Source organism: Arvicola amphibius, chromosome 15 (genome assembly GCF_903992535.2).
Source record: "Arvicola amphibius chromosome 15, mArvAmp1.2, whole genome shotgun sequence".
Taxonomy (NCBI): Eukaryota; Metazoa; Chordata; class Mammalia; order Rodentia; family Cricetidae; genus Arvicola; species Arvicola amphibius.
In genome coordinates, this window is record NC_052061.1 from 470,525 (window position 1) to 542,613 (window position 72,089).

The window sequence follows — 72,089 nt, forward strand, 5'->3', positions numbered from 1 at the left end:
TGTGACCACCAGTTAAGAGCCCTTAGAGGGATGATCTGTCTCTTAATTCATGGAAAGGCTTTGACCATAAGGCTGCGGTTGAATCCCCTTTCCCTTCTGGGATTGGAACGTTCTCCTCAGTCGGTGGCTACTTTCTCTAGCTTGACTCTGGATCTGAGATTGGTAACCGAGATGCACTTGTTGCCACTCACCTCCTGTCTTCTGGCTGCTTCCTCCTTTGCTGCCTCTTCTTATAGGATCCTCCTGTGGCCCATCAAGAATGGCACCCCTTCCCTGAACGATGGGACCTTCCCTTCTCCACCAGCACTGCCACCATCCTGTACCCCAAGTTGGCAAAAGTTCTGTGAGTTCAATGTGAGGGCAGCTGCCCTGGATCTTGTCCACCGTTTTCCCCTCTACCTGACCACCCACCCACAATATGCAGAGCCTGGAGCAGAAGCTGCCTTTTATGGTTGATTTGCTGAGCTCTTCCTGCAGCACTTCAAAACTGAGGGGGCCTGGGCCTGGGGCTCACTTTCCCCTACTACATTAAATCCTGGTGTGGAGATTGTACCACCACATGACTTACTTGTTCCTTCACAGCTGCAGGGTGGGCAGAGCCCTGGCAGTCTTGGGCCCATCTCTTTCTTCTGAGTACCTTGCTGGCCCTCTTCTTTTTTCAGTCTCTTTCTGCTCTACAATGTCCTCAAAGTCAAAGCTCAAGGAAAGATTTGTCCCTCTGTTCAGTGGGTTGCTCATTCAGAAATTCTGTCCAATGCATCCTGCAATGGTGAGGGGCCATTGACACTTCTTCCTCAGCTGTGCCTGGAGTTTCCCTGCCTGAATCATTCAGAAAGTCTGCCCAGCCAGGATCTGCCGCTGGAACCCAACAAGAGTAAAGATCACCTATCACAGAGGGATTATGAGGGCCCTTCTGAACGGCAGTCAGTGTTCTTCACCCCCAGTTCTGCCTCCATTGCTGCCTCCCACTTTAACTCAGTGGAACTGCTTCCTCCAGAACTGCCCCCTTGCATTTCCGTTGAGGAGGGTTCCCCAGCAGGGACAGTTCATCACCTCTCAACCCCCTACCCTCCCCTGGATACTCCAGAAGCATCCGCAGGGTCATTCCTATTCCAGAGGGAGTCAGAGGAGCTCTGAGAGATATCAGCCCCTCTCAGGATAACCTTGGTTCCATGGCATGCTCTCTCAACTCAAGGCTGCCCAGTTAGTGCTGGAAGGAGGCGCTGGCTCACATGGTATCTTCCTGGTACAGCAATTGCAACAAGATGTGGTGATTTTGTCCTCACTTTCAACTTCCAAGACAGGGTCAACCACCTGCATTTGTTACTGAATGAGGAGAGTCACTGCTGGGTGCAAAAATCTGTGGTCCCAATCCATTTTCAATATGCTTGAGCACTTCTGAATGCATCCTACCCCTGTGGAGTCTGGAGGCTACAGTGATGTTGTCCTTGTGAACTATGTGCCCTCCCAGTGGCAGCAGGGCCAGGAGTAGGCTGAAAGCGATGCAGGGATGTGCAAGGGTGACCGATGCCACCCTGATTCTTATTATTTTGAGCAAGTACTCAGGCAGTGGGTCATACAGCTTCAAACCTATTAAGATTTGTACTCCATGTTGAAGGCAGTTCTTGATCCCTCAGTTTTCCTTCAACGGCGCTCCACTTATGATGATGCAGCTGAGACCCAAGCCCATACAAATTTGCAATTTGAACTTAATGTCACCCTCGACATGCTTACTGGCCATGGACACATTACACTGATTCTGCTTCACGATCCATGATTGGCGTGCATGCCTATTTCCAACAAGTGTCCAAACTAGCTTTCAAGAACCTCAAACTTCGTATGCCCCAGGACAGTGTAGGCTATCTTGTTCAGCAGTCTGCAGAACCATTTCCTGAATTTTTGACCCGTGTCACCAATGCTATTGAAGAGCACATCCAATTTGCCCCTACCGAGGATATCCTTATTAAACAGCTAACCTGCGAGGGTCCTATCACCACCACCTGTTATTTCATTTCACCTGTTAGAAATGAAGATAGCCGCCCATGAGACTGACACAATGAACAGGCCTATTTGTGCCCTTATGCCTCCCATCAATGCCTTGGTCAATGCCAAACTTGACAAGGATGATATCTCCACCTTGCCGGACTGTACAGTCTGGCCACTAATGGAGGGATTGTCCCAGAGCTTGTCCAGAGACAAAATGCCCTAAATGCCAAGAGTGCTATCATCGGACATGAGACTGTAGAAGCTCCCAGCTGGTCCTCATAGGAATGATAGAATGGGTAATGGTCTCACACTCCTGCTGCAGGAAAGTAAATGGTGTGTCTTGGTTTGTAAGGGTTAAGGTGAACTGGTTCTCACCCACTAGGCAGATCTTTTAAAGTAACATAGTAACTATCACTTCAAAAGATAAATTGCCCCAATACTTTTATTCTCTCTGCTGAGGTTATTTGAACAGCAGTAGAACCAACCTTAATAGAGATTTTGGTGTCTTTGTGAACTCTAGCTTGCTTGAGAGCATTTTGGAACTCCTTTAGGTCCTCTTCCAGAGCCAAGGTGGCAGCAGGGAGTTTCTGTTGCTCATGCCCAGTGTGCTCTGCCAGCTTCCTGGACAGTGTATGAAAATAACCCCTTTGCTGCCCTTCCTGCCAGTCAGAAGCCACTTGTCATACATGGTGTACTCCCTTACCCAGGAGTTACAGTAATAGACACAGACAGTAGAGGCAGTCTCATAAGCAAAGCCAGGGAAAACAACAAACCTCTTAGAGGAAGGCTGTTTTAAAGTGATTGCTAGTCTAGTATGGTCACGCTGGGTAATCATATCCCTCAGGACAGATGACTGTCTGCCCTTACCCTTTTCAAATTAAAGATAAAAAACTCTTCAATAACATCAAAAATGCCATTCCCCAGGCTGCTATAGCCTTTATAGATAATCGCTGATCGGTGCAACTAGGGGACTTATTGGGGGGCCTTACGGTATTAGAAATGGCCCGATCAGAACCTGTGGAACTTAACTCGACACGAGTTGAGCCAGTGGATTTGTCTACCACATTCTTTGTCCAAGTATGGGATCACATAAAATCCCTGCTAGACACCTCTAAACTTATTGCATGGTACCTTATGGGAAGGGTGGTGGTGAAGGGGTGTGGTCAATCGGCAATTATGGTTAACCAGACTAGCTTTAATATATAATATTCAGCTTTAATAAAGGAAAGAAAAGGGAACTTACAAAAGCCAAGGTTCCAGCGAGGAGTGCAGGAAATAAAGAGAGCAAAAACAAAAGCACAGGGATGTTTTAAAGGTATTTGGGGCCAGGGAGGGGGCATACCTCTCAGACAAAGAGATTGGTCAGCTCCCCCATCATGGTGGTGGATCTAATATTTCTGCTTAAGTGCCTCCTACAGCTAAGATCCTGACAGCAGCTGGTGAACAAGGCAACACTCCAGGTGTTAATGGCTATGGAAAAAGCTAGATCAAAACCTGCAAGGGAGGTGGTTCATGCTTGGCTAACACAATTATAGGAGGCCATTTAAAGTCCTAGTTCTCCTAAAAGTCTCTCCTTGCTTCCGACTTCCTGGGACCCAACCCTTCAAGGATTGGTAGTCAAAGAAGGGTATGAACCTGTCTGGCAGGCCAACCTAAGACAGCTATAGCCCAAAATACTGGGGCATCACTCAGATGGGGTTTTAAAAATCCATAATTCCCACTAGGTCTCCCAATAAAAATAAAATAAAAAGGGTGCATGCAAACTCACAATGAGTGGGAAAAATTGGCCAAGACAACCTGTCAGTGGACCTAAAGCATAGTAACTGATGACACGCACTTCTAACCAATCACAACACAACAGCAGTGACGGCTAGTTTCAAAAGGACCAACCAAAAATGTTCCTGCAGCAGTTTAATTTTCCTAACTCCATAAAAAGCCCCTACCTTTTACAGTAAATAGCTTCTGCATCGGAATCTCTCAGAGTCTATGTCATTGTCTCTGCATCTTCGCACCCCCCACCCTCCAGGAGACAGGGGTCACACAACAGGCGGCAGCAGCAAGCCCACAAACATTACAGGTTGGTGTTTTTGTTTCTATTTGGTAGTCTGCAGAGTACCTACCTGTACCAAAGACATAAGAATTTAGGAGTGGAGGTTCTGGGTATGCACCAGCTAGACCTGTCCAAGTTTATTCAATTGTGTAGATGTTGTCTTTAGCAATGAGGTTGTTGAAAACAGTCTATGGTCTTGGCAGCAGCTTGGATTGTTTGGAGATTTCTGTAGGACACCTTTGTCTAACTCAGCTAGAAGTAACTCATCACCTGTACTGGAAGCTTCATTTGGCGATAAGAGATGACCAGCTAAGACTCAGATGAGGCAGGTTCTTGATTCCAAGAAACACACAGAAAATTAGTTCAGGTGCTCTATTGTAAAGAAATCATCAATGTCGTGTACGTTTCCTCTTACTAACTAGTTCTATACATGTCCACAACAACCCTATGCAAGAAAGATGGATTAGTACTTGGTGACTTCATACTACACAGCAGGAGTGTCTCAGAATGTCACAGAAGACATAGCCCAGCTTTATGGACTGTATGTTAAAAATCCATCAGTGAACATAATCACAGCGTGGGGCCCTTTGGAACAGCCTGTTGGATTATTCTTCAGTCTCTAACTTTCCCATCCTCTTCCTGGTGCTTTCTAGGGTCATTTCCATAACTGACTACTTTTTAACTAAATAAATCTTTGTTTCAGAGTCTGATTCTAAAAAGCTCCCTAAAAGATTACTTTATACTTCTGACCCTTCTGTTTTCTCCTTCCCTTCTGCCTCAGAAGCTTAGCTTGAACATGGTTTAGATGGCATTTATGAATAAGTTCCAATAGTGGACTGTAGTTTTATTTTTATTTTATTTTATTTTATTTTTGACAGGACATTTCCCAACCTCCCATAGTTGCCTTTCCTCCACTGCCTATTCTACTTTTCTATCCACTGTGGCAAACAGCATGAGTGGGAGATCTATACTGATTCCTTCTCAGAAAAGTGGCTTTATGGCAAATCTTACTTTGGAAGTGAATGTCATATTATCCAGCTTCAATGGCCACATAACTGTTAGTTGTAGCTCATACTCCTTTGTGGTTTCGAGAAAACTGGTCCAAGGCAGAGAGTCATTGTAAGTAAAGATTATATCTATGTGTTCCCAACAGTAACTCATCAGAGGGTGAGAACTGATATTATTTCCAACCACCATTTGACATTCATGTTTCCATTCTGTCCTAAAGCACTTAAAATTTATGTACTTTTCACTATGTTAAGTCCAAGGTCCTCCCAGCTCCCCCTAAGTCCAGGAAGGTGAGCAACCAAACTGACAAGGCTCACAGTGAGCCCGTCCATGCTGTAGAGATCACGTTCATTGCCGTTGTCCTTGGTTTCTCAGTCCTCCTCCACCATCAGCCACATTCAGAGAGTCCGGTTTGGTCCCCTGTTCCATCAGTCCCATTCCGACTGGACTTGGTGGTCTCCCATTAGATCTGTCTGAGGGGAGGGAAGGGGGAGAAGGAGGGAATGAGATGGAAATCTTTAATTAAAAAAAAAGAAAAAAAAGAAGAAAAAAGAAAAGAAAGAAAGAAAGAAAGAAAGAAAGACATGGAAGCTACAGCAAAAACCAAAAAAAAAAAAAAAAAAAAAAAAAATTCTGTACTTTTTAGAAGCTGACCTTGACTGAAAACAAATATTTTAAGGTAGTTCTCAGATCCTTAATTTTTTGAAGCATGCACGCACACACACACACACACACACACGACACACACTCATGCAAGCATGTACACACATACACACATGCACGCACACACATACACACTGCATGCAAACTAAAACTGAATCCTATTCCTTGGATTTAACTTAGCTTCTAGTTAAAATGAAAATGCCTAGGTTTGTTTTGTGTGTGCGAATTAATATTGGTTCTTCAATCTATCATAGTGAATCTTTGTCTTTTTACAAATTAGATTTCTTACTTTCTTTTCACAGAGTTCCTGTTGGGCAAATATAATCTTTTCAATAGAAGATAAACATTTCGCCATTCTCTGTAATAATGCTTTGTAATACCACTTTCATTTCCATATTCTCTAAGCCACTTAAGTAGTACCAGTTTATTAACCAAGCGATTTATCAATATTTACTCATGATGTCAATGGTAGACTTCTTGTCATAAATAATTATTGAGGTAATAAATAGTTTTATTATTAAAACCTGATGACAAGTGCAGAATGATTACCCTGATAAAGACTGATGACAGGTCTTTGTATCTGAGGTGACACTCAGAACACTCTGCAGATTGAATCTTAGGCCTCCTGCATGGATAATAAATTGTTATTTCAGAGAATAAAATGATTGATACATTTGCTTGCTGCGGAAAAAGCATTGGGGAGAAGATTCTACTCCCTAACTTATTTAAACAGGCAATGGTGGAATTTTCTCTCTTTGTGACAAATTTAACTTTCCAAGAAAGTGACAGCTCTTTGGCAGAGAAATGAACAGAGAAGCATTACGTTTTTGAAGCACCTAAAATTCAGGTTCGCTATGGAACACCCCTGGATGTTCTTGAGCCTCAGTACTGGAGCAGAGCTGAGAACATGGTGGGGCGTTGTGACATGAAGTACCATGCCTCACTCAACAAGGAGACAAATGAAGCCTTTGTGAAAACTGCCATTGTGTCTTTTATTGCCTGTCTCAGTGAACAGGCACACTGTGTTTTTGTTCCTATTGGTTTGATCTTACCTTTTATGACTTATTATCCCATGAGACCATCCATCTCCTGACAACCAGGGAAATGACTGTATTGGGAAGAGACAGAGAGGAGGAGGACAGAGAAAGACGGAGATGGAATTGAACTGTATGTCCTATTCATTGGTGAATGTTTTATTCATATCTGCTCTTACTACAAATGAAAATACAATGACAAATATTATGAAAATCTTTTCAAAGAAAATGCTTAAGATTTTAAATGTATTTTCTTTATTCATTCTATTTGTGTTTAAAGATAAAGGAAAGGAAAAGGGTGACAAACACATAATTTGAAATGTCACCCCGTACCAGTAGGGGTGAACTAAGTCACAGAATTATTACATTTTCCAATTTGTATTTTAAGCAAACAATGAAAGCATCAAACATGACATGTTTTCAATGATTTGAGATCAATTCTAAATGAACTGCTTATTTACGAAACTCATGTATTCATTGTTGAGGTCTGAAGAGATGAGATGCCTTTATTCTTCTTTTTATATATTTTACAATGATTTGAAAAAATGTTTTTTTTAAATTATTTATTTCCATTTTATTTTTCTATTATTGAAATTTTTCTTGTGCAAAAATAAATGTTGTATTTTGGGGGAGTTTTGAAATTTTTGATAAGCTTGTTGTCTAGAATATACACTTAATAAGAAAAATAATTTCTTAACTCAGGTATTTTCTTTTGTGTTTAAAATAATGTTGAACATATTTTAACAAATTGCAGTTCCCTTTGTTCTTTCTTTTATCAAAATTTTTGTATTTTCTGCAAATATTCACTTTAAAAGTACTAACTAGGGATGAAGTCATTTTCATTTAAAAAAAAGAGAGAGAATAAGGTATTTTCATTGAACGGTCTTGTAATTGCCAAAGCTTTTATATTTACAGCCCAAAGCAGGAATTATGGGATTACAAAGAAGAGATTTGAATGTGTTCTGTGGCATATCTTTAATTCTCTAAAATAGAAAATTCATGAAGTTCAAATTCTGACAGTTATTAAATTAGATCCAATTAACATTTATAGCAACTACACAGGATGCATTATGCTTTTGAGGGTAAAATTCTGATTTAAAATGTGTTCTCAGTATCCAAGAAGTGGATGCTTACTTGAAGAAAAAAATGCACAAGCCAACTGTTATTATTTTTTAACTTCATAAGGCAAAGGATGGTGAACAGGTAGGTATACTCTGTTGAAAAGTGAGAATGACTTTTTAACATTGCTTAAAGGCATTTTCTCCCATTCATTTCAACCAATAGTCATTACCATCACCTGAATGTTAATTGCCATTTCTGGCTTTGGAGACAAAGTAATCCGTAGCCTTCACCTGATTCTGCAAGTATTCATTATCATCTTGGCAGATCCCAATGTTAAATAGAAAAAGATAGGCTAGGGAGTTTTTCTACTGGTAGCTCTGAGAGAACCCAACATGAAAATCAGTAGAGGAAATGATAAAATTACTTCGACAGAAGGACGAATGAAGTGAGGATTTAAAGCAATACAGAAAAAAAAAAACAAATAAAAAGGGGAGTGGGGTAGTAATATCCTAGTGGCTACATCTGAGGGAGGAAAGGGGGCTTCATGGGAAATATAAGTAGCTAGACTGAAGAATAAGACGAATGCATTACAGGATCCACTTAAGTAGAAAAGTAATTGTGAGTATATCACCTAGTTATAGAAGTGATTAGAAGACTGGAGAGTCAGAGTCATCAATATACCCAGCTGAGTGGATCAAACTGATTTCAGGTATTTTATTATTTCTATGCAAATACCAAATAAATTTAAATCCTCAGCTATGGGTATTGCCACTGAAAAATGACTTTGTGCCTAATAAGTAGAAGGATTTCTTCACACGCTACCTTAATCAGTGTACACAATCTTTATTCTACACTGTTGCTACAAGTTTTAGAAGCACAGAATTGGAGACTGGACCATATTCTGCATTTTTTCTATGAACTGACTCTCATCATCTTTTGGCATGATCACCTCCACTTCTTTCTCCTCCTTTCCCTCCTTTTCCCTCTCTTCCTCCTTCTCCTTCTTTTACACATTCTGTTCCTGTACCGAATAGCCAGAAGTGGAGTTGTTCTAAAGAGATACAAGGAGATTGTAATAGTGGGATCTCAAGGAGATGGAAATTCCCTTAAGAATTACATGATGAAAAAAGGAAAAGACCCAACCAGAGCAGAGCTTGTCGGAAGAGAGCAGATTTCACACAGATCTAATAGCTTTTTGAACTACTTTACAGGATAAGCCTGAAGCCTGGAAAATATTGTGGCCCAGACTACACCTGAACTGGAACTGGTTAGATATGTAAATCTTTGGTCTTTTATTTAAGCTCTGATATCAATTTTTAACCCCAAAATAAGACTTGTGGGATTCACTGGATCTTATTGACCTTCTTCCCAATTTAGCTCCACTAAGTAAATCTCCCTTTTCTGCATTCTATCTGACCCTTTTAATCGGCTAATTTAAGATGGGTGACCAGACTTGAAGCATAGGTTGTAATTCCTAAGTTTGACAATAATTCTCTGACTCCCTTTCTATTCCTCCTTTACTCCAATCCTCATCTTCCTCCTAGTCCTCAGTTTGTACACTTCTTGCTATTCCTCTTCTTCTCCTTCTCTTATTCCTGTTATATATTTTATATGAAAATCAACTATTTCTCCTATTAAAATTCAAAGTATTCAAACTCATCTAACAGCTTCCCTTCACCCAGTGAATAAGGGTGAAATTATATTGGTCAGTTGGTAAGGTTGTTTGTTTGTTTGACTTTTGTTTTGGGGTTTTTTGTTTCTGTTTCTGTTTTGTTTTGTTTTGTTTTGTGTTTTGAGACAGGGTTTCTCTGTTTAACAGCCCTGGCTACCAGTTCTGGAACTCACTTTGTAGACTAGGCTGTCTTCAACTCACAAAGATCTTCCTCCTCTGTTTTTGATTTAAGGTGTGCACAACCCAGACGGGTCAGTATTTGTGATGCTTTAATAAATGATTGACAGAAGTAGCTTATAGGGAGGAGAAGAAGCATTTGTTTAACAGTTTCACTGCAAGGCCTCTTGCTAGAAGAATCCTCCATCCTGCTGGTTCCCCTGGACTGTTTTTCTCCACCTTCCTGTTCTGGAAGCTGTTTATGGAATAACCATTCTGAGGCTTATTATCAGTTACAATTGTTTGAACAATGTCTTAGACTTCTTATTGACTAACTCTAACTATCAAATTAACTCTTTTCTATTAATTTGTGTATGGCCACAGGCTTTGGCATACCAATGTAGCATGTTACTCCTTCAGTAACTACATGGTGTCTCCTTCAGTTCCACCGATTCTCTCTCTGTATGTCTGTTCAGATTTCCGACCTGGCTTTACTCTCCTAAGCCATTGGCCAAAACCACTTTATTCCTTATCCAATAAAAGCAACATATATACAGAATGCCACTGCACATCACCTCCCCTTTCCTGTCTAAAGAAAAAGGGAGGATTTAACTTTATCAGTATACAATTACATAAAACAAAATATTTATCAAGCAAGAATTACAGTCACTATATTCAGTCTATTTATATTAGGCAAAATTTAAAATATTCTATCATACATCTTTGTGAGTCTAAAGTTTTGTATCAAATTTATCTTTTTTAAAAAAATATTTATTTTTATGCCAATACCAAGCTGTTTTCAATACTGTAGCTCTGTAATAGAGTTTGAAGTCAGGGATGGAAATGCCTCCAGATGTTCCTTTATTGTATAAGATTGTTTTGGCTATCCTGGGTTTCTTGTTCTTCCATATAAAGTTGATTATTGTCCTCTCAAGATCTGTGAAGAATTTTGATGGGATCTTTAAGGGGATTGCATTAAATCTATAGATTGCCTTTGGTAGAATTGCCATTTTTACTATGTTGATCCTCCCAATCCAAGAGCAAGGGAGATCCTTCCATTTTCTGGTATCCTCTTCAGTTTCTTTCTTCAAAGACTTAAAGTTCTTGTCAAATAGGTCTTTCACTTCCTTGGTTAGAGTTACCCCAAGATATTTTATGCTATTTGTGGCTATTGTGAAAGGTGACGCTTCTCTGATTTCTTTCTCTGCTTCCTTATCCTTTGTATATAGGAGGGCAACTGATTTTTTGGAGTTGATCTTGTATCCTGTCACGCTACTAATGGAGTTTATCAGCTGTAGGAGTTCTTTGGTGGAGTTTTTCGGTTCGCTTATGTACACTATCATATCATCTGCAAATAACGAAAGTTTAACTTCTTCCTTTCCAATTTGAGTCCCCTTGATCCCCTTGTGTTGTCTTATTGCTATTGCTAGAACTTCAAGCACTATATTGAAGAGATAAGGAGAGAGTGGACAGCCTTGTCGCATTCCTGAATTTAGTGGGATGGCCTGGAGTTTCTCTTCATTTAATTTGATGTTAGCTGTCGGCTTGCTGTAAATAGCCTTTATTATATTTAAGAATGACCCCTGTATCCCTAATCTCTCCAAGACCTTTATCATAAAGGGGTGTTGAATTTTGTCAAATGCTTTTTCTGCGTCTAATGAGATGATCATATGGTTTTTATCCTTCAGTTTATTTATATAATGGATTACATTGATAGATTTTCTTATGTTGAACCAGCCCTGCATCTCTGGGATGAAGCCTACTTGATCATAGTGGATAATTTTTCTAATGTGTTCTTGGATTCTGTTTGCCAGTATTTTTTTTTTTTTTTTTTTTTTTTTTTTTTTTTGGTTTTTCGAGACAGAGTTTCTCTGTGGCTTTTGGAGCCTGTCCTGGAACTAGCTCTTGTAGACCAGGCTGGCCTCAAACTCAGAGATCCGCCAGCCTCTGCCTCCCGAGTGCTGGGATTAAAGGTATGCGCCACCACCGCCCGGCTCTGTTTGCCAGTATTTTGTTGAGAATTTTTGCATCGATGTTCATGAATGAGATTGGCCTGTAATTCTCTTTCTTGGTTGAGTCTTTGTGTGGTTTAGGTATCAGGGTAACTGTAGCTTCATAAAAGGAATTTGGCAATGACTGTTCTGTTTCTATATTATGAAATACCTTAAGGAGTTATAAATGAATAGAGTTGCCTAGGGAAGGGAATCAGAAGCCCCACCCCTGGGAGGTGGGTCTTTATGATAAGGGGTGGGATTAGTGGTGCTGGGAGGGGTCACAGGTACAAAGTGAGACTTGTCTTTGGTTTGTTTGGGACCTGACAATTAAGATCTTCATTTTTATTTTTGCGTGTATCTTTTCTGGAATACTGTGCATGGAATTCCTGTAATCAAGAACTGGGGGAGGGGGGGATAGTGTACTCAACATTGCTCTGCTCATTTCATTTCCTTCTGATATGTACTGAGTAGTAGAACTGGCCAACTAGAAAAATGGTTATACTTTCATTCTTTAAGCAGTCTCCAAACAGATTTTCATATTTGCTGTATTATTTTCAGTTCTGCCCTCAAAGTATAAGCGTTCCCCTTCTGCAATATCCTTTCCAATGCTTGTAATTTGCACACATTCTCTTTGGTAGGATCGACTCCGTGTTACAGTGTTATCTCATTGTGATTTTTATTGTGTTTTTGTATGGCCTAATAATATTGAGCTTTTTCATAATGCGTTTTGAAAAACGCCTGCTTAGATCTTTTGCCAGTGGTATAACCAGAGTTTTGGGTTTCTTTGATGTTTCTTTGCTTGAGATCTCTTCTAGAATATTCATGGACTTCTGGGCATGTCTTTGAGAGAGTTTCTGGATTGGTTTAATTGAGTGTGGTGATTTAAAGTTCGTGTTCACTCACTGGCCCATATATTTGAAAACCAAGTTGAGGGCTGGAGAGATGGCTTAGTGGTTAAGAGCATTACATGCTCTTCCAAAGGTCCTGAGTTCAATTCCCAGCAACCGCATTGTGGCTCACAACCATCCGTAATGAGATCTGGTGCCCTCTTCTGGCCTGCAGGCATACATGCAGATAGAATACTGAAAATATGGTATACCAACTTGATAGAGCTGTCTGAGAAGGGTTAGTAGGTGTGTCATCACTGGGTTCCTGTGTTAAGGTTTCAAAAGCCCACAGTGTTCCAAGTTAGCCCACTGTCCCTGCTGCCATGATTGCTTGTGAGCTGCCATCCAATAATGGATTCTGCCTCTGAAATAGTAAGCTCCAAATGGACTATTTCTCCTATATGTTGCCTTGGTCATGGTGTCTTGTGACAGCAATTTAAAAGTAAGTATGATACTGAGTTCAGAAGACAAAACTGCTCCATGTTCTAGAGTCTCAGACTGAAGAAAAAAGAAAAAAAAAAAACTCTTACTGATCTGTCTTATGGCATTCTCAAATCTCCAGAGAACATACATACATGTTGGCCATATTTTGTCCATAGAGTTAACAAAAAACACTCTTGGCTTGTCTGTTTTGTCTTTGATGTGCTCATTCACTTCTTGGCTATAAAAAATGCTTTTTAAAGTGTGGCTTTAACACTCAAAGCAAAATACATCCTATAGCATTGCAATTAATGTTCCTCTTCTTCACTCCTTCTCTCCTTCACCCACACTGCTCCTCCCATTCTGTTTCTATTTCCTGACTACAGATACAATGTGACTAATAATTTTATGCTCCTACTTCGATATTTTTACATCAAGGTAGATTGCACCCTTGAATTGTGGGACATAAGAGCCTTTCCTTATTTAAGTTACTTTTGGGGGGTATTTTGAATTATAAAAATTAACTAATACACATTAACAGGGATTGAACTTGACATTTTCAATATTTGTGTTCAGGATGGAATCTGCAGAGCTGGTAAAGTAGAGCAGAGACTGCTGATAGATCTCCCAGGAAAGAAGTAAGGAATTGCATTCTCTAGTGACAGCACAAACTGTGATAAGATATGGTGCTAGATATGGAACAAAATAGTCTTTCTTGTAATGCCAGTATGATAATTTCATACATATATTATAAATATGATAATGTAGAGTCTCCCTCACCTGTATTTCCCACCACCTCCCTACAAATCCCTTCTCCCCACTGACCACTTTATTGTTACCGAATTTAACTAAAATCAGCTTCATAATCATTTAATTTTACATTTACTTTTCATTGCTCATGTGTGTATGGGGGAGGGTGTTAAATACCCCCAGAGATTATTTAGTGATGCTTGTATGTGCGTGCATATGGGACTATTTACTAGAAGATGGTCATCACGGAGGGCCAGCATCCATGGAGAACACTGACTATCCCTACCTCAACAGGCATCAATTTCCAATAGCTTCTCAGGTAGTGGATGGATTTCTTGACCCCTTCTTCATCCATGCCGAGACTCCGGTGTATTCTATGTTATGCAAGTCTTGTTCACACATTCTTAAACACTGTGAGTCCATGTTTGCACATAAACTGTCATGTCTTGCAAATACTGCTTTGTTACACATATCTAGCCCCTCTGGCCCTTTTCCACAATGTCTTCTGAGCCTTGGAGTGAGGAGTGTGATATAAATGTTACACTTAAAGGTGAGTGTACCACATTCTCTTATTCTTTACATCTTGACCAGTTATATATCACTGTATTTATTAATTATGATCTATTGCAAAAAGAAGCTTCTCTAATGAGGGCTGAGAGGCACACTCGTCTATGCTTACGAGAACTTAAGAACAGGGTTTTAATGTCTCTGTTTACTATAATAATAATAATGGTTTTCCAGTAGGACTTATGACTTACTTAGCTCCAGGTGTTTTGCCAAGTTAATGGTACTAGACATTGATTCTATCTGGTAGAACATTATTTGCATCTGATTCAGAGGGGACTTATTACTTCTATAACATTCACACCACAATTGTACCCCTGAGCATACCTTACCAGGTCCATATCGCTATTGAAGCTTAGGGTTCACAGCTGGGTAAAATTAGTGATGACCTTTCTGCTCCAGTAGGGTGGATAAAACCTTTTAGCACTGTGAGAGCTACCTGGACTTACTTCCTTTCATCGTTTCCATGACTTTTTTTAAGCCTTAGAGGGAGTGGTATTAATGTATTCAGGATATTCAGCTATGACTTATTCTCAGCATGAACACCTGCACATCCCTGCATATGAAACTGTCAAAGAACAAACACAATAAACCCCCCAAAATATTCAGGATTCCCTACAAATTAGTAAATATAAAGAATTGTCTAATACATAAATGTCAACAAATGTTCAAACATCCATCTTTTTTTGAGAAATATATTACAAAATATGCCAAACTTATATTCTAAAATGCCTCATGCAAATAACCTGGATCTATGGCCTTTGCTGTTTTTTGTGTATTTCTTTTGTTTTCCTCAGGGAAAACGTATTCATGCTACAGGCATTCGGAGTGTCAATGTCACCTTAATTATAAGAGCAGAAGCAGGACAAATTCTGGCAATTATTACAAGAGCTGTGTGGAGGATGCTTCCCTGTGAACTGTTTGTAGCTCCAGAAGCTTCATCAAACCCCTCTGGATGCAGCCACTGCTCTTTGTTTCCCATGAAAACTAGATGGGAAAACCCTGGTGCTGAGCACACAACGTGCCTTGGTTGTGCTACACAAAGAACTCAAGCTGAAGCTAACCTGAATTCTTTCTTCTTTCCTGCCTTCTTCCTGTCATTACTCCAGAAGGTTATAAATAAACAGCTTTGGTATAGAAGCGATCAACACTCTTACCCAGCAGTGGGCTTTGGACTGTGTAGTGAATGCTCACTTATCAGGCAAGATATGCCTGCTGGTGCTGGTGAAAGAATGACCCACATGTTCCACAGGTAACTGATTTCTCTATGAGCTGCACAGGAGAGAATTTATACCTGGTACTGTAAACAGAATATTATGGTCCTGGTGGGGGATTCTGAAAATCCTAGTGGGGAACTTATGGGATCATCTACCAAACCACTCTAGAACCACGCTCACACAGAGGGTGCTGGTGAAACTCAGTGGGTCACTACACATAATCATAAACCAAACCATGGCAAAACATTATTAAAGGTGGAGGAAGTTGTAAGAAGGACAGGAGATTAATGAGGGAGGGGAAGCTTGAAAAAGGATGAAAGAGATGTGAGTATGATCAGGAAACCTTATATACATGCTACCAAGAAGAAATTTCATCAAAACCACAAACATACAAACAAACTTTTTCCTGTTTTCTGACCAAGCACCCTTTGCCTGTTTTCTGACCTCTTTGCACTTGCCCATTTCTGAATCGGAAGCCCTGGCTCTCAGGATGGTGTTATTTCTGCCATATCTGTCTATTCAATTTCACAGACACTTCAGCAAATCAACTTAAGTATATTCAACCCAAACTGTCTATAAAAGAAGATTTTAAAATTTAACAATGTCGCGGGGTTGGTGAAGATCTTTTCCCAGTCAGTGGGCTGCCTTTTTGTCTTAGTGACAGTGTCCTTTGCTTTACAGAAGCTGTTCAGCTTCAGGAGGTCCCATTTATTCAATGTTGCCCTCAATGTCTGTGCTGCTGGGGCTATACGTAGGAAGCTGTCTCCTGTGCCCAAATGTTGTAGAGTACTTCCCACTTTCTCCTCTAACAGGTTCAGTGTGTTCAGATTGATATTGAGGTCTTTAATCCATTTGGACTTGAGTTTTGTGCATGGTGATAGACACGGATCTACTTTCATTCTTCTACAGGTTGACATCCAGTTATGCCAGCACCATTTGTTGAAGATGCTTTCTTTCTTCCATTGTGTGCTTTTAGCTCCTTTATTAAAAATCAGGTGTTCATAGGTTTGTGGGTTAAGATCTGGGTCTTCTATTCGATTCTCTATTTTTATGCCAATACCAAGCTGTTTTCAATACTGTAGCTCTGTAATAGAGTTTGAAGTCAGGGATGGTAATGCCTCCAGAAGTTCCTTTATTGTATAAGATTGTTTTGGCTATCCTGGGTTTCTTGTTCTTCCATATAAAGTTGATTATTGTCCTCTCAAGATCTGTGAAGAATTTTGATGGGATCCTTAAGGGGATTGCATTAAATCTATAGATTGCCTTTGGTAGAATTGCCATTTTTACTATGTTGATCCTCACAATTTAAGAGCAAGGGAGATCCTTCTATTTTCTGGTATCCTCTTCAATTTCTTTCTTCAAAGACTTAAAGTTCTTGTCAAATAGGTCTTTCACTTCCGTGGTTAGAGTTACCCCAAGATATTTTATGCTATTTGTGGCTATTGTGAAAGGTAACGCTTCTCTGATTTCTTTCTCTGCTTCCTTATCCTTTGTATATAGGAGGGCGACTGATATTTTGGAGTTGATCTTGTATCCAGCCACGATACTAAAGGAGTTTCTCAGCTGTAGGAGTTCTTTGGTGGAGTTTTTCGGGTCGCTTATTACGCTATCATATCATCTGCAAATAACGAAAGTTTAACTTCTTCCTTTCCAATTCGAATCCCCTTGATCCCCTTGTGTTGTCTTATTGCTATTGCTAGAACTTCAAGCACTATATTGAAGAGATAAGGAGAGAGTGGACAGCCTTGTCGCATTCCTGAATTTAGTGGGATGGCCTTGAGTTTCTCTCCATTTAATTTGATGTTAGCTGTTGGCTTGCTGTAAATAGCCTTTATTATATTTAAGAATGACCCCTGTATCCCTAATCTCTCCAAGACCTTTATCATAAAGGGGTGCTGAATTTTGTCAAATGCTTTTTCTGCATCTAATGAGATGATCATATGGTTTTTATCCTTCAGTTTATTTATATGATCACTGAACTAATTCTTTGTTCATAGTTGCGTATCAGTTCCGATTACCGATTGGCCTAAATTTTAAAGAATGTATTAAAAGAACTCATAGCAGCATTATTTGTAATAGCCAGATCCTGGAAACAACCTAGATGCCCTTCAGTGGAAGAATGGATAAAGAAACTGTGGAATATATACATGTTAGAATACTACTCAGCGGTAAAAAACAATAACATCTTGAATTTTGCATGCAAATGGATAGAAATAGAAAACACTATTCTGAGTGAGGTAACCCAGACCCAAAAAGATGAACATGGGATGTACTCACTCATAATCGGTTTCTAGCCATAATTAAAGGACATCGAGCCTATAATGCGGGATCCTTGAGAAGATAATAAGAAGAACCTCCACCTGGCGATAGATGAAGAAAATAACTGAGCCCCACATTGGAGCACCAGACTGAGCTCCCAAGCTCCTGATAAGGAGCAGAAGGAGGGAGAACATGAGAAAGAAAGTCAGGACCGCTAGGAGTGCATTCACCCATGGAGACGGTGGGACAGAACTAACGGGAGATCACCAACTCCAGTTGGAATGGGACTGATGGAATATGTGACCAAACCGGATTCCTTGAATGTGGCCAACAGCGGGGGCTGACTGAGAAGCCAAGGACAATGGCTCTGGGCTATAATTCTTCTGCAAGGACAGGCTCTGTGGGAGCCTTCTCAGCTTGGTTGATCACCTTCCTGGACCTGGGGGGAGTTGGGAGGATCTTGGTCTTAACATAGAGTAGGGAACCCGGATGGCTCCTTGGCCTGGAGAGGGAGGGAGGGAGGGAAGGAGGAGGAGGAGGGGAGAAGATGGAAATTTTTAAATATAAAAAAATAAACCATATATAAAAAAGAACTCAAAAAAAATTTAACAATGTCATCCGTAATTTTTATAATCTGTAAAAACCTTATGCTTTTTTTTCTCTGTGGTGGTAAAATGGTTCAAGAAGCTTTGTTTGCAATAAATACCAACTGCCTCACGTCCTCAAAAACAAAATGCTATTATAACAAAGGTGAGAAAACACTTATTGTTTCTTTTCTCCTGATTCATTCCATTTCTACGGGCTGAGTGCCTTCCCAGCGTGGTAATGTCCAAAAGCACCAGGAATATGAAGTAATACTCTACATTTATGAAGCTGTTGACAAAGAACTCAAAATCCAATTTCTAGTCAAGGCTTATTCGGAGGCCATAATCACACATTTGTTCTCACCTTTCTTATAAAAGCCTAAATCCATGCACATCTTTTCAGAGTTTGGTAGAACAGAACAATAGCTTACATTCAAATGCTGTAGGGTCTTTAGTCACTTGCTTTTAGAGCTAACAATTGGCCTGGTTTTCAGCTCACTTACACTACGGTTGGGATGAGAACAGAGGTGGAGTATTTGAATTCTCTTGACCTTTTCAGCAAACCTAATAAACCCTTATCAGAAGACACCACTGGCCCCACTCCTCCTTTGTGCAGTCATCTAATAAGCATCTTTAAACACTCAGAGCTAGAGAGAGCACCTCAGGAGTGATGAATTTGTCACTTCAGAAAATGGGCCTCCTTTCTTTAGTGTCTATCCTCAGGGTGCCACAGTCAGGCAAAGTAAGCATTTATTGATTCTGAAAAACTACTGCCACATGGTCCATGCCACAAAGAAAGAATAATGACAATAATTACGATACAGCCACAACATATAAAAGTATGTGGGTAAATGCATAAATACAAACATGATTCGGTGATGTGCATAGAAATCACAATATAGTCAGTTATGTCTAAGCAAAGTATAGAGGTGTGTGAATATTGCAATGTTTTATTGACACTTACGGAGATTACTTTTTTTGTAACCTTAATTGATGTTTGAAAATGTAAGCTATAAATTTTTCTCAGGTGAACCAAAATGCATAATAGAAATCCTATGTAGCCTTCGGGCTACCTTGCCAACTACATACCCAATCCCCCAACCCACCCCTGAACTCCCTTCCCAACTCCAACCCTTCCCATATTCCTGCAAGCAACCTGTAAATTGAGGACAAATTCATTATTGTCCACATTTATTTCAGTTTTCAAGCTACAGATATAGGTACCTAAAATGCTACAGAGTTTTCCTAAAAACTAAAGAATGCCTGCTTCTCGTATTTTCTATTTCCATGGAATTCTGGTCTCTTAGAATTATAATAAGGTGTAATATTTTAAGTGTTATGGACATGTGGGAAAAAGAGATAGGGCCAGTAACTAAGAGTAGATTCTACCTGTCAAGATCCAGAAAAGTAAAAAAAAAAAAAGTTCCAAAAGAAGTATGTAGTGTCTTCTGCTCCAGTGGCCCTCTTTGACCATATAAGACATAGGCCAAGGTTCTCAGAAAATGCTAGAAGATAAAAAAAAATGGTCATAGCTCAGAATTGTTGGTTTTTTTATCCTATACAAACCTATCACAAAATTCAACTCATAATTAGTCGTAATGAGAAATTAACAATTATAACTAATAATAGAGCAGAATAGTTATCATAATATGCCACAATTAAAATTATATAAATGCATTCTCTTCAAGTATTTTACTCTTTAAATAGATTCAATCATTCATTGAAATACAGTAATATTTTTGGAACTGTGGGAATTTGAACTTGATATAACAAATTATTTTATTTAAGTAAGGTGATGAAACATAGGGCCCCAAACATTTGAAGAGATGTACATCTTATTTCTTAAAGGCTTTAAGAAAAAGAAAGTTACTAATCATGTTACCTTCAGTAAGGTGGTATTGTTTCTTTGTGGACACCTGCTCTGTATATAATGATTTATTATATTATAGACCATGCCTCTCATCACACACACACACACACACACACACACTCACAGCTACCTTCAAGGAAACAAGTTGTCAACAGAAAATGCGTATTTATCTCCTACATATGAACTCAGAATAACACAGTTTTTTCTTGTCTTTCTCTCCTTCCTGATACCTGCCAACTGCTCTTTCCTTCTTTAGTCTAGCTAAGTAATTAATATGGAAAGCCCAAGGCAAAAGACCACTCACTCTTTAGAAACCACTGAGGCTTTCATGAGCTGAACAGCACACTGAAATGAATACTACATCCCATTTCAACCTGGCCTTGTGTAATTGTACCAGTCGTGACACAGGAAGCCTTCCCAGTCTCTACATACATTGTGACCATTTTCTTAGCCTTTCAATGTGCACGTAAAATCTGTTTTGTGTTAGCCATATCCTTGTAGACATGATTTCTTATTTGGGAGAGGAGTATAGCTCTGACTCTCCCATTTCCTGTCCCAAGCCCAAACACACAAAACAACAAAACCCAAGTTATGCAAAATATTGTCTTTATTCACTTTTCAGTATGATAAAGAGAAGCCTGGATTTCATAGCCATGCAAAGATTCCTTTGTGTATTCCCTCTGAGGCCGAGGTCAGCATGGCATAAATTTGCATAAGTAAGTGGAACCCTCCAGACATGCTCCAGGGTGTACTTCTAAGTCTATCTGCAGGCAGGGCCTGATAATCATTTTTTTTTATTGAAAGTCAAAGAAGTAGAGACTATAAATTTATCTTTTCATCTCCTGTACTCCAAGCCAACATGATTTAGATGTAGTTTGTCTCTGTAATTATTTCATGGGGAGTATCTGAAAAGAAATTAACTACAATTATCTTTGGATGGGTGAGATTCTGGAAGATTTTTCATTAATATTATTACTATTATTAGTTTAATTTGCCACAGTGATCATGATTCCTATTTGTTATTAAAGATATCGACTTCTGATTTCTGACATTATGAATAGCAATCATTAAATAATTGTCCGATATTCATAGTTGTACAGGTATTATAGTTGTACAGGTATTCTAATACATGTGAAAAGGGAGCTAGAAGCTCATAGTTGATCCAGATGTGTCACCCAAGGAAACATCTCTATGAGAACAGTCTAAATTTTTGGTTTTCATATCGAGATCATGGGGAATTATCTAAAACATTATCTTTTGAAGACTTTTCTTCCTCACCATAAACATATGCCTTAACAACAACAACAACAACAACAAACTCTTAGAAATTTGAAAATGTTTGGAAAGTGATACATTTGCCATGGCAACATGTGGAGGTCAGAGCTCCATTTTCAGGAGTTGTTAGTTTTTTTTTTTCTTCCAGCATGAGGTATTTGCTGCATATTTGGCAAAACTGAATATCCTCTTAACATTTGGAGATGATGACTATCAATTGTGACACTACTTTTTCTACTTATGAATATTTTGAGTTAATAATAACAAAACATGCAGAAGCATCGATTTATATGTGTAAACACCTATTTATATGTGTTATTGTGAGTTTAGCTGTGTAACTTATTTATTTGTCAATTCATCTGCTTACCTACCATATGATGACATTTCTCTACCTGTCTGTCTGTCTATCACTGATACTACCATTTTTGTGATTAAAATACTGCCTTACTGATCATTTCTTTCATGCTGGTGTGAATAAGAAGGATGTGACTGACATCATGTACCTAATCTGCAAATGAGTCTTAAATGAATAAACTAACGTAAACTAGAAAATTTACTCATAACGAGAAGACTTTTCACAAGGTCTTTTGAAGATCACTAAAGTAAAGAAAGAGTGCCTGTCTTTCTGGCCTGGGGCTCATATTAGCAATACCTCTTTTCATTATTGGCCTCAGGCAACATTACAAACTGAGTTTATGTCATTTTATTTTTCATAGCCAAAGTCCTGCCCACTTCACATACTCCACCACTGTTTAAAGTAAAATAATGTAAAAAAGTTCCTTTTTACCAGTTAAACTCCAGAGAACATGGGGCAGCCCTTCCCCCTTTCTCTCTTTTATGTGTTTCATTTGTAATTTGTTCACAATCAAAGCCTGCTATTTTGAGATACTGTTTTCCCCAAGATAGTCTAAAGGCAGTGAATTAAAACCTCATTCCAGACAGTGGAGAGAAAGTCTTGTTGATGGAATGCAGTTGTGCTGACCCAGTCTTGCCCTGGCACCCAAGGGTGAAAGAGCACTCGAGAGCAGCAATCAGCATCCCATTTCCTCACTCTTCCGTGGATGGGAAATATTAATTGTCTGATAGGCTCTACCCCTCTGCTAGACGCCCTCTCACCAGACTCATTTCATTGTACCTATTGTTTATTGCCAAACTAGCATGTCATATTTAGAAGTCAAAAGGAAAGAGTTCCCCTCATTAGAGAGGTTTGGGGCTGTTGAGCTGTTAAACAATGAATGAGAAAAATTATTATTGTTTAACATGAAAAAAAAATCAGTGGCATAGAATTTTAAGCCAGCATTTCCATTTGAAGCCATGAATAATGTAGTTATGGTAATATAGTTGCTATTCATAATTACGAACACTTCATTCCTCCACATGTTCTCATGTCACACAGAGCAGGCTGGTGAGATCTGGTCTGCTTCTGATTGTTTTTGCTGCATTTTGCATTATAAATTATACTCCACTCAGTGCTGACTACCCAACTGAATGGCAGCCATTGGCAACATTAAAGTCAACAGCAGCATGTCTCCGAACCACCTCTGCAGGACAAAATGTGTCTGTTAAATTGGAGTTTCATTCCAATCAAAAGTTAGATCTCCTTGGTATCAAGTCACTCATTTAACCATTTTAATAATGAAAGTCATTTGTTCTGAGTTTATGTATCAGAATCTTTCCTGTATTTATAGCATTCCAAGGCCACCAGAGAAAGTCGAGCTACTATATATTTCTAAGTTTTGCTGTACTTTTTTTTTTTACAGCATGAAGATTATTAGGGTTCTCTTGAATCACACAATAGACTTTCCACTTTAGCTGACTCTGGTATAATACCATTGGAATGTATTATTTTTGTGTCATATATTAAACATAATAATTCTTCAGTATCTTGACACATGTATTATATATGCAACCAGAAAAAATGTAAAATACCTACCAAAATTAACAATTCTTAAAAATATCATTCTTCACATGATAATGTATCTTATGTCAATACAACGTCACAATTCCCACCTCAAAGGGAAAATCAGAGTTTTCTGGAGTCTAATATGAGTGACCATGACCTGGCAAAACAGATTCAAGTTAACTCAGATTCCATAATCCTATATGAATTATAATTTAATGACATTCTTATGCTTCTGAAAAAGAATGTCATAAATCAAGGCATTTTTTAAAGTATGTTGGTGGAAGATAAAGCAGGGTATAGCCGAGCAGAGATATCTCAGCTATGGTTCTCAGATGCTGCCTGTTGACTCTAAGTCTTTTGTTTAAGGAAACCTAGGATTTTGTTATTGTTGTTGTTGTTTGTTTGTTTGTTTGTTTTTTAACTAAAACATCCTTGTATCTGTTAGTCAATGGATGTTAGGGTCAACATCGGTAGGTAAGGAATGGGCTACTCAGGGGGTTAATGATAGCATAAGATAAATTGTAATTAGGCTCTAGATATGCAACATTCCAACATTCTCACATCACGGAAGTTCTCATCAGTCAATCAGCCATTTAAAACAGAACTTCTTTCCAGGGATTGTCATTCACACTCAGTTGGTAAACTTTTTTTTCTTTTAAATATTTTTATTGAATAAAATTTGTGTTCATACAATATATTCTGGTCACATTCTTCCCCTCTTCCAACTCCTATGAGACCTTCCACACCTTCATGACCACCCAACTCTGTGCCTTTTTAAAAATTTTGTTGATTTATTTTATATTCTGACCACAGTTTCCCCTCCCTCTTCTCCCCCTAGTCCCTCTCCCCACCTCACCTCTGCCCCACTCAATTCACTCACCCTCTATTTCTGTTCAGAACGGGGCAGCGTTCACATTGATATCAACAAAGCATAATATATCAACTTGCAGTAAGACTAAGTGCTTTTTCTTGTATTAACACTGGTCAGGGAAACCCTGAGAGAGGATTGGTCTCCAAAGCCAGTCAAAGCATTAGGGACAGCTTCTGCTTCCACTCTTACAAGCCCCACAAGTAGACCCAGCTGTAGGGCTTAGGTCATCCCATTCAGGCTCTATTGGTTCAGACACTGTGAGTTCCAATGATCAGATTAGCTTTGTAACGTGTGTTTTCCTGTGATGTGCTTGACCCTTCTGGCTCCTACAATCCTTCCTCCCTCTTTTCAACAGGAATCTCTGAGCTCGGCCTTGTTTAACAAGTAAGAAACTCTGAGTTCAATGATTGGTGGGGGTATAATTGTAAACTCAGCACCCATGAGACTCAGAAGTTCAAGAGTATTCTTTTGGGGGGGTGCGGGGTTTCGAGACAGGGTTTCCCTGTAGTCTAGAGCTTGTCCTGGAATTAGCTCTTGTAGACCAGGCTGGCCTCGAACTCAGAGATCCGACTGCCTCTGCCTCCCGAGTGCTGGGATTAAAGGCGTGCGCCACCACCGCCCTGCAAGAGTATTCTCTACTCATAATGAGTTCAAAGTTAACCTGGCATACATGAAAACTCTGACATAAAAAAAATCTATTAAAACTGACCCTAAATAAATAAATACATAAATAAAATGCCTATCTCCCACCAACTCACTGAGTTAAGTATTAACATAGACACATAAAAAAACTAAACCTGAAAGTACTTTCTTTTAATGAGTTCTCGATGAAGTGACTTCTCACTGTAAATAAATGCATGTACATTTGACATCATCATATTCCTATTGTCCCTAAAATGACTATATTTAGAACCCATCTTAGAAAGTAACTTTATATTTATAGTCATCATGAGTATTAAGTCTGTATGTACAAGACGAAAGTTAGCTTTAATTTTATAAAAATTAACTGAGATCTGACAATGAACTAACACGATTGTGCATATATATATATTTGTCTAGAAGATATTTTAATAATTTTATATTATTTCAAAAATATACAAACTGGAGGAAAAAATGAAATTGACTGACATGGGGATTTAAAGAAAAGAATGCTAATAAAGAAAGAGGAAGAAAAAGAATGGATGACAGGTAATGAGGGAGAAAACAATGTGAGTAAAAAGCTTAAAAATTCTACTGAACATGGAATACCACAAGATAAGGGTGAAATTTGCAAAGCAAATATATTTTCTACTCCCAGAAAACTTTGTATTCTCTTATTATCTTCTAATATAAGCACCATGTGTTAGAGGCAACTCCCTATTCTTATGAAACATCAAAAGTTTCTTACTTTATTTTCCACTAAAGTTTTGTCAACATGGACATCTCTCTCTCTCTCTCTCTCTCTCTCTCTCTCTCTCTCTCTCTCTCTCTCTCTCTCTCTCTTTCTCTTAAAAAAAACTTCTTGGGTTAGAAAATCGGTAAAACAGAGTAAAGTGTGATACTCTCAAGGGGGGGGGTGCAAATAGACAATGAGTGAAGGAATATTGAAGACCAAATTACTCTCAAGTGGTGACAATGAATGATACCCAAAGAGATCTCCATGCCAGCATACCAATTAGGTGGGCTCAGTACTATTTCTAAATTCTCTAGAAGTGGCTGCTTCTCCTGGTGTGCATTTTCCTGTTAGGTGATTGATGGGCCTCTTACATGAGGGTTTTAGATCTTTACCAAAATTAAAATAAAAAAAAAAAAAAACCTTAGATTTGAAACGTTTCAGATTGACATCTCTACCCAGGTTCAGAGCTAGAACGCAGATTCTATTCTTTGGACCAATAATCAAAGACTTGATTTATTATTTTTTCCTTCCTTCCTTCTTATCTTTTTTTTCTTATCTTTTCTTTTTTTCTCTTCAAGATGGGGATTTTCTGTGTAACAGCCTTCACTGTCCCAGAACTAGGTCTTGTATACCAGCCTGGCCTTGAACTCGCAGAAATCTCTGCTTCCCTGGTTCTGGGATTAAAGGTGTTTGCCACCACTACCCAGCAGTCTTGAGGTTTTGATTCCTGAACTTATCTGGTACTATCCCTAAACCTGTAATCAGAGATCTTTTGGGGGAGGAGGGGTTCTTGTTTCGAAAAACCACTTTGGCCTGGAAGGAATAAACAGGTTCTCATTTTCCATGGAAACGAAAGTAGAGCGTCTTTTCAAAAGTAACATTTCCTTATACTCAATTTTTGAAGTCATGATGCCTTTAAAATTTATGTTGGTTTAACTTAGCAGCCCATCCAATGAAATGTCTCTCTGCACTTAGCTCGTTCACAGTCAAAAAATTTAAAAAATACAATAGTTTGCATAATCCAGACTCTGTGTATTTTCCATCTTTATGTGGTTTATTTTTTAACTCTATTACATTTTAATATTTATTTTATTACCATTAATCTTGTTACCCTTTTATTCTTTTTTTGTCTCATTAAGGGCAAAGAGTCTTAGAAGTTTTCCAAGGAGCTAGCAGGTTTATTTCTAATACCTGTCTAGGGAAAGATACAGAATACATTTTATGATCTATTTTTTTTCCAGGATGTGACTAAGTTGAATATCTCATCAACACACAAAGCTGTAAGAAATTCTATATACCTTTTTGCTCCTCTCTCTCTCTCTCTCTCTCTCTCTCTCTCTCTCTCTCTCTCTCTGTGTGTGTGTGTGTGTGTGTGTGTGTGTGTGTGTCTCAGTGTGTGTGTGTGTATGTGTGTGTGTTGTTCCTTCCTGTTCTTGTCCCCTCTGTCCTTTGTCTAGATCTTGGTTATAGCTATATTTAGGAAACATCACTTTGAGTTTTGGTGCCCAATGACAATTATAAATTTCCTTGTTACATCTATCAAAATATAAAATATGAAACCATCTTAAGAAGCATTTTGCCTTCAGAGGAGAAAGAAACAATTGCAGTTTACTTTTACACAACTTTCATAAATATTCTAGAGCCAATAGTACTGTCATTAGTTTAGAGTTACTGGTCATTTCTCTCCAATGCTATATTTTAATTATTTGGTTATGTTGTTTGTTAAAGATAAGCTAACCATTTACATTCTAAGGTTTAGAGAGTAAATCAGTCTCAGTCATGAAGAGAATATTGAGTGCCAAACAAATTTGAGTCAAAGGGGATTTGTTCATCTCAAGAAAAAAAGAATGATTGTTTGCCATCCTTTATGACAGGAACTAAGCATGTTCAGGAGTCCTTTTACACATGTCACCCATGACTTTGAACTCACTATACCCAGTAACATATTTGCTCTTTGTCCTTCTTAAATTGTTACCTGTACACGGTCAACAAAACGAACATTCTCCGAGACATGCCTACCCCAAAGGGCTTTCCTACATGAAAATATATAAATCTTCTGAGTGAAAACTCCATGCTTGCTTTGTTTGTGGCATACACTGCTTTGGAAAGGAATACAGTGCTCACTTGTCTGCTGTAGTTATGAACTCACTCTGTACTCGTTTATCTTTTGTCTGTGCTGTGTAATTTTACACTCATCCAGATGTGAGCCTCTTAGATTGCTTCCACCATCACTGATCTAGTGTGATTTACTGATTTCTCCCTGACTTTGGGCCTAGTACTGGCATAGGCTGAAAATACCTAAATACTAAGTTTAACACCCCCACCACAATCTCTTCTCATTTCATGAAAGGTCAATAGGAAAAAAAAAAAAAAAAAAAAAAAAAAAAAACCTGTAGTTTTTCTTTATTTAGTTATTTACATTAGTATAAATGTAGATAGGCTTAAATATTCTGATTTCTTTCATCTTTCTTTCCTTCTTCTCTTCCTTTTCTCTAAACAAAGTTATTTTTGTCCTAAAGTCTATAAATCTCTGAAACAGAATCACTGAATCCCAGTACAGTGAAGAATGAATGATGAAGGGGCATCCTACCCTACTACTTTCAGAAACATTACTGTAACTCACGATTATTGGTTGCCTGCTGAGTAAAAGACACTATGTTTGGCTTTCTAAGTGAATTAATATTTAAAGAGTTTGAGATACACCATAGTAAGCCAAGGCTACAAAATAAGTAAACAATACCAGTTTGCATCCAAAATTATTCATTGGCTAAATTTTCGGTGGAATTGGAATCTTGAATCTTAACTTGCTCCATGGTCGAGCAGCTGTGTCACTTGGATCAAGTTTCTTAACCTCAGGGAGAAGGAGTTTGCTTCATTGTAAAACAAATGCTAATGATGCTTATCACTTGCTTTACTCCGAGAATTAAATGAGAAAAGGAGTGCTTAGTGTGAAATACCTGCTGATTTACTAACCTCTGCTGACCACTCTAGCTCTCAGAAAAGCTTCCTCAGGTTTGTTGACTGGAGTAGTAAATTCAAAACTTTCATTTTTTAAAAAATGAACCCAATACCAGATTCTTTGACCATTTCAACATGCAACTGTGCACTTGCAGTCAATTTAGAAGTCAAGATTACCATTCAAATACTCTATTAATGTTATTTGGTGAAGAAATCATAATTTCTTCATTTTATTTATATATTTTTGAAGTTTCTACACTGACCTCAAGAATAATAAGCGGCACCATGGACATTTGAGAAACAAAGAGAGAAGACAGACATCACCATGCAAGATTGTATCAGACTATGTGTCAAGGTAAGAGATGGGTCAAGGAAGTCATTTTGGACAGGATTACCTCAATATTTAGATCTTCTGTGGAGTGTTAATTAATCATCCCTAAAGCCTCCAATTTCAGTCTTTTGTCTTCCTGCAATATATCGATTTGCAGGAACCCCTACTGAGCACCTCATCCTGAAAATTAATTATTTATACATGGAAGGAATTTCTTACTTGGTACTGTTGGAATCTTTTCATCTGTGATGGATAATCATCATTTTCAACTTGACCAAACACCTCAGAGACACACCTACGTGCGAGCCTGAGATAGTATTTTCAGAGAAACTTAACTGAAGAATGACCCACCTGAAATGTGGTTGTCACCATCCCAAGGGATAGACTTTTGAACCATGTATGGTGGGCAAAAGGAGCTGAGCAGCAGCATTCTCCTTTCTCCTACCTAACTGCAGGCTCAGTGTGGAAAGCTGGCTCAAGATCTCACTGCCACATCTTCCCTGCCATTCTGAATTGCTTTCTTTCATTCAGGTTGTGAGCAAAATAAACCTTGTCTTTCTCAAGTTGCTTTGCTCCTGTGTCTTGTCCTAGCAAGAAGAGAAGTGACTACTACCAACCCAGTAGAATGTTATAGACCAGCATAGTCATATATGCTGTAGTTGATTTGAAAAAACTGTAAACTAAAGGTCATGCTAAGGGCACACTTGATTTTAATAGAGCTTTAAACCTGTATTCAATTGTAACACATCTGAGAACAGTTGTATTCCCCAATGAATCTTTTACTAGAAGGAAAACTACCAGAGATAAAAGTGTAAGCTGCACACACCTGCTTGGCCAAATCCCCTTTTACATGATATGGTGACTGTTCATAAGTGATTTACCATCTGCCTGTTTTTCCAAGCAGGCTAGAGAAAAAGAACCTGGCACTGAAGTTCAGTGACAGGACACAGATTTGTAAGACGCTGGTCATATCCTGAAGCACAGATAGCTTTTTACAACGTCATAGAAAGATAAGCCTTTTAAACTGTATTTTTTACATGTATAAGATAATATTAAAACAATTTTTATAATTTGTGTAAAAGCATACAGATCCAGACTAATTCAGTAGTTTTATATATATATATATTCCCAAAGCAGCATTAGATCCGATTAGGAGAGATCAAGTCTAGTTTTTCCCTAGACTAAACACCTCCTTTTTGTCCAACCTTATAAAATCACTGCCTTACCTGTAGAGCATAGAAGATTGTAACAGATTAGAGAGACCAGAAATAACTCAACTGTAGAGAGCCTTTCAGTTTTCTCTGTTGCAACAGTCACACACAAATTAGGGAAAGGGGAAGGTGTTCATTAACAGAGTTAGGAAAAGTGAGTATACACAGATGGAAAAAGGAATGGACCCTTATTTCACAACACACTAAAACAAATTCTTCATCGTTAAAAAAATTCTAAAACTTAAGGGAAACTGTTGACAGAGGTTTCTGTTCCACCTGGTTCCAAAGCTGTTCAGTCCCAAAGAAACACACAGAGGTCTACATTAGATATAAACAGTTATAAACTGATTGGTCTAGTAGCTCAGGCTTCTTATTAATTAACTCTTACATTAACCCATCATTCTTGTCTGTGTTAGTCATGTGACTTGGTACCTTTCATCAGCGAGGCATTCTCATTTTGCTTCCTTTCTGTCTGGATGATGACTGCAAACTGAATCTTTCTTCTTCCCAGAATTCTCCTGTTCTTGTCACCCCACCTATACTTCCTACCTGGGCTACTGGCCAATCACTGTTTTGTTAAAATGCAATGGACAGGGTACAAATCATTGTCCTACGGCAAGAAACTATACAACTACTTAGAGAAAACAGGGGAAATTTCTTCTTTTGGTATTGATATTAACAATGACTTTTTTCAGGTCTCATCAAACGTCAGGCAACAGATAATAATAAAGAAGAGTGATGATATCAAATTAAAATATGAACTCAAAGAGGAATCTACAAAATTGGAGAAGATATCACTATCCAGAATATATTACAAACCTCAGTTAGTGTTAATAAGCAAAACATTTAAAATTCTATTTGATGAAATCTTAATAATATTTCCCTAAAGTAGGCAAGAAATAGTCAGCAGTTATATGAAAAGGTATGCCAAATCACTAATTGTTAGGAAAATATAGCTTGAAACCATGAGGAAATAACACCATGCATCTTTTAGGACAATTTTATTAAAAAGACAAGAAATAGCAAATGTTGGTGACTGTGTGGAAGAGAGTAAGCCTTTTTCACTGTGAGTCATGATGGTAAGTGGGTACAGCTATATTGGAAATACTGTGGATATTGTCCCCAAATTAAAAGTATCTGAACCCTATTACCAAGCAATAACTTTTCTGGGTAGCTACCTAAATCAGTCAAACCAGCAATAAATAGGAGTTGTTGCACTTTCAAAATCTTTGTGACATTATTCATCATAATGTGCAATGGAAACAACCTCAGTACGTGCTGTTGATATATAAATTAATAAAGCATTTTATTAATGCATCTCTCTCTGTGTGTAAATATACCGATGTGGAGAGCTAAACCTGAAACATATTCTAATTTTTTAGATAATGAAATAAAAATATTGTATTTCTTACTTAATGTTGACTTATATGAAGAAGTTCTATAAAGGTTAGTTTTAACTACCAAATCTACACTACTTATAATCAGGTGGGAAGAGAATATCACTGAGAATTATCTAGATTAGGTTGGCATATAGACATGTCTCTGGAAGGTTATCTTCATTCTTAATTTATGGCGCCATCATGGGTGGCACCATTACTTAGGCAGGAGATCATAAATAATATGAGACGAGAAAGTTAACTAACCAGCGAGAACAAAAACAAGGACCCATGGTTCAGTTCTCTGCTACTGATATACCTGAAGTTTTACGCCAACTAAATGCTTTCCTCCCAAAGCTGTTTTCTCAGATAATTTTATGACAGCAACAAAAATGAAACTAGGACGAGTTCTTTAAGATGTAAGAGCACCACAGCGTCTAAACTTTTGTGAATTTTCAATGTTTACTTAACACTCAGGTCCCTGCATTTCTATCCTTTGCAAACTTTGATTTCTAAAACAAGTAGCAGCCCTTTCTTATGCAAAATAGATTTATTGTTCACATGCTTGGGAAGAAATTGAGTAAGAGAAACAGCAGTATTAACTTTCCGAGATAGATTAAGACTTATGCCTGAAGGGGGTAAAAAAATCTCTTTTGAGTATCACATGGTAGACATTATCTGCACTCCTCTCCATCTGTTGATTATATTTTCATCTCCTTTTATTAGTCTGTGACTATAGGACTCATATCTGATCTGTAGAATCATCTTATTGCTCCCATAAAGTATTTTCTGATTCTTAAAAAGACTGTGATTTGCCATGTAAAATAATCTGGTGACAGGGCCAATCAGTGCAGAGCTCCCTCCATCTTGAATTCTTGCTGAGATCATTTCCTGTTAACTTGATGGAGAATTTCTTGGAAAGTTACCTAACTCTCTTTTAGGAACCAAAGGTCAGGTTGTTCCAGCTAACTTAGTTTCTGTTAAACTGCCCGCCTCTGTTAAAACTGCTTGCTTCTATGAAGTGCACCTGCAGCCTCAAGCAAGATAGTAGAACTGGGTTTCTGCCTTTAAAAGAACCCTGTGTTCTGCACACTCAAGGCCACACTTAGGTCCCTGAATAACTGGGAGCAGTTCTAGTGAGCTGGAATAATGACTTTTAATTGGCTATCATCTGTATCTGAGTGGTCATCTCTGGTGGGCTACTGTAATGCTAAAAACTAGGACCTATCAACTACATAAATAATGAAAGAAAAGCTGTGTCAGAGTTTGTGAAGATCTTAAATAAATGAGCATGCACTTACCTCCATATCTAAGTACTTTAGATACTTCATTGTTTCCATTGTGTAGGAATGCATGGCCTGAAATGATTTCCAACAGTCCTCTATAAATATCCTCATGCCCTCAAACTTTTAAGAAACCCTGACCTACTACTGGCAACTAGTTTTATAGACAGAATGAGTGAATCCAGGAAGAGAGCATGCTTGTTATTAGTAAGCATGCACTGTGTGTACTAATCTAGCAATATTTCTATAGAATAATATAATATCCATATAATTGTTTCAACCTTCTATTTATAATGGCATGATTGTTTGATGATATCTGAATGTTCTTGTCTTCTTTAAAAACTGCTACCAATGAGGTATAATATTTATGTCGCTATATAATGATACAATTATGATTTTGGAAATAAACATGTTTTATCTGGAATAAACATATTTCAAGGGAGATGAGACCAGAGGATTCTTTAGAAATAGGATTTAGAGCAAATCAATGCTAGAGAATGAATATAAATGGTTCTTGATAATTTGACTGAGATGAGACAAATTTTCTTTGAACCTATGCCACTAATAAAATGTAGATTACTATATACTGCTCTTATAGTTCATGCAATATTAAAATCAACATGCAAGCTCCACTGAACGCACTGGTACTTTGTAGCTTACAATATTGTGAAATGATTTGTAGATTTAGACAAAAGGACATGGGAATTTGTGCAAAATTTTCACTGGAAATTTTGTGAATATTTTTAAAAGAATGTTCTAACACTGGATAAAAGAAAACTGGCTTCTCCACGAGATATATTCTTTAAATCAGGACAAAACTTGGCTGAAAGTGTTACAATTGAAAGATAAAAGGGGTTTGAAGAAGGAAACTTTACTTCTTGTTCTTCAGAAGTTTGTACATAAAGTTGTGCAACCCTCCAGCTTTTCTATCTACTGCATTTTAATGTATATACTTATTCTAGCATGATGACATGTGAGTGGGTGTGCACAGAATGAACAAGCCTCTGTGAAGTTCTACAACACAGTCGCCTGTAGATATGTGTGTGTGTTTGGATACATTTACTTTTTTGTATTTTTGTTACCTTATGTAATATGTTTGCACATTCTGCTCTAACTTCAGATGTAAATTACATATGTTGTTCCCAGTCAGCCTTAAAAATAATCATTTTGAATTCTCAGAAGCCAAATTTCTAATTGCCTTTCTCTGTCACTCACTGAGTTTATCTCTAAAATTAAAATCCAAATCGTACATCTCTTTTTGTCTCTTCTTAGAAATAAGCAATTTTCATCGAAAAGTTAACAAACATTTCTATTTCAATATTCTAGGTATTTTCAAGGAAAAAACATGTCCATATTCTTGGAACATGAAAGGGACTAAAAAAGAAAACAGCAAAATATAATGTGTCCTACAGAAGGCAGAATAGTAATTTGAATCCCAATAAAACATAACTAGAGGTGAGATATAGAGCATGCTACTCAGGAATTAAGCTTCCTCCTACATTAAACTAGACTAAGTGTCTATATCAAGTGAAGAACACAAGAAGCACAAACAACAACTGCTAACATTGACGTAAGTTAAGCAAAACCCTTATAAAATGCTAATGGCAGTGTACACTTGAAAATCCTCTTTGAATGTAGTCTGGCATTTTTCTCAAAACTATATAAACCAACTATATACCACTCATCATTGGGTACCCAAAGGACTTTTTGTCTTACTACAGGAATACTTTGAGGTATGTTCACTGCTTCTGTATTCACAATAGCTAAGAAAAAGAAATAGTTGATGTTCATCAACAGAGCCACTACTGATAAAAGTTTGGAGTAGCACACACCTGCGGATATCAATGTACACCCTGACAAAGTTATTTTTGAACAATATGATTTTTTAGAACAGCAGTTCTTAAACTGTGGATGTGACCCCACTGGGGTTCAAATGGCCCTTCCACAGGTGTCACCTAAGACCATCCTGCATATCATATACTTCCAGTATGCTTCATAGCAGCAGCAAAATGTCAGTTATGAAGAAGCAATGAAAATAATGTTATGGCTAAGGGTCATCACAAAATGAGGAACTGTAATAAAGTATTGCAAAAACACGAAGGGTGAGAACCCTTGTTTAGAAAACACTAGTATATTCTCCCTTAGAACCTCTGATTTCCATATGAATAAAGGAAAAATCTAACATCGGTTTTAGCCCTTCTTCCCTTCATTTCTTCACTTCTTTTTTCTTCTTCCCTTTCAGCTGTTCTTTGAGTATTACATATTTCTCAGTAACTGCATCATAAATTTCTGACAACCTGCAGTGTAGGTGAATGCAGAAGTCCACGGTACTTATAATGAAGGGCAGAAGATGATATCCATATTCCTTCTGGTCGTGAGACGTTTCACACCTCCACCCTGCATTATTCCTTCTCTAACTCATTGTCCCTTTGCCTGACTTAGGCAACTAAAAATACATCTTTGCCTTCAAGGGAATCCTTATTAACTAGGGAGAAAGAATATATTCAAAAACATGATGCTAAATAGGAAGGAAACAGGCAAACTACTCACATGAAATGATCAAATATAACCATCAACACCTCACCTCTAGAAGTCTTTTCACATCAGAATTTGTGGCTCAGCATCAAGCTGAGCCTCCAGAATGAAATGGCTTCAAATGTAACACACAATGCCTTTAGGAGAACCTCGTAAGATGCAAACCAGGGTCATCTGCTGAAGGGCATTATTCTTTTATTCTTAAAAAAAATCACCATGGGAACAATCATTAAGCAAAATAAAATGCCATCAGAAGTTTAGGTCTGTGATTTGAGAAGAAATAAAGTCTTACGAATGCTGTGCTGATTAGGGAGATAAAGCAGCAAGTCTTCCAACATGACCTAAATTATAGAAGATAAGACAGGATGCATTCTGCATATGCAAGTAACAAAAATATTGGACACTAACATAGAGGATAATAATTGAAAATAGGTTTGTCACTCTAATAGTTAAACATAGGCTCAAATTATCTAAATCCTATTGGAAATGGAAGATATGAATTAGAATATACTAGGCTTAGTATGGATCAGACTTTTGTAGATTATTTTGTAATATTTTAGCAAGATTTTACAGTGTAGGGTGTTTTTTATGTTTGTGTGTTGCTTTCATTGGTTAATGAATAAAGAAACTGCCTTGGCCTAGCTGATAGGGCAGAACTTAGGTAGGCAGAGAAAACAGAACTAAATTCTGGGAGGGAAAAAAGCAGAATCAGAGAGAAACCATGGATCCTTCACCTGAGATGGACACCGATTAGAATCTCCGGTAAGCCACTGCCACGTGGCAATATACAGATTAAGAGAAATGGTTTAAATCAAGATGTGAGAGTTAGCCAATAAGAGGCTAAAACTAATAGGCCAAGCAGGGATTTAATTAATACAATATCTGTGTGGTTATTTTGAGGCTAAGCTAGCCGGGTGTCCAGGATGAACAAGCAGGCCCCTCCCTACAACAGTTTTTTTTTTTTTTTTTTTTTTTTTTTTTTTTTTTTTTTTTTGGTTTTTCGAGACAGGGTTTCTCTGCAGCTTTTTTAGAGCCTGTCCTGGACCTAGCTCTTGTAGACCAGGCTGGCCTCGAACTCACAGAGATCCGCCTGCCTCTGCCTCCCGAGTGCTGGGATTAAAGGCGTGCGCCACCACCGCCCGGCTCCTACAACAGTTTTGTTACCTTTTTCTATCTACTGAGCCCAATTTCAAGAAAAAAAAAGATTAGGAGGAAGGTCACTATATTACCGTGGAACAAAAACTGCCAAGAATCTATGTAGAAAAGTTGATTTTGGATGAACAAGGTCTGACCTTGAGTTTTTTAACAAGAGTTTGCTATATCCAGGGGCACTTTCAAACCATAAACAATATGACTCCATGTTTGCCTGCATAATCCAATTGCAAATACTGCCATCCTATATTTGTGTAAGTAGCATTTATTGAGAATCCAGAGTCCCTTGTAATAGAACATAGTGCTCCCTTGTTACATGTTACATTTGTCATTCATTTGAGTCTTTCCCATAGGGAAATAATATGCGGGTAGAAATAATCATTAAAATTGCTGGGTGAACACTACGATTATGTGTGAAAGGCAGCTGTATGACTTAAATGTTTAAAGAGAACAAATTATGACAACTCAAAGTTTCCATTCTTTAAGGTGGTTATTGGTTCATGGGGGCAATGTGCCACTGACTTTCTATCTTGTTCCATTGCGTCTCATAGGGTATCTTTCAGTATATTCACAGTGTGAATCAGGGAACTAAGAATAATCATTTAAGTAGACAATTTAGCTAAAAGGTCTGGTAAGTAACTTGTTCTATAAGTTTGTTTTTACTTAATTTTTTTCAAATGAAAAACTGAATCAAGAAAAAGAGAGACAAAGAAAGAAAGCAAGAAAGCAAGCAAGCAAGCAAAACAGAAAGAGAGAGAGAGAGAGAGAGAGAGAGAGAGAGAGAGAGAGAGAGAGAGAGAGAGAGAGAGAGAAGATAAACAGTAGTCTTGGAAAATGTATTTGTCTTGTGTTAAGACAGCCTGTGCTGTGTGTCTGAGCCTCTAGCAGGAAGAATAGAAGCATTTGTACAACAATGTAATCCTTTGAAATACCTGTCCCAGTTGCAGCTGTGAGAAAGCTTGCCCCAACCGTTAAATGTATGCGTCAATAAGGCATATATCTGGAATCTCCTTAGGCAGCATAGAGTCTTTCTGAAAAAGCAAGGCCACAAGGAACATGCCCCACTGGACCAGCAAATGCTCTTTACATTTTGCAGAAGTCATGGAAACAGGGTCAGGAATCCAGGAAGTCATAAGGGCAAGAAGCATTAGCGTTCAGCTCAATCTCAGGTGACTTCCAGAAGGAATCCAAAGAAACAACTGTTTGCTGGCAATGTGTTTTGCGACAAGGGAGAATTCTTATCATTTCATAACTTTACACACGGATATAGAAAAGTCTTATGGGTTCATCCATTGTGATAAAAAGTCAAGCTGTTTGGTGGCTTTCATCCCATATGATATATACCACCTATTTGTGGATTTTGAGATAATAATGAAACAGACTCAATGTGTGGCACAACATAAGAATTAAGCTGAATCATTTAGGAACAAAATATTGGAAAAGGTATGTCTACTATTTTAAAAAACATATAATTAATATCCATTATCAGTAGTGAGGCAACACTGGAACTTAAAAAAAAACTTAACTTGAAAAACCTAAATTTACATACCAGGTAAAATTAAAAATTACATTTATTGCCAATTTATGTGAGTACTGGGAATAAATTTTCATTAACCTACAAATATTTAGGCATCTGTTTAGAACTTCCGTTCTTCTGAATAAAGAGAGATGGATGAATTCCATGACTGTATCAAGTATGAAAAACTTGAATGGGACAGAGTTTCTATTAGTATTTTAATCAACTAGAAAAGTGCGTTCAAAATTTAGCATTCTTAGGGTTATGTAGAAGTCTTTTAAAAACATAACCTGCCTTTTTAGGCCTAAAAAGCATCTTATAATTATGGACATGCACGAAGTACATAAGTGACACAAGCTGGTACTGATCCACAAAGCACACATTGATTTGCAAAGGATAGAAAGATTATGACCTCATCAGACATAATCATAAAATAATGAAGTTACAAACCAAACCAAAAAAATAATTAAAATAGGTATATAAAGCCACCAGCTGCCAAGAAAATTTACATCTGTGGGCAAAAATGAAGACACATTTTCATTAGTTTATAGCAAATTTTAAGATACCTTTATTTTTAAATTACATTAGAATTTAACACGACCAGGATTTTTCTCTTTAAAATAAAAAGTAAAATCCCCTCCTTACATGTTGGTATACAAACCAGTCTTCTTGAAATGTTAAATTATTTGAGGTACTGTTACTCTTGGTTCCTGTGTGTTAGTAAATTCTCTTGGCCTTCGTGTGTATGCTTCTCCTTTTCTCCTTTTTTGCTACCAGTTACAAATCTAGATTTTCCTTTTAAATTGTAACCAAGTAAAACTTCAGCGATGGAGCTGGTGTCATCTTCACTGTGCCCCCCCACCCCAATTTTAATACACAGCTTCACCATTAGTTTATTCCCCTAAATATCTTATGTCAGTTTTCTCTTTGTGGAAACTTGAAGCTCTTATTATGGAATAAATAGAAGAATTAATGGAGAGGATGTTATTGTATTAAATTAAAAGCAGAAACACCGATTATTGTAATAGAACTGATAGTGGAGATATAACCCTGAACCCCTACAGTCGCCTGAGTTTTAAGTAAGATGCCAAAAACCCACACACATTAGATAATAAATAACATCTTCAACAATGGTGATAGGCAAACTGAACAGCTACATGAAGAAGAATTAAATTAGATCCTTATCTCATACTGCTCAAAACTCAACTCTAGAGTGTCAAGGAATTCAACATAAGATCAGGTCCTCTGAATCTTATAGAGGGGAACAGAATGCCTTGTGTAATATTCCTTTATACTGTGTGACTATATGTAGTGTTATTAAACTTATTACTGTGATAGGTTTAATAATGGATCTTACTGGCCAATATCTAGACAGGATCAGGTTAGGCGGGAGACCAAGGACACTGGCAAGAATCAGGACAGAATGTGGAGAGTTGCCAGCAAGACAAGGAGAGGAAATAGGAGGTGCAAAAAGAAAGAGACATAATGCCATGTGAAAGAAAGTAGATTAATAGAAAGGGGTTAATTTAAGTTATCTAGTAACAAGCTTGGACTATTGCCTGAGCATTTATAATTAATATTAAATTTCCATGTGGTTGTTTGGAAACTGGTTGGCAGAAAAGAACACTCTGCCTACAATGCCTAGTAATGTAGACCTAGCTAACTGTGTCTTGAGAAGTCATGGAACCTGGAGGAGAACTCACTACTGCCATATAGCTAACCCAGTATAACTCCTAACTCTGCTTTAAATACCTTTATATGCACAGGCTCTGAAGCTATCATTCCTCATATTTTTTTTTCTTTTACCAGACAGAGACTATTACAGAAAACCACAACAGACCAAAGTGCATGCACAGAGAACTGTTCACCGTGAGGTGCATAGCTTCTCATGGGAAGATTGTAGAAAGCTCCAAGGAAAGATTGTCAAAACCTCAAGATCAAACCACAATATCAATGTCTATGATATTGTGTTCTATACATAATAGATGTACCCATGAGATCTCAAAAATATGACCAATTAAAAAATGTACAACAACAACAATGGCTATGGCAATGGAAAGGAGGAAATTGAACAATGCCCTTCCCCTAGATGAAGAGTTTCAGGCAATGGAAAGAGAATGGGAGAGCAGGGCAGAAGGAATTTGGGGAAGGGTAAAGGTCACTGAATACCACTGAAAACGCTACATGGAAAGCTATTACTCTGCAAGTTTTCATGTGTGTGTGTGTGTGTGTGTGTGTGTGTGTGTGTGTGTGTGTGTTGCTTAAATAAAGTTTCCCTGTAATGAGAGACGGTCCCTTCTACATACACCATAGGTTATCAAATCGAAAGGCCAGTTCTAGGTATAGGTTTCTTTCCAAGCTGCTCATCAGTGAGATACCAGGGACATTGCTCCCAAACATTACGGAATACTGCCCTTGCCCTTGTTTGCTTTCCAGGACTTGGTGGTAAAACCTATTGAGGAAGGACATTCTATGCTTCAGTCATAGTAAATGGAGAAAGTAGGCTGGCAACAGCCAAGAAGATTCATCCCTTTGGCATAGCTTTCATAATGCTTGAGTGTTCTGTATTATGCACTACTGAAGAGAAAAGTTCTCAATATTATTATTCAGCTTGGAACCTTACAAGCTAAAAGAGAGACTGGTATAATAAGATATGTCCACTGGTACAATACTGGCACAGATACCATATGAGTAAACAACAGCTTTGTGATAAGATTTTATGTCTACTCCACAAGATGGAGCCCTCGCATGTTACTATTAACTAGGTAAAAAAAACAAAACAAAACAAAACAAAAACTCTATGGCTATATCATCAAAAGTAAAGACTGGATATAAATTAAATGAAACTTCTAAAAGTAGAAGACAATAAATGAAAGAAAAGCACAGTATATGAGATTTGAGGACAATAAAAATGTTGCTTTTCTTTCACTTCTCTGAAGAGACATGTTTATTAATTTGTTTATTCATTTGCTGTTGTCCTGTACATCAGTACAAACCCTATACCTCTAAACTATGTCCCGAGTCTTTCACTTTCTCAGGTGTAATTTTAATTACTCATTGACACATCCCCACAAAGCATGTACCAAAGACATCCAGAGGTGCTCAGGATGACCCTGGAGAGGTGCTGCATTATCAGACCCCACGCATTTGCCCATGGCTTCTTTGTTAGGATTTCCTCATTACTGACATATTCGTTCTTCAGAGAGCAGAGGGTGATGGGTGGCCTATTGTCTCTGGCCAATGTTCAAAATCTCTGACTTATTAGATAAGTCCACTCCAGTGAACAGGATTGGAGTGCCCAGGTGCTGCTGGATTTGATAGAAATCCAGATGTCTCTCTTGGTCTCCATTTGTATTATGTGAGGTTGGTGCTCATTACATTTAATTGATCTCCTCTGATACTCCCATTTTGATGGGAGTACACTTCATTATCTTCTATTCACAACTCAGGTTTCTTTTATAATAGATTAGATTGGAACTGTATTTTTCTCTGATGTATTAGCTGTAGCAGAGCTATTATTATTTCTTTTTTTATTTTGGGATGTAGGGGATTGATCTGTTACACTTTGACATTACTGGCTTTGTAATATAGGAGATAAATAGAAAATTCAAAAAATTCAATATTATTTCTGAGAAAAGTGTTTTAAAGTAAATCAGTGATTGAACAAATGATTAACAAGAGTAAAATGTATTTGTCTTTTTATTTTATTATGTTCAGTTCAAAAATTTTTATTAATTATATGCTAATGCATAATCTTTTATGTATTTTATAAATTAGAAAATAAATTTGCATATTATTATATTCTTGTGGTTAATCTTTGGGATTAGATTAAACAGATGCCTTTTGTGTATAAATATATTTATATTAAAATTCATTTGATATGTGTATAAAGAAATGTGTCTTATTTTCCTGTTCTCTTGCTGTGATAAAATGCTCTGAAAAAGCAACGCGAGGAAAGGTCACAGTTCACATTAGCCTATGTAGTCAGCACTCAGGAGATTGGAGTTGCTGGTCACATTGCATCTACAGTCTGGAAGAAGGGGTAATGGATATCTACGATATCTGCTCCTCTTTTGGTACAATGCAGGACCCAAGTCCAGGGAACAATACTGTCCAACTTTTGAACCTGCTATACACCTCAATTAACCTACCTAATGAAATACCCCTCCACTGGTACACAGGTGATTCTAGACTTGTCAACTGGACAATCAAGATTATCTATCATTAAATATATAGAGTTGTAACTCTGAGCACTATTGAAATATGACCTAGAACTCTATTTTTATTCATATAATTAGATGATTGTTTATTTATTTCATGGTGTATTTACTAATGAAGTATTTCAGGAAGTAAAATAATCAAAGTCTTTATTTAGAACAGTGGTCCTCAGTTGAAGAAATGATTTGTTGCAAAGCCTAGAGAAGGCAGTTCTTAGTGTGAAAACTGGATGAGTGTTATCTCACCTGGCATTTATAGCAGATGAAAATTCACTTCAATGTTTTTAAGAGTTATTTAGCTTAATTTTATGTATGAATGTTTTGCCTGCTTGTATGTTTGTGAACCACATGTGTTCGGGACCTCCAGGGGCCAGTGGATGGCATTCAATACCCTGGAACTGCAGTCATTGCTGTGAGTCTCATTGTGGATGATTGGACTCACATAGGCTGGTGCTCTTAACCACTGAGCCTTCTCTTTAATCATTTTATTTTGTTCAGTGTTTGCTTGTTTGTTGTTTGTTATAAACAACTAATGGTTGTGTAAACCTCAATATGTTATAGATTCCATAACATAGCAGTAAGGAGATTATGTATGAGAGCACAAAGGGTAAGCGAAATTAACTAGAACACAGTTTTAATATTCTTAATGCATAAAATAGTTTTAAAAACACGTTTGACTGTGATAAGAGCAATTCGCTAATCCTTACTGCTATGTCAAAAGCAATCAATACAAATAATTCACTTCCTTAGGGAACATATGCCAAAAGTGAAAATAAATAGAAAAGTGGAAGGTTCAAAGGAAAATATTAACAATTTAGAAAAAAATGGTTTTTGCTGCATTATGAGAATATATAACTTATTACAAGTTGGTAACCCTAACAATATTTTCAGCTAAGAAGGAAGTGTTCAAACATATGATCCTACGAGGAAACATTCATATTCAAATCATAATAATTACGGTTCTGTTTGTTACTGACGAAAGGTATGATATCACAGGGCTAGGTTTATCATCACTTTATAGGTGAGGATGGTTGTGAATGCTGACTCTCCTGCTTTTACTAAGTGCTGAGATTACAAATAAGTAACACTGCAGACAACTAATACTAAATTAATCTAAAGTATAAAGTGCCAAAGGTTAACACGGCCAGAGATGCATGGGGCAAATTGGGAATGGATATGAGAGTGACTTTCATAGTAATAGAAATATAATTTTACTATATTTGCAACATAACGTTTGTAAAATTCACAGAACCCTTAATACTTTCAAAAAGGATACACTTTAATGTATTTGAATATACCTCAGTGGAGTTCACCTTTCTCTTTTTAGTTACAAGTTAAACTTGTGATCTTAAGATAACTTTCAACTTCATTCTTTTAGTCCTTGTAAACAGAGGTAAAATTTGAGAAAGTACTTAGAGAACTCTTGATAAATAAAAATTAAAGATAAGTATTAGCAATCATGTTGGTGTTCATTCAGTGGCATTCTCAATGAATGTACTTATTAAAGGGATAAATGCTACACTTTTCTAAATTTTGAGACATATTAGAAAGAAGGAAAGATGCGTTTGTGTTTGCCTTAGTGTGCGAGACTTTGTATATCTTCTTGCCTGCTTGTTTGTTGTGGTAGACACTGGGAATCAGGGCATTGATAAGATCTACAACATGGCTGACTTTATGTAAATAGGAATGATTCAAAACCATCTTTTGCAATTGCTCTTAACATTCAGATCATTTTCCCAATTAGAGAAGAAAGTGTTTGACAAACTGTTTGGGTTTCATCAAATTTGCAATGTTTGAAGAACAGATCAAGATGTTTGATGAAAATAAGCAGCAGCTGTATTCGCCCTTCCCCGCCGCACACAGAGTTATTTGGGAGTCGTTCATAAATCCTTATTGCTCACTGACTCAGTGAACAGATGGCTCTTGGAGGCCATGTTGATGGCCAAGAAATCATCTCATTATTACCATGAAAAGCATCTTCCTCTCATCATCTAGATGGATGGTACAGTGGTATTTCTAGCCCCAAAAGGTGCTAATTAAAATTTAAAGACTGTTATTTCTTTTTTTCAGAGGGAATCTTGATGAGAATCAGGGCATCACCCAGCCTTTAAGCTTTCCAATTCTTCCTGTTAGGATACTTGATTTTAATCTCCAATTTTAAATTCTTAATCTGCAACTAGACATGTTGGCCCCCATCTGTCATGCGACCTTCTAAACATCCATCTTCAACTATATCGCAGATGCTAGAGGAAGAGTGGGGGAGGAACCAGTTCTTATTGAGTGCAAGATAATTTATATGCATTATTGCATCCTTTTTTACATAAAGTTGGAAAGTCTTTGGCAACAGTAAGTATATACAAGCTTTCAGATAAGATCCAAACTAATTTAAAACTACTTTGAATATTTGTTTTGCTATAAAAATAACTAAGGCAATCTGGCTTAATAGAATGAAATGGACTTTGAAATCTAATTAACCTGGATTCCCTTCTTCATTCTCTTCTCACTAATCATTTGCCTATGGAAAAATATTTTACCTATAAGAATATATATTTAATGGGGAAAATAATATTTTTGGTTATAGTATACAAATGTAATGAGCAGAGATGTATGTGAGCTCATAAATGAACCTGGCATGCAATTGGCATTTATGAATACAAAGAACCTTTGTTTTGCATTAGAATTTGATGCCAATCAAATTAACTGAAAAGTAGCATGGTATGGTATTAAAAGACTGATTTGAAATTCTGGCTAAGTTGATAATTTGTGCAACCTAATGGAGCCCTAAGACATGGCAAAGAGTATGATTTAAAAGTCTTATTTTCTGGAAACAGTGGGTGGCAGTGCTCAAAAGGTAAACTGAAGTAATATTTGAAATAGTTCTGTGGATCACATTGAGGTTCAAATTTATATGTAATAAATCCTGCATTTTTCTTCAGTGTAAGGCCATATAGTATTTGTATCAGAAATGTTACTTAGTAGCAATCAGTACTTCAAGAATTTCTGTTTTGAACAAACTATACCATGGGTATAGGGATGTTATAAGATTGACATAATACAGATATTCTATTAACCCCAAACCATCACAACACTTGAATCTTTAGCTCATGCAAACTTAAACTAAAGTCTGTCTAGTGTTATGAACATGCCTGTATCAACACCATTCCACAAAGATGAGAAAGTAACATGGAAGTCCATCATTCTTAATAAAAACTTCCTGTGTTTCAAGCTATGCTGTCATTGTTCAAATTTCTCCCATGGAGCTACAGATGGGAGAAGTTGGACAGAGTTCAGATTAGTGAATCAGCTATTAATGAATAGACATACAAGATTCTAGCTGTGGTTAGGTCAACATCAAATAACCTCAGACTAATGGGAATCTCTACTGATACCACAATTATAACATATTAGAAAATTCTCAGAATGAATAATTGGATATCTCTTCTCTTTTATATTATTCTTTAGATTCCTAATAACACCTATCCTGTCCAAAATAATGCACAAGTCATGTTACATTTATATAGTATGTTAAAGTTCAAGTATTTTCTAGAACATAAATCCAGTTATGCTGTGATTTAAATATTGTATACGTATGTGTAAAATGTTTGGCTTATCTCTGACTCTTGCCTCTATCAAGTTGTTGCTTTGAGAACTGCTGATCTTAACAACAGTCTTTTGAAAAAGACCGAGAAGAAATGGCCCTATTATGAATAGTACCAAAAGGAAACACGCACAGTTGCTTATATGATCTCTGAGACTCACGGGCAATAAAGGAAAAATGTTTTTGTTTACTGGCAGGTTTGCTGTCACCTCAAAGTTTTTATGAAGCTTCCTGGTGATGCTACCATTCGCCCGAGAAAACACAATTCAATATTCACCTCCATTTTAAAATTAGCAAGTTAATTATCTACATTAAGCCTTTAGAAAAATCATTGTGTTTCAATCTACTTGCTGTAATGGATACAAATGTACATTATCAAGGGCTTTCAAAGGAGACTGTCATATTTCCATTGTTTAAAGCAAGTACACCTGAAGTTTGATGGAGGTGGGGTCTTGGACTGCTAACTAGAAGTCAAATGTAATTTTCAGAGAATAATTTGTGTATAGACCAAGTCAAGAGGGGTCTCAGGTTGCTCAGTTATTCCCTGTACATGTTTGCCTCTCTCCTTATCTCAGTCCCAGTTTCTTCTTGTTGCTATGCTAAAACATCAAGACAAAAGAAGCCTTAAAATAACTTATTTTAAAGTACAACTTTGGGTTGTAGTTCATCATTGTGGGCAACTAGTAGTAGTCAGGGTTTGAAGTAGGTAGCATCCACAGTCAAAAGCAGAAAATGCCTAGTATAGTTTTCTCTATTATTGTACAATTTATGGCCCCAGAGCAGGAAACAGTGTTACTCACATGCAGGTTGTGAATTCCCATAACAAGCAAGGCAATGCACACAATCTAGACAGACCCTTTGATCATCCCTCTTAACAACTGATTCTAAGTCATGTCAAGTCGACAGTTAAATAGGATTGTCACCCTGAGAGTATAGACGTCTACACAGTGAGATGTCTAAAACCTTTTGAAATACAGGTGAGGAGCACTTCTAAATGTATTCCCTTCAATTTTGATAATGCTGGAACTTCTTTACTTTTTCAGACTTAGTTTTCTTTTTCTTTCTTTCTTTTTTTAATTTTGAGTTTCGAATTTTCATGGAGAAGAGGAACCTAACTTTCACCATTGCAATCATTAGTTAGAATAAATATTCTGACTCTCTTCCTCCCCTAAAAAGTTGGCTCTTAGCCCCAGCGTCTGTGTTGATAATCACGTTTTGTGCTAACAGGAAAATATATTCATTATCTATTTTCATATAACAAATTCCAAAAATGTAGTTGTTACAAATAATATTCTTTTTATTGTTAATTTTCTGGTACAGTAAATCTAGTGCAGGGTATTGGGTTCGCTATTTACTGTCCTCAGGAGTTCACTGACTATCTTGACTTGGAATAGGATCAAAACATTGGGGACTTTCCAATGTTATGGACATACATGTGATTTCTGGAAAAAGTTGTTCTTCATAGTCTTTTAGGATGAACACTTGCAAAATCTTGTCCAAAATGTCTAACCTGGGTTCTTTAGTAGATCAGTTTTCAATATGGCAGTATGATTCTACAGAGCACGCATCAAGGACCTGTAGAAGATGTAAGCCAAGATGTTAATATAGACCTTTAATATCTAGCCTTCGAAATGGAAACTTTGCTTCTAATATGCTGTGCTCTTTATACGTGGGTCAACAGGCTTGAGGCATATGAAACAGTAAGGGATTACATAGAAAAAGTTAAAAAGCAGGTTTAGAAATCAGGTAAGGAAAAATGTTTCTCATATACTTCCAAAATCATATCTGTCAAACATTTTCTTAAAATAAATTAAAACCAATTACAGACTTAGAAATTGTGGAAATCTGTAATGACGGCAGAAATAAACATGTTTTATTGTATTTACAGTCTCCTAAAAGACAAGTGGGAAACATCCCATCAAGGTTGAAGAGATTAATATTATGCAAATAATAATTCATGGAATGTGATGCAGCAGAGTTTCTTGTTCTTCTAGATCACATAGAAACATGTGTTGTAAAGAATTGATGACAAACAAAAGGTGAATTAAAGAATACTCATTTTTTGCACATTAAAAAACAACATGCATATTCTCAGAGCATGAAATTGTTCCATCACTTAGTGTTAATACAGGTAGAATTAGGATTTGAAGATGGGCCTTTGTAAGTTATAGCAGCTTTCTCCTTTGGCTATTGTACAACAGTTTACTATATTTAAAAGACCAAAGAAGATGGTGAAGTCCTAGATTATTCATTTTTACAGGTGCAGACTGATGAAAAGTCAGGCATATAAGAGACATAAAATTCTATGAATAAGCAGACAGTTTCATTGGTTAATATTGTTATTCTGATATTTTGATAGAAATTACTCTAGTCAGAACACATTCACATTATTTATTCTAGGGATGCATTAAAATGAGATGAAAAATTGTGGACCTTTAAGCAGGAAAAATGAACTATTTTGTTTGTGCATAAGGAGTGATAATGAAAATGCTCAATGTTACCTTTACATAAACTTCAAAATTATCACTCTGACCAGAAGAATTCTTCATAAAAGATACAGTCGCACACACATACAAGCATACACACACACCCATTAACTTACACACACAGGCACAAATGCACGCACATATGCATAAATTTAAACACACAATAAAACAGTAAACTTTATAATACCAAGTGATATTTTTCATGATAAAAAAAAATATATATATCACAACCCAAATGAATGACAGTCATTCCATGAAAATGACAGTTGAAAATTCATTTCTTATATCTGTGAACAAGTATTTGTATCAGGTGAACGTAAGAGGAACAAAGATTTGTGAAAATTGCTAAGGAAAGTGTACGAATGAGGATGTGTGAATCACTTTATGAAGTAAGTTCACTTTACTTTACGGAGTGATGGTCATATTAAACTTTAAAGCAGGTTCAAACCTCCTTATCATCACTGAGTGAGGGATTTGGAGCGACAGTTCAATATATGGTGTTATACTTTATTTATAATTCACAAGTGGCTTTGAAATTTTGACTTCACCCTTTCCTCTGGTGGCTGTCAGTTTCTATTACAGCTGACACCTAAAGGACGGATTGAGTACAAGAGTAAAAAAAGTAATTGCCACAGTGAGCTTTGATGATGTAACCAACTCATCAGATGACTGGAACAAGTCCTTTTATTTCCACTTCTGAAGGTCAAATCAAACAGTGTAGCTTTGTTCTTTTGTATTAATGTGTTTGTTTCACAACAAGGTACTAGTTTCTAATTCATGTTTCCTCTTTTGCTTTTTACTGTGTTTCTTTTCCCATATACTTCTAAATCTTATACATTCCATCTCTAAAAAAACTTTCACACACATCAGTTTGGGTCTTAGAAGTTGGGGACTGGAGTTTATCCCTGTAAAGATCCTGAAGGCACATTTAGGAGAAATAACCCATGTGATACATACATATGCATGTGTATCTATAAAGATATGCTTACATATGTAAATAAAGTGTGTGTATATGTTTGATAAACATAATTGATATTAAGAATAATCAAAAGAGAATGGTAAATAAATGAAACAGCATGATTCACGCAACAAATAATCCAAAACCAATTCCAATCAAGAAAACAAGCAAACAGCAACTTTTTTGCTTATCTTTTATCTTCTATTATTTCCTCAAATGATTTTGCTTTGTTAAAATGTACATACTAAAATGTTATCATGACTCTTGGTAGGCAAAAATTGAAAGCTGTGGTCAAAGATCTTCTCCTCATGAAATGGACATTCTAGTTATTGACAACCATTAGATGAATAATAGTCCAGATAAATAAATTTATAATAGATGCACTAAAAAGGAGTTTAGAGAACTACGAACCATAATTCTGTAGATTTATGACTCTTATATTACTTATCGCATATTAGCTACTTTTCTCAACACTATGGAAAAAATAATCTGACAAAAACAACTTAAGGAATAAAGACCTTGAGTCATGGTCTAAAGGAATACAGTCCATCATGGTGGGAAAGGCACGGGCAGTAGCATGAGATATATGATCTCATTGCATCTGCAGTTAAGAGAAAAGAGGAATGGATGCTGGTCCTTAACTGCCATTCTCCTTTTATCTTGTATTCTATCTCTAATCCCACAATGGCAATGTTACAATGTTACTCACACATTAAGTGGTTTTTCCTGTCTCACTGAAACAGCTCTGAAAACAGCCCCCAAATACACCCAGAGGTGTGTCTCCTATATGATGGCAAGTTCAGTCACACAATTTCATCACAAAGTATTCTGTAATATGATTTTATTTTGAGAAACATAACAATAAAGAGTGTAAATCAGAGGAGCACAGACTTTCAAACAAATAAATATGGATTTGAACACATAACGGATACTTTCATACCGTTTTAACTTTTCTTTAGTATTTAATTGTATTTATTCTTCTTCTGTAAGAGAAAACTTCCTACATTAGAATTTCGGTAAAAAAAATATGATATGATGTGTTAGAGATTTGCCAGAGTTGTTGTGTAATGTGTTCTTAATAGGAGGCATGGAGGAAGTAATCCTCTGGTGTGTTTTTCAGAAAAGCTGATAACATTAGACTCAGGAGTAGAGCTCAGAACCTTGTGGAATACCCACAGCAAGGAAGAAAATGGAGTTCGGGAGATAAGTAGGAAAAAAAAGATTAGAGTTGTTTAAGAGGTTAAAGCTCATGAGAAATTCAAAGAAGCTACTCCAATCGTTATCACCTTCTTATTCCACAGTTTAAAACAGAAAAGTGCCAAGGAAGGTAACGGTGAGACTGAAGCGGTGGAATTAAGTACTCTACTAAGGAATGCCACATCTGGCTTTTATCATCTTCCTCACATACTCTCCTGTCATTGTTTCTGACTTGGAAAAATTTTATCAATTATTATAGCACATTGATAATATCTCTCGTGATCTCAAATGAGGTGATCAGAGTTTATACTAACTTTTCTCCTCATGGATGGTCATCACACTCAGACTCCACCTTTTGGTTTCAAAGAAAAAATGCACTTGCTATATTCACCATCTTCATTCTTAGATAGACAAAAACCATTTAGGGGCTTAGTAAATGCAGCAGCTGTTTAAATGTCTGCTATTCATGAGAACGTGAGTTCAGATCCCTAGAACCCACAAAACAATGGTGCCATACATCTACAACTTACTGGGCAGCCATCCTAGCTGAACTAACGGGTCCCATGTTCAGTGTGAGACTATGTCTCACCAAAATAAGGTGGATCACAAACAAGTTGACACTTAATATTGACCTCTGGCCTCCATGTACATACATTCAATAATGCACTCCTGTACACACACACACACACACACACACACACACACACACACACACACATAGCACTTGGAAAAATTCATTTAAAAAGTCTAACAAAGTTCAAAAAGAGCTGGGTTTCAGCACGCAAATGCTTAGTGTGTATCTGATGAGAATGCTATCGTGATGCTGTCCCTGGCTTTCATTTTGAGTTTTATTCAAAGAATTCATCCTGTATATATAACACATCTCCCTAAATCATGTTTAGTTCAAGTCTTCAGTGATGGTGAGTGTGATACTTCTCAGCTTTTCTTACAGAAGAGAGTCATAGGGCCTGGGTTCAGAGCCTTTGTCTTGGTTTCCTCAAAAACCATTGATTTTAAGATTTTTGTTACTAGACAAACTTTAGGAATTCTTTCCAAAATACTTAATGTGACCTGGCTCTGAACCTGACAAAAGACTGCACAGGAAAGAAAAAATATATAATTCTTTACTTTTTCTTGTGTGTGCTTCTCTATTTGTTTAGATTGCAAGAACTAATTTAAGACCATGGGGTGGGTAAAACATGATAAATTAAAGTCAATGGTAAAGAAAAGAATTTCAACAAGAATGTTGTATAATAAAAATAAAACCAATTATGTAACCATAAGACTAGGTATAAATATGTCAATTTAAATAGGAGCCAGTATAACAAATGTGTAATTTCAAAGGCCTAATATAAATAAACAAAATCGATATTAAAGAAATCAACATATATTACAAAAATAATTAAATTTTATTGCTAACCCTGATAGCTACTATATATTTATGTGGAATTTTATTGGGCCATGTTAATAAAATATCAGTGATTTCTTGACTTTTGCAAAGCATTTCATCATGTTAGTATTCTATTCCTTTCATATAACTTGAAATAATTATCAAATATTTCTGAACTGCATTTATTTGAATAAATCCATCAGCCTCGAGGAAGTAGAAGTCATGCCACTTCCCCTCCCACCTTTAAAATATTAATATTATTAAACTCATTTAATTCGTTACAGAAACACATTGGACTTAAAAGGTGGTGTACATGAGCACCTATACTTTTGATGATGTTTTTCTCGTATTCTTGTAGGACACCACGGGTCCAGTCTTCATTTTCTTTTTCTTAACTACTAATTATGTATTCAAGCAGAACAGTTCTTCCAGTCGTCAGAATTACTTTAATAATCCAGTATAGTTTTTTGTGTTCAGAAAATGCTTTCTAAATTCTACTCTTCATGCAGTTACCAAGTTTACTTTTGACTATGTCAGTGTATTTTAGACATAAAAAACAACAAAATAAAACAAAAACCTACTTTTTAGAGATTGGAAGCTAATATCCTTACAACTGAATAGAATATTGAAAGCAGGAGTATTGCTCTTCTACTTTAATCTAGAGATCCTGATACTCTCTGGAGTGTGTGTGTGTTGTGTGTGTGTGTGTGTGTGTGTGTGTGTATGCATGTGTGAATATATATGTGTACATATATGTTTAAAGAGTGGAAAGATGTTTCAGCATTTTAAACAGATCATTGATTTAGTAATGATTATCAGCTATTCACTCCTTAACAAATATGCTAATAATTCCAAAGACCATATTTTCACAACTACTGTTGCTATTCTGTATCTGGAAAAAAAAAAACACCCATTCTTCCATGATCTAGACCAAAAGACATATTTGTGTTATGATTACTCAAAGTCTTGTTTTTTTAATATCAAGCTGTTATAGATGAAAACAATTATTATTCTGGAAGAGACCATTCTTGTTATTTAGAAGATGTCATTATATTCGATGTATGAATGTAGCTGGGTACATCTCAATAGCAAAGATTTTGGGCTCACGTGAAGAGATGTCACTGTATTGTTTATTGTTCTTATCACTATGGTCAATTAGCTAAAAAAATAAACAAAGCAAAGCAAAACAATACACAGTTTTATGGGATGAAGTGTTTATTAGGCTTGTAGTCCTAGGGTATAGCCCATCATGGAAAGGAAGTTCTGGAGCGGGAGTATAAGGCCCTGGGGCTCACACTCAAGAAGTATGATTAAAGAATACTGTTGCGGAAGGGGGAGGAGGAGGGGAGGAGATGGAAATTTTTAAATATAAAAAAAATAAACCATAAAAAAATTAAAAAAATAAAAAAAGAAAAGAAAAAAAAAAGAATACTGTTGCTTAGCTGGCTTTCTCTTTTTGTCCCTTTTCTTCAATTGAAAACATTATGTCATGGATGGTTCCACCATTCATAAAAGCCCTTTCCTCTTCAGCTGAAACATGGTAGAAACACTATTACCTTATTTGAGTAAAGCACAAGTTTGATATATGTTATTGGGAAATTTAATACACTGTGATTTCTACTATTGTGAGCAATGACCTAGAGATGTCAGCTAAGTGTAATTGAATTCACTGATAGGTTTATATTTTTCTCTGTTATTTCTGATATTCACACTTATTAGACCTTCTCTAAAAGGAACAATTAATAAATAAATAACAAGCAAACAAATAACATTCAACTGAATGAACATAAAAATGCAATACGCCAAAATATGCAAATTACAAGGCACTGTTGAAAGGAAACTTAAATTTAAACATTAGAAAAAATGGGGACATAAGCTATTTAAAATAATCCAGCTCATACTTATTAATAAATAAAATTAACACATGGATAAGAGAAGAAAAACATAATTAAGACTAAAATTCATATGCAAAGACATATCATTATTGAAAAATCAGCAGACTAAAGAGAAGTATTTGGAAAAATTGCCAAAATTGTTCAACTCTTCAAAGCCTGATAAAGAAAGAAAAATACCACAAATTGTGTACATCTTAAATAACAAAAGTTTTTAATCCCAATTCTGCATGGCACAGAGGAAGTAAATACCATTCTGAGACCTACATCTGCATTAATTTTCAAACTCAGATGAAATTGACCAAGTCCAAAAAAAAAAAAAAAAAAAGAAAGAAAGAAAGAAAGAAAGAAAAGAATAAGAAAAAAGAAAAAGGCTTCCAATATGAAATAGATGGTTTGAATATTGTTACACCTATTAAGGACATTGGATATAAAATTAAATCACCCAAAATAGAAGTCTCCATGGCCAGCTGGTTTCACTGGAGAATTCTAACAAGTTTTAAAGACAAATTAGCACCAACTTTACACACGATCTTCCTGGAAGCAGAAAGATACAATTCCTAATTTAATTTATAAAACTATGCTACTCTTAGTGCAGATCTAGGTAAAGTTAAAACCAGATTAGAAAAAAACAACTTCTGAGTGTCATAGAATGTAAGAATTTAGGGGGCGGGGAGCAGGGACAGGGTATCGTGATTCCCAGGCTAGTTACATATTATGTACTAGACAATAACACTCAAGTTCAGGTTCCCTAGAACGTACTTCTTCTGTGCTGCGATTACAGGCATGTGTCACTGCTGATTTATGTGGTTCTGGCATTGAATTCAGGGTGTTGTTCATGCTAGACAAGTAATCCATCACTTAGCTATCTATATTACCAACTAAAAAGAAAAGCAGTTGAAATATTAGGAAATATAATGCAGAAATGTCTAAAATTGTACACAGTGGTTAAGTGAGATATATTCCCAGGTTGCAAGTCAAGCTCAGTGTGTCACAGGCTAAAAATGAAAAGTACATGATCAAATTAATCAATTCAATTCAGACAGAACATTTGATAAAGCTCAACGTTGATTACAGATACAAATGGGGAAAAACAGAAATAAGCAGTGCCTTTGCAACTCGATAAACATATACAAAACACCTTAATTAACATGTCTGGTGGTATTAAGGAATAATACACGGCATCTTATTGTTGTTAAGAAACACGATGCTAGAAATTCAAGCCAAAGAAAATAACAGAAAATAGAAATTAAGGTTCTACTAAATGAAAATGAAGAAATTTGAAGATATTAGAAGATGGATGACTGATATAAATAAAAAATTCTGGTAAATGACTGAAAAAATCCAGAAGTAATTATGCTTTATGAAGCAGTGAGATGTATACCCCAGAAATAGAGAGAAATATAATTTCTCATCACTGAAAAAAAAAACTGAAAATCTTCTATGTAAATTTAGCAAAACATGTTCATGATTTGTTTACTCAAATCTATAAATGCTAATGAAACTTAAAGATCGAAATAAATCTGCAAGCATATCATCCTATTGGCTTCAATACACAGTAAAGATGTTCTTCCCAAATTTATATGCAAGTTAAGAGTAACTTCTACAGCCGTTCCAGCCATGTATTTTATTGTTATTTTTGAGTGCCTCACATGTACACTTGGCTGGTTGCTAATGTGCTATGTAAACCATGCTGCTGCCCACACTTATGGCTTTCCCCTTGCCTCTTGCACTGCTTGAATTGTAAGTATGCATCACTAGGCAAAGCTCCAGCAACATATTTTTGGGTATCACTAAAAATTCGTGTCAAAAGACAAAGAAAATAGAATAGCTAAAATAACCAAAAATTAAGGATGGGGGAATAATGTGTTTTTCTTATTTCAGCAGTTACTGTAATTTAGACTGGGTGTTTTTTTTTTTTTTTTTAAGAGACAGACACAGAAGTCATCAGAATAGAAACTAGCCAACCCAGATGATGCACACCTGATGTTTGACAGATATATTAAAACAATACACAGAAAAAAGGACCTCTTCAACAAACTGCAGGAACAATTAATTAACCACGGAAAAATGATGTACTTCGACCTAAATTTCAAACTTTACGCAAAAATTTGCAGAAAATAATTTGAAACAAATATATAAATATAAAATGTATTTTAAAAGCCAGGCAGTGTTTTTGATTATTAAAGGGGAGCCAAAGCTTTTAGTGCATGTCTCTTAAAGGACTTAAATAGTTTAAGAAAAACAAGATTATTTTATGAAAACAACCTGCAGGGTTGTGCAGCTTGTTCTCTAATCTCCAATCCTTCTGTCTCAGTCTCCTGAGTGAGTTCTGAGAGGTCAAATACAAACTACACTTTCCAGCTAGAAGGAACTGTTAATATTTAACAGGAAGAAACGATATAATATAATTTTTAAAATGGACAAAGTGAATGAAGTGGCTTCTACTCAATCATGTTCTAAGAAGTTCATAACTTTTTGAGAAACTCAATATTATGTATCATTAAGTTGCAATGAAACTTAAATATCAAAATAAATCTGCAAGCATAACATCCTATTGCAACTTTGCAAGTTCAAACAGCAATATTTCACTACACAACTCTATTAGCATGCTATTCTCCTCTCAAACATACATATTACCAAAGGTACTGAGTAGCAGAAGACCTCTTATTGCTGGAATAGAAAAACTTCCCACCATTTTTAAAAAGTTAAATATATTGGTGGGCGGGGGTGGCGCATGCCTTTAATCCCAGCACAACTAAAAGTCTTTTTTATTACCTTTTTATAAACCCATGTTTTATCTTTGTCTAGCTAATGACATGCATTTTAAATCAATGTCTAGTTTCTCTATTTTATTTTCAAAGTCAAGTACATATATCACATAGAACATTTAATTACCGTGAGATAGATAGCCAGCATTCCATACTAAATTGATATAATTTCTTCCTTGCAAATACAAAATATGTTATTTTATTTAACTTGTGTAAGTTTATTAAGATTCTCCTCTAGGCCTTTAAAAATACTGACAGTTTGTCCTGGGAATTACATTAACTTCATTCGATTTTTATGATGATTAATGAATCGTAGCAAATTTTGTGAAAAGTTTAATATAGTCAATGAAAACAATAAGAATTTTAAATTTTGAGACTTTAGTTAACATTATAAATGCCACCATCAAAGTAACTTTGCCCTTCTTCCATCATCATCCATTATTTTCCTTTCTCTGTGTTCCTATTATACTTGGACAAAGCACACTTTCCCTTAGTTTTGCACACTGCTCTGTGTCTCCAGAAGCCAGATCTTTCATGACACTCTTAGTGATGTCTAATTCCTTGAGAATGAACTAAATGTGGCTTCTCTTTTGTAGCATTTTCTTGATGCTCTTAAAGTGCTCTGAAGTCCATTGTTCTAGTTCTCATATGTTTCCATTGGTCAAATCAACTTATTTGAGTTAGGGTAGAAAGACAGCGAGTTAAGGGGAAAGAAAGGGAAGGAAAAGATGCCCTTTCCCCTGGGCTCAGGTGAATGTGTTTTGCTGACTGAAATACAAGAATTTCAGCAACTAGGGAAGTTCACTATACAGGTGGCCTACAGAAAGATAACATTGCCCTTTAAAATAAGTTAATTACTCCCCATAGAAACCCCTAGCCTTTCTGAGGAATGGATGGGGAGTGGAGGGGGGGAAAGTGGTTGAGAGAGTAGGAGGAGGGGAAGAAGAGGGAACTATGTTTGGTATGTAAAGTGGAAAAAAATCTTTTAAATAAAAATTTTGAAAAAAAGAAATAGAACAAAAATTAAGCTATTTCACATAATCTTAACATAGCAGTAATGCATGCATAGGGTCTTTAAATTTAAAGCTACTCCTTTATCAGCTTTGAATATGGAATATTTGAGATTCTTATAAACAAGATTATAAACTCCTTTTACATCCTTGTAATTTACATATAGTAGATTGCTTTGAGCCCCGGAAGAATATTCATCAGCCTTCTTTCAAAACTAACTCTTTGAATAATGTTGCTTCAGAAGCTACTTTTTTTTTTTTTTTTTTGGCTATTGTTAAAAACATCCAAAGGTACTCTTTCTTGAGAAATCAGCAATCACTTTTAAATGTGCTATTGGTTTTCAAAATGTCTCCCGCTCTCCATGACTCGTTGCTGGACTTGTATCAGGCCTTATGTTTAAATTTGTTAATAGTTTTTTCCTTAACAAATTCTAGAATGGATTCACACTAAATTTTCTGATTTTTTTATTGTTTGGTCAATAATCCTGGATTTACTAAATAGAGACCCTTGAAATAGCTAAATATCTGCTTAGGTTGTAACGGGGGACAACAGGAGGACTATATCTCCCACTTGCACTAAAAAAAAACCAATTGTCAGTCAGTCTGTTGGCTCAAATTGATCAAAGATAATACTGCTTAATTATTTACTTTCAAGAGTTTATGGTTCATTATTACTGTTAGAAATAATAACCTTGGTATCACAATACGAAACAAACAAAATGAAAGGAACTCAACAAGGCAATTTCTTTTGTAAAAAGTGTGTACCAGTACCCAAACTAGACTAGCAAGTTCACAGTGCAAGGAAGTTCCTTTAATTTCTATTATAACACAGTTGATGATGGTACCTTTAACTACTAGGCTAGGGTTGCACATCATATCACAGTCTTTTGAGATTGGCTAATTTAAAAAAAAGAATCAATGGAATAAAAAGGCAGAAGGGATTGGCTACTCAGGGCAATAATCTCCAGAACTGTGGTGGTAGGATGGAGATGGTGTATGGAGTGTTTCCCAAGCATAAGTTTACCAAGTGAGGGAAACTAAAAGATTTCCATAAAAGTTTTACTGGCGGAAGATGTATGAAGCATTGGCCTTTTGCAGGCTATGCATCTTTGATAGAAAATAAAACAATACAAAATAACATGTCTCACACTGTATCAAGACCCAGAGAACATGGGATTTTATTATCCTTATTCTCATACTTGAATAAATATTCAGCTAAGGGTTAAAATAAATTTTAGTCTGTGTATATTTCTAATTTTTCTGTGTGTACTTTTTGGTATATTATCAAAAATGCTTATTTGTTAATAGAGTAAATAAAGGAAGCTACAATAATTCGTTCTGTTTTGCTTTGTCTTATTTGATTTTTTTTAAAAAAATCACACAACTGATTTTTTTTTCCAAAGCAGTTTCTTTTAGATAACCACATAAGTTTTCAGAGTAACCGGTCTTGCTGCACTTTTAAACAAAGTAGCCATAATAGCTGACTCATCCAAAATCACTTTTTTATGACATAGAGTATTTTTTTTTTGTATTAAAAACTAAATTCTCCATCTATGGAATTTTTGTCTACTGTTGTTTTAAATATGTGATGTTTGATTTCACATGTACTAGCTACTTTTATGTATTAGTTGTTTTTCTATTATTATAATAAAACACCATTACAATGAAATTTATAAAAGAAAGCATTTAATATGGCTTATGATTTCAGAGGTTTAAAGTACAAGATGGTGGAGCAAAAGGTTAGCAACAGGAAAATACGAGAGCTCAAATATGTAGATGACATCCTTTGACTACAGTCACCCCCTCAAATTCTTTGTATTCTCCCTTTCTCTCCCCTCTCCCTCTTTACTCTTCCTCTATTTTCATCTACTTCTTTTTTAAATCCATAAGTAATGATGGCTGTGGGTGAAAGATGACAGACAGTAAGATATGCTGAAGAGGTAGAGGCAGAAGGATTACAAGTTTGGGACAGTATATGCTAGACCTTTAATAAAAAAGGAGAAAGGAATGGCAGTTTGGTGTGGGAGTGGATTTTTAACTCTCAAAGCTTGTCCCATTACAGACAATGCCTCTGAATCCTTCCCAAGGTGTTCCACCAATGTGGGACCAAGCATTCAAACAATGAGCAAATGGGACATTCTAATTCAAACCGGAAAGAATATGGAACCGAGAACCTCAATATTGAGGCTCTGATGTGCTACCTACTACTTCCCATGTGAAGATATTTATTTTTTCTAATTAAAAACAATTTGTTTCATTTGTTGGGGAGGCGCTCCTTTGAGAACCACCTACAGGGAGTTCTTTTCTTGCTATGAGTGATAAACTCGTTTCTTTTATCCTGCTTGGACTCATAGGCTCTGCATTCACCACAGGACCAGAGGTCCCTGTCACTATGTTGCCCCTGCAGAGAGAAAAAGAGTCATTTCTTACATGTGATTGTCAAATCTGACAATTTCTCTCTTTTAAGTATCTGTTTGGGAAGGAATCCTGTCCATTGCACTGGGAGGTGGGATCAGAAAGCCAACTCATGATGCCCCTTTAACAGTCTGGGGTCTTCTCCGAGACCTCCAAGCAAGGGATGACAGGGCTTTTGATGGTGCCACTTAAAATAATTTCAGAAAAAGTCAGTAGGAAGTAGAATGGGAATGTAAGAACAGACTTCAACACAGGTTTAAGTGGGTTAGTTAACAGAAAGAAGCCTTCAAGGAAAGATTAGTAGACACCCAGGTACGGATGTGGCTTCCCCAGAAAGAGTTGCATTTAGATGTCTGGGCAATAGTATCCAGTGACAAAATTTATATTGTTCAAATTGTGAAGTAATTTATATTTTAAATTATTATTATTATTATTATTATTATTATTTAGCTGAAGTTACATGTGGCTGTAATTGTGTGAGCAGCTAGGAATCAAACCTAGGTCCACTGCAAGAGTTGCCAGTATCCTTAAACACAGACACATCTATCTCTTCAGCCCCTTGTGTTAGTTTTATGTCAACTTTACTCAAGGTAGTTATTTGGAAGAAGGGACTCCCCAATGAGAAAATGTACCCATGATATTAACTTGTAAATAATTCTGTATTGAATTTTCTTGTTTAATGATATGGGAGCACACAGCTCACGTGGGGGAGCGCCATCCCTGGGCTGGGGGTCATGGATGATTTAAGAAAGCAGGATGCTTAAGCCATGGCGAGGAAAGCAATATGTAGCATTCCTCGATATTCTCTGCATCAGCTCCTGCCTCTAGGTTCCTGCCTTGCTTGAATTCCTTCCCAGATTTCCCTGAGTGATGAACTGTTAGATGGAAGGGTAAGCAAATCCAACCTTTCCTCACTAAGTTGCTTTTGGTTGTGGTGCTTTGTAGTAGAATTAGAAAGCACAGCTGAGCCAGAGTCTCAGATCGTCAGAGAAAAGAGTGAGACTGTTTTACAGAGTAGTGCTTCTTGTTCTCCCCAACCTCTGGTTCCCCCAGTAAATGAAATCATACAGCAAGTACTAAGATACACTGTGTAGAATTGTGGCTGAAAAGGTAAAGCCACTGGTCACGGGGGTGGTAAGAGGGACTTAAAATACTTTTATTTTTCCCATTAATGAAATTTACAGTTTTGTTTGTAAAATTTTCAGAAAGTTGTAAGTTTTCATCTAGGAAAGGAGAAAGGTCTTACAAGCATAATCTGTGTGTCTCATTTAACACCCTCATTTGAAATCTCTTTATAAAAGGAATTTTGTTTCCACGTAGGTGATATTCACAACTAACTTTGTAATTGTGCTGGAATTCTTTAGTTTCAGCTGGTGAGAGACTCCAGAAAGCAGGGTTCCTTTCTCTTCCCATATCTGCTTAATATCCCTTGTCTTTCTATTCTGCCCCAGTCTTAGTGTGGGTAATATTTTTTTTGTTGAATGTCCATCTCAACCTTCTCATCAAAGGGACATCTGTTGGTTCCCATTTAATCTAATTTTGATGTAAAAAGTCCAGCCTCTGGAGTCCGTTTGAGGTCTAGTAAGTCTTTGGATTATGAAATGCAGCTTTTTGTCTCCACACCTGTCCTGCCTGATTTCCTCCTGTGTTTTCTCCTTGTGGCTTTTAAATTAAAGTTTTAGTCCCCAGAGTTGTATCTCTTGCCTGAAGCTGTCATCCTGTACAGCGATAACAGCACTGTATTTACCAAGACAAAAATAAAAAAATAACAGGAGAATGAAAGATTTGTTTGACCTATTAGTGATAGCGTCTTTTCATTATAAAATAATAAACTGTTTAACTGATAGATTGAGCCAGATATTTCCGTTTATATACCCATCTTCATCACTCGGCATTCTGTTCATTTCTGGTGTGGTTTCAGGAATCAGGAGCTATTTTAATCATCATAAAAAGATGGACTCTTGGTCAAAATGAAAATTTCACACCAACCCCAAAATATCTGTGTACAGTTGGACCTGTATTTTAAGAAAAAGCTAACACACAAAATTAAAAGAAATTGATCAAAAAGGGATGACTTTTATATTTTAATTCTGTTTTATAAATTTCTAATATGCTTAATTAAAGGGCATACATTATGATCAGAGACAAACTATATAAACTGGGACAAACTATAGAAATGAACTATAATTGTAGGCTCAAAGGAATTAAGAGTAAATGAATACCTATTTATAGGAAATAAATTCAACCAATTACTTTTCTTTTTTATAATTGGATACAGACGTGTGTTGAGTATATTTAGCAGTATTTTAATTGCAAACAGAGTGCCAGGAACGTTTTTCCATGTGGCCATTGGATATCTGCTGGTTTCTTTTGTTTAACTTCACATGCTGAATCTTTCAGAATGTTCTGGGGCTACATTGTCAAATGGTCAACTATTGGCTACAGATACACCCTATTACACATTGCAGTGATGTCGTCTTAGAATACACACACACACACACACACACACACACACACACACACACATATATATATTCTTGAGATAATAGAAGCTATGAAAGACACTGGTAATAGGGCAGAGTACTATGTGAAAAGCTCACAGGCAACCTGAAGATTATTGTGCTGTCCTGCATGAAAAGAGATATATTTGGAAATAAGCACTTTAAAATGTTTCAGAATCTTTCAGTCCAGTGTGTTTCTTGAAATCTGATCAGGGTCGACATTGGGTGATTCAATTTGAAAAAGTTAGAAGAATGGTTTTTTAAGATAGAGATGATAAACCAAGCCCTTTTTTGGCAGAGACACAAAAGTGTATTATTAAGTATTATACAGGACCAAACACACAAAAAAAACTAGACTATCTTAGAAAAGAAGAGTAGTCTCACTAGCCTGTCCTGACAGCCTAGAGAACATTAGCAGAATATTTAGTGATAAATCAACATTATTGGATCTATGGGGCATTGTATGTGACTCTGCTATAAGTAATATAATTTCAGTTATTTTCTCTCTTGGATGTATTGTATTTGATTGACAAACAGATGTAACAACAACAGCAAGAAACGTGTCACCGAAACTGTCTCTGAACATGGGCAGTGATGTGAGTGTGTGTGTTTTCAGGTATGTGTGTGATGCATGGGGGTGTGCCTGTATTCTATGACAACTGAGGAAGAAAACAAAGAATGGACAATATTTCATGATTCTTATTTAGTAGTAAAATAAGACAGAAACTCACAATTACACATCCATTTTTTATTATGACTACAAGAATTAATCCAGCCTAGAAATCATAGGATTTTTTTTTATTTCTTAAAGTGTGATGCCCAATTATTTAAATGACTATTAATTTACACAAATTGAGGTAACAGGGTTACTGAATACCAGCCTCAGCATTCCCTCAGGGTTCAGAACAGGACATCTATGGTAAGCAAAAACTGGCAAAAGATATCTGAGGGTAAATAAAATATATTGGCTTACATAAGTCTTTTTATCATGTTTAATTCATTTTTTTCTATACTCTCTCCAATGCGCTTGAAGTTCCCCTTTCGATTTTCCTGGCTGCTTTTTTGCTATTCCTCTTTTAATGTTCCTCATTGTTCTAACCATCACATTTCTAGTTTATATACCCACACAGAAGCTAAAAAGCTTGCATTTCACAGAATCACAAAAAACAGATAAAGGAAGTACCTTAGATCTCAGAAGGGGTGCGGCTGTGAAGTTCCCTAGCAGATACCCAGAGGACTGATTAAGAATCAATACGAAATTCCAAGAAGTTTCAGTGTTCTGAATACATTTTTTTTTAAGTGTAACTAGTTAAGCTAGAAATTTGTGAATACTAATTGTAGAAAACACAACAGTGCTATTGCACTTTCTGAGCACTTCCACTTCCTTCCTGGTGGCTGGAAGCACAGCTTTGGTAACCATAGTAACCAGTTGGCCTGGGAGGAAGGCAAAAGTGCTTGATTTGCATACGTCTAGCTAGCTGAATTAAATGGAATTTCTTTGGAGACTTTTGCTTCTAGCTCTAGCAGGGTGCCTGCCAGCACCCAGGTGAGAAGAAATTTCTTTCTCTGGGACTGGTTTAATGACCCAAGCCTTTTTCCTGTCTTTCAAGGGGTAAAGGCATAAACAGTTATTCTCATGGGTTATGATCTTATGTTAAGTGAAACCAAAGTGAAGAGTAAATACAGAATATTAATAGCTTCTTAGGAAAGGTCAGTAGGTTACAGCTTCCAATCTGCTGCTAGAGAATTCAGGGCCACCCAGACGTATTTCTCAGTAAGAGCATATATGCTGTCTCTCAGCTTAGTGCTTCCTGGTTAAGACTGATTTCTTGTTACATTAAGTCCTATCAGTAAAGTTAGATGTGAAGGAGTAGCTTTATGGAGAATTAACTATGAGAAGAAAGGTTTGACTGAGTGAATTCTTTCACACCAGGGCTCCATTGTGTGGTAAAATTCATCCAGTTGCCTGTACAGGAAAAGTCAGGTTTAAAGAATGGTTTATACACTGCTGGGGTATTTGGGAATGATTCCCATTATGGAAAGGGAGAAGAGCCATCATTTCACAAGATTTCTACAGAATTGACAGTGACAATCCAAAAGACAAGTATTCTTGAAGCTCTGCCAATTGGGTTCCTCATAAAGAGTGTGCACTCCAGTGAGTCTGTCTAGTGATCAGTCAGCTGTATTTTTTCTGTATTGTCTTATGGGCTCACACCAATGAGGAAATCATTGTGATACATTCCATGTAGGCAGACGACACACTTTGATCACACACATTAACTTCCTCCAATACTTTCTTATTCTTGTTCTTCTTTTTCTCTAATTCTTCTCTCTCTTCCTCCCTCCTTTCTTCTCTCCCTCCCTCCCTTCCTCCCTCCCTTCCTACCTTCATCTCTCCCTCCCTCCCTCTCGCTTTCTCATTTTTATCTACATTATAAAATAATGCTGGCTATACATGACTGTACTGGCTAGCTTTAATATCAATAACACAAGACAGAGTCAAGATAGAGGAGAGAACTTCAACTGAGAAATTTCCTCTGTAAGAATTGGGCTGTAAGTGAGTTGGATGGGCATTTTCTTTCCTTTTTTTTTTTTTTATTAAAGATTTCCATCTCCTCCCCCTTCCCTCCCCTCCCTTCCACCCATACCCCCACCACTCCTCCCCTCTCCAAGACAAATAGCCATCAGGGTTCCCTTCACTATGTTAAGTCCAAGGTCCTCCCAGCTCCCCTTAAGTCCAGGAAGGTGAGCAACCAAACTGACAAGGCTCACAGTGAGCCCATCCATGCTGTAGAGGTCATGTTCATTGCCGTTGTCCTTGGTTTCTCAGTCCTCCTCCACCATCAGCCACATTCAGAGAATCCGGTTTGGTCCCCTGTTCCATCAGTCCCATTCCAACTGGACTTGGTGGTCTCCCGTTAGTTCTGTCCCACCGTCTCAATGGGTAAACGCACTCCTCATGGTCCTGACTTCCTTGCTCATGATCTCCCTCCTTTTGCTCCTCATCGGGACCTTTGATCTCAGTCCGGTGCTCCTATGTGGGGCTCTGTCATTTTCTCCATCCAATGCCAGGTGAAGGTTCTATAGTGATATGCAAGATATTCATGAGTATGGCAATAGGATCTGGACATTTCTGGCACCCTCTCCTCAGCTGCCCAAGGACCTAGCTGGGGGCGTCTTCTTGGACACCTGGGAACCCCTCTAGAGTCAAGTCTCTGCCAACCCTAGAATGGCTCCCTTAATTAAGATATATAATTCCTTGTTCCCATATCCACTTTTCCTATATCCCAACCATCCTATTCCCCCAAGCTCTTCCCATCCTCCACTTCACACTTTTCTCTCCCCATTCCCCCCTCCCCCCATCCCACCCCACCCCCATGTTCCCATTTTTTGTCCGACAATCTTGTCTACTTCCAGTATCCAGGAGGATAACTATATGTTTTTCTTTGGGTTCCGTTTTTAAAGTGGGAGGGCTCAGACCATTGTTGACAATGTGTTCTCTGTGCAGTTCAGCCTAGGTTCTTTAAGAAAGCAAGCTGAACAAGTCATCATAAGCAAACCACTATTTAGTACTCATTCATGGCCTCTATAGCAGGTTTCTAATTTGCTTGAATTCCTTCCCTGACTTTTTGATGATGAACTGTGATATGAACGTGTAAGTCAGATGAACCCCCTGAGTTGCATTTGATCATGGCATTCCATTACAACAGTACTGATCCTGACTAAGACAGTGACATATAACAGCAGGATATGTGGAAGAGGAAGAGGTAAGAGACTCACATGTTAGAAGCCAGCCTGAGCTACATCGGAAGAAAGAAAGAAAGAAAGAAAGAAAGAAAGAAGGGAGGGAGGGAGGGAGGGAGGGAAGGAGGGAAGAAGTGAGAGAGGGAAGGAGGGAAAACAGGAAGAAAAAGGAAAGAAGGAAGGAAGAAAGGAAGAAAAAAGAACAACCTTAAATTATACAAGTTCATGATATCATTAAAACACTTTCACATATTTATGTCATTATATTTAGCTCTTATTCATCATAATTACCCACTGCCCTCTGTAGCCTTCTTATATGACCCTGTCCGTGGTGAATCCCCTTCTTTTCCTCCAAGTAATTCCTTTTTGTTGGCTTCACGACACATGTCCTCATTACCCTCTCTCTCTTAATTTTAATTCCCTCCTCTTTTCTTAAGTCCTGCTTCTCTTCTCCAACAGTCTCTTTTCTACTTTCAAAGTATCAGACACTCTAAGCTGATTAATTAAAAATTAATATAGATAGTTACCACCTCCCCAAGTAGCTACTTGTACCACAATTCATATTTTGTATATTATATTGGAATTAGGATGAGACATTAATGTCATTATTGACAATTCTTTTCAGCCCATGGAATCCTACTACTTCATGTGATCATGTTGTAGGTAGAAAGTCAAATGAAACCATGAGATATAGTACCAAGATTAGTGCCGTAAACTTGGGTTTTGAACATACAGACATATTTTCAGTTTGAATTATATTCCACCTTATTTTTGTCAGCTTGGGAAATCCACATAAATCCACATAAATATTATATTGAATATAATATTTATTAGAAATATGAATATAATACTCATAATAAAATCACTTCCATAAAATAAGACTATGAAATGTATATCATAGAGTATCTATACTCTGGTTACATTTATTATTAGGGCATATGTCCTAAACTTATACTTTGTGCTCCCTGACACTGTGCTACTGTACTTGATATAATGTTCACAACTTGTAATGTGGCATCAGCATTCCAAGATATCAATCAACAAGTTGAACTCTTGAAATTAGCTATCAGGAATCTTAATACTGGGTTTGTGCTGTGGAAAAGATTGCATATTTGTCTCCATAATTCCTTTGTACTTGCACACAAGAGTCAGCACCCTGTCAGAAGAAGGTGAAAGTAGTTCCCTACTGTGGGTCAAAGGTCTCATATCCTGTAAAGTTTTGACAATTTTACTGGTTTAATAAAATGCTGATTGGCCAGTAGTGAGGCAGGAAGTATAGGTGGGACAATTAGAACAGGAGAATTGTGGAAAAAGGAAAGTCTCAGTCTACAGTCATCACCCAGAGCAGTATTACATTATCTATATATCTTTCTATATCTATTTATCTATGTATCATGTATGTAAGGAATATATATAAAACATCCTATTTTGTCTATATAGCTTCTAAATGCTAACAGTGTTAAATTGCAAGTTCAAGTTGATAGTCCAGATTTGAGCAATAATGGTAAGAAAGTGCTTGATTTCTTCATTTTGACTTTCTCTGGCATCAATCATTTGAAAGGGCATCAATCACTTTCTGCCACCTTACCCCAAGTAAGTAATGAAATTGGTGTGATATTATAGTGTTTTTTCTCTTTTTTTGGAAATAAAGGGGAAATAATAAATACATATGCTTATTTGTCATTAGAACACACATGGTAGGTATTACCTTGGATGGCTCGTTTTGCAAACACAATTACCTAAAGTTTGTTCTAAGGCAAGTGAATGGACTGTCCTATGTGATAGCACCTAGTCCATCACCAGTTTACTACTTGGTTTGTATAGCAGTTACTCCAGAGTATTACTTGGCCATCTTTTCCTTAAATGCAAGTTCTGTAAAGTTTATAAATCTTTGTCTGATTTCTAATGACATCATTTATACAACAACTATTTCTTCATTTCTTACTGTACACAATTTTTTTTTTTTTTTTTTTGGTTTTTCAAGACAGGGTTTCTCTGTAGCTTTGGAGCCTGTCCTGGAACTAGCTCTTGTAGACCAGGCTGGTCTCAAACTCACAGAGATCCGCCTGCCTCCGCCTCCCGAGTGCTGGGATTAAAGGCGTGTGCCACCACCGCCTGGCTGTACACAATTTTTTAAAGATAGTTATTTGGTTCATTTCAAACCAATCATCAAATTTATTATTATTCTCTTTTACCTAGAAGATGTAATGGTAACACAAATCCTAAACATCTTTCATACAGGATCACTAAGATTAATCACAAATACCTTTAATGGTACTATTTGAAATTCATTTGAAAAGATGAGTAGAAGAAAATTGAAATTCTTTCTAGCTGCCTAGAATTTTTACTCTAGTAAACTTGGATGTGGTTTCCAACTCTTTGGACTTCATCATATGACTAATGGAAGATTGAACATTCATCTTGTATTAACTTACAGAGATTTAAATGAAAAATATGTAGATTTCTTGGTGTTGTGGCTACCACTGGAACTGAATCACATCATAGCATTAACTTTTTATTTCCTTTTCCAACAAAATATGTTTTTGTATTAAGTCTTACCATTGATTATTACTAATCCCTAAAACATCCAGTTTAAACTCTTAAATCATGTACAATCATGTTTTCCTGAAGAAAAGGGAAAGCAATTTAGTACCATATTTGAGGCTCTTTACCTCAGAATTAAGCAATAATAATAGATGCAAGCCAAGAGTCTATTACATTTTCATTGCTGAGATTTGAAATATAACATGCTTGAAATTTTCTCAAAGATGTCAAATAGCCAACATTTTCAGAGACAAATTCTTTTTCTTTTTCTTTTTTTCCTTACATTCGATGAATGTTATGACCTGGTACTTTCTTGAGATCATAATTTAGATGTCAATCTTTACTGCTCTGAAATAGTGGTCCTGGAGTCTTAGCTAGACTTAAGACCAGCTTCCAAATATAATAAAAAATAGCTATGAAATCAGAACCCTCTTAGTAATTCTACCGGCTCACGGCAGGACCACTTGAAAAGTCACTCAATATAAGAAAGAAATAAAATGTGCAAGGTTCAGAAGGCAGTGCAAGAAAATGAAGTTGAAATGGCTAGAAATATTGTTTCATACCACTCTATCCTTAACTGTTTCATGTCATTTCAATGAAAAGTTTTATTTAAAACTCTAACTTGAATAATCTAAAACACTGACTCAGAGTTTCAAGGTATTTCTCTTACAGATTGATTGATTTCCCATTGACTCATAGCCATGACAGCATGACAGAGAGGAGTTATCTGCCCCCATAAGTACAGTTAATTGCATGCTTTCTGAATTTTATGACTCATGTTCATAAAACAAGATATTTTTGCTCACTTAAACATAATTTTCCCTACATAGTTCTTAAAGTTATTCTTTTCAATAGAACTAAAATATTACACACACATACACACACACACACACACACACATAAATTCTTTAAAAGAGGATAGGGTAATGTGTAATGTTTGGGGTAGAATAACATTCTACCTACTGTCTACATGGCTACCAAAATTTATTTGTTGAAAACAGAAGGAACTTGAAATGGTGAAGAGGTAAATCCAAAATCAAGTGTTTTCTTTTTTTGTATTAAGCAAAAGTATGGTACTTCTTTTCATCTTACTACCTTATATTTTTGTAAGCTTGCTAATTCAGATAATAGTTTGTTAGAAAAATTGTGATTGACACTTGTTATTATCATTTATGCCAAGCAAATAGTGACAATATAATAACACAGAAACTGCATTAATTAAATCACTGGTTGGCCCATTAGCTCTAGCTTCTTATTGGATAATTCTTACATATTAATTTAACCCATTTCTATTAATATGTGTATTACCATGTGGTTGTAGCTTACCAAGTAAAGTTCTAGAATCTGTCTCCAATGGGGCTACATGGCTTCTCCCTAACTCCACATCCTTTCTCCCAGCATTCAGCTTAGTTTTACCTGCGTACCTTTATTCCCTGTGCAGGCCCAAGACAGGTTTTTTTTTTTTTTTTTTGGTTTTTTCGAGACAGGGCTTCTCTGTGGCTTTGGAGCCTGTCCTGGAACTAGCTCTTGTAGACCAGGCTGGCCTCAAACTCACAGAGATCTGTCTGCCTCTGCCTCCCGAGTTCTGGGATTAAAGGCCTGTGCCACCACCGCCCGGCATCAAGACAGTTTCTTTATTAACCAATGCTATTCACAGCATAAAGAGAGGAATCCTACATCACCTCCCCTTTTCTGTTTAAATATAAAGGAAGGTTTTAACTTTAACATAGTAAAATTACATATAACAAAACAGGTATCAAGCAAAAATTATAGTTACAACATTTATATATACTTTATCTTTTATCATAACTAAGGATTACTATAATAATAACTATTCTTCAACTCCATCAAAGACTCCAAAAGTATATAATATTACCTAATAAACAATAAGTTTATTGTAAGGAACTTCCAAAACTCTAGAAATGACAGAGACATCTTGCTGCCAGGACAGTCACCCAAAGTTCTTTTGTACTGTTGGGGCATCCATCTTCAGACTACAGGCCCATAGTATCTGGCAAACTTTTCCATGAAGCAGGAAATTTCAAAGACAGTTCCACTTATATTGGTAGTTTGTCAGTCACTTTCTTCTGTGTCCTGCAGAATGTCAAGAAGGCTTTTTCAGAAGCAGGATTCCTGAATAATCATCTCACCTTAAGGCAAGTTTAGCAGTCATTTCTCTGTAGGTCCTGCATGTCCAGTTCATCCTGTAGTCCAGGCAGAGCAGTTTCTTGCCTAAATGGTGAACAAGCTCCATAAGGAGCCTTTTCGATGTCTATCATCATATTGAAATAGACTGGTACTGCCAGGAGCATATGTGTCTCATTGTCATGAAAAGTCCTAACTTCTTAAAACATTTTAAATGCCATATTCAAAGGTTTCTGAAAGATTTGAAGGAGACCTATCTAACTGAAATATATCTCTATATATCTAGAAAACCTAACTAACATGACTATAACCTTGACTATTATAGATAATTATTTAGTAACCTTATTTTTAAATTACACATTATATTTTTAAATCAGCTGCACAAACACAATATCTTAATCAAGAACACACACACACACACACATATAATAACAAAATTGACCTTAAATATATATCAATTGACCAAAATCCATACTAATGCAAATCTCTATAGCATATCCCCCTTTGAATGTAAAGAACATTTATAAACAATGTTTTGAAATATGATGCTTTCTGCTAATTTTTGGGTTAAGTATTTTGGGGGTATGTTGATGATGACATGGTAGGAGGAGGTCTTGATCCACCAAACCACATTAGCCTGGAATTAATCCACAGATATTCATTTTCTGTGGAAACAAAAGCAGAACCTCTTTTCCAAAGCAACAAATTCTTATACCAAATGTTTAAAGACAGGATACCTTTAAAGTATATATATTGGTCACGTAGCTCATTCATAGAAACAAAATTCAAAGAAAACACAATAATATACATTATCTAGACTCTGTGAATTTTCCATCTTTACATGGCTTATTTTGCTTTATTCCTTTTATTCTATGGCTGTCTGTATTCTGTCTCTTTAAGGACTTTACCTTTTCTTAATTGTTTTTCTTTTTTATTATCATTATTATTATAAATTTTCACCTCCTCCCCTCCTCCCATTTCCCTCCCCCTCTCCCCATTCCCCCTTCTTCTCCCTCTCCAGTCCAAAAAGAAGTCAGGGTTCCCTGCCCTGTGGGAAGTCCAAGGTCCTCCCCGTTCCATCCAGGTCTAGGAAGGTGAGCATCCAAACAGACTAGGTTCCCACAAAGCCAGTACATGGAATAGAATCAAAACTTAGTGCCATTGTCCTTGACTTCTCAGTCAGCACTTCATGAAAGTTACGTTCAGAGAGTCCCGTTTGATGGCATGCTCCATCAGATGCAGTCCAGCTGACCTTGGTG